At 32.7% G+C, this 72,089-nt stretch overlaps 1 protein-coding gene and 1 long non-coding RNA gene across 4 annotated transcripts; one reads left to right on the top strand and one right to left on the bottom strand.

Annotated features, from left to right (window-relative positions):
* Positions 1-13,108: 13,108 nt before the first annotated feature.
* Positions 13,109-54,926, bottom strand: LOC127710850 (uncharacterized). Its single transcript, XM_052216807.1, has 7 exons — positions 54,904-54,926; positions 22,585-22,680; positions 21,092-21,403; positions 19,732-19,841; positions 18,063-18,249; positions 16,069-16,212; positions 13,109-14,988 (listed from the first exon to the last, which is right to left on the bottom strand). The coding sequence occupies exons 2-7, from the start codon at positions 22,646-22,648 to the stop codon at positions 14,876-14,878; spliced, it is 930 nt and encodes a 309-aa protein (XP_052072767.1). The 5' UTR covers positions 22,649-22,680; positions 54,904-54,926; the 3' UTR covers positions 13,109-14,875.
* On the top strand, positions 31,747-41,985 carry LOC127710851 (uncharacterized). Of its 3 annotated transcripts, none has more exons than XR_007986362.1 (4): positions 31,747-32,052; positions 40,437-40,588; positions 40,895-40,983; positions 41,908-41,985. It is a non-coding gene; the product is annotated as an uncharacterized LOC127710851 (long non-coding RNA). The 3 variants fall into 3 exon arrangements; XR_007986361.1 differs by lacking the exon at positions 31,747-32,052 and adding an exon at positions 36,396-36,971; XR_007986360.1 differs by lacking the exon at positions 31,747-32,052 and having other exon boundaries at positions 39,841-40,588.
* Positions 54,927-72,089: the final 17,163 nt, after the last annotated feature.

Genomic DNA, 72,089 nt, shown 5'->3' with positions numbered 1-72,089 from the left:
CCGATAATTTTTAACTCATCATTTGTCAAAAAGTTGGCGGAGTCGTAAATCAATGATGCCATGAAACTAATATAGGTGTGGTTGAGAATGTCCGAATGGTCATGCCACATTTTTACGTGAATTGTCCTCTCCGTGGTCTTCAGCAGATTTGTTAAATCTGTGAGAGACATGTTGTTATTGAATTCGATCCCATGTTTTTTTAATTTCTGAACAGTTGTTTGGTAATCCAGGTCACTGTACTCCTGATCTGTTGTAATGCGTAGTACACTAGCATTGTGTAATTTAAGTAATTCATTTTGTACCAGCTCTTGCAGTGGGATTTTTCTGCCATAGATGTGTGTTTTTGTTTCTTTGAGAAGTCCATTTATATTGATGACGTTGTTTTTTAATATCTTTGGTGTTATTTTAATGCCGATGTTGTAGGCCTTTGAGGCAATTTTGTCTTTTAATATCAGTTTTAGTTTTTTGCTAGATCTTTGAAGAGGTACTGATAGTTTAGATTTATAAACTCTTCTCTTTGGTCTTCTTATTCTTTGTATAATGTCTCGGCCACTGATGTTTAAATGTCCATTGAATTTAGCTATATTTACACCATTGTCTCGTGCAAAGTTGGCTAGTACTTGGCCACCATTTTGAATCATTTTATTGTTACATGAAATTTCATATTTCCTAGCTAACCTTGACCAATTCATTATTGTACTTGTTGATTGTCGTACCTCAGTAAGGAAACTTTCCTTATCAAATGAATATGAGTCGTAATGACCTATTGGATTTTTTGGGGTTTTTTTGGCCAGTGGAGGTTTTTGTTTGATTTATTTTGACCAGTTTTCTGCATCTTCTGTAGAGATGTATGATAGCTTCATTCGCTCATTATCATGTTGTTGAAAAGATTTTTCAGTTGAGAGAATGATCTCTAAATCGTTGTCATCACTTTGGAAGGAGGATTCTATCTGTTGTTTAGTTTCTTTGATGGATGAAATGATTTTTTTATTTTTTTCTGCAGATTGCTTTTTTGGTGACAAATTAAGAACTTCTGCAAGTGTGGTTTTGAAGTTTATATCAAATCTTTTTTCCAACACTGGTTCCAACACCTTAACAACTGTGTGTACAGTTTTTTTCCCCTGATTATTAATTGATACATTATGATCCTCCAAATTATTGACTAGGTCTTTGCGGATTTTTTGCAATGGACTCTCTATGTAACTTTTGTGTAACAAAGACGCATCTCCATGTGTAACATTGCATTGGTTGCAGTTTTCAACGGTATGCTTACCCTTTTCAATTTCATTTAGCTTGAGCCAATTTTGAAGAGAAAAGTAATTAATGAGTTTATTTCTTTCTCCTGAATGATTATAGTTTTTATAGTACTTATTTGTTGTTACATAACTCTGAAGTCTTGACCATTGTTGTTTAAATTGATTGTATGAATAAATTTTCAGTTTATTATACTTGTTCATGAAAACATTGTAATTCTCATATCTTTGTGTAATTGCCAATGAAGGATTGTAATGTGCAATAAAGTTTGTCTGATTTATATCTTCTTTCTTTTTTTTGTTAAAAACATCTATTGCAGCACCGTCTTTGGTAGATCTTGAAATAATGACTTTGACAAAGTTGCAATAATTCATATTGTTAATTCATGACCAGATGATTAGATTGGTGAATTCAACAAAATGACAACACGTAGATACGGATTTTCATTGAAACAATTTGTAGCTATACAGAGATATATATATATATAGAATAAATATATTTGGTATGTCTTTAAAGCCATGGATTAATCATTGATTGATCGAAGAAATCAAATAGTTGAAGCAGATGATTAAATTTCAAAGATTAAAAAAGAGCTGATAATGGCTGCCATGTCCTTGAATGTTCTTCATTTGCAGTGGAGAAGTTAATAACTTTATGAGGAAATTGAATTTTAAAAAAATCTGATGTATTTATTTTAGACATTTAAAGCACAGAAACTTCTTGTTTTAATCTTTAAAGCAATGATGACCATGCAAACATGTTCTAATCTGCTGTTTAACTGTAGTACTTCATGATGAGCAACACGAAATAATATAAAAAAAACAACCAAATAACAAAAATAAGTACAGAAAAAAAAATTGGCACATTGACACAAGAAAGAAAAAAACTAGTAACCATTATTGAAAAGTATTGATTGAAAATATTTTGTGTGTGTTGTACATCAACAGAACTTAAGTATATATAGATAAATATATTTTATTAAACAAGAATTTAGTTAAGACTTAAGATGTTGGAATGGTCTATGTGGGGCCACTAGGCTGTCTGCCCACTTTGCACCAGCAACTTATATATAATATTGCCTAGGGAGGGAATTGAACCCTCGTACATAGACCACACCAATTTTCCAATAGGATATATAAATAGTTTAAAACTATCTGCTGATATACAAGTGAACACATATATTCGTTTGCATACATCAACATGAATGAAAGATGCAGAAAAGGTAGGTTACATCATAAATAATTTTAACCCCCCTCCCCCTTTTTCCTTTTGTATCTAAACCTAGTCATTTGTGGCTGTACTATCCTCTAGTAATTTACAAATTAAGGTAAATAATCTTATTAGAGTTAATTAACACTAAAAACATTGGGTTTTTATTGAAAATCAAACCGTAGATGAAGATTGTTATTTTAATGTTGAAATTCCCGCATTCGCAACTTTGGAATGTTGACACACGATTGCCTCCCTTTCCAAGTCACCAAAACGTTTGTTAGTAAAGGTCGACCTTCAAAACAATACACGGAGAATTAAACAAACGAGTAGAACAAGTTGTAAACGTTAACATTTATATAAAGTTATTTCACAAGAATTGTAGGGGAAAATATACTCAATAAGAAAATTGCTGATCGCAGATGAAAATTGTACGTAAAATATGTAAACGAAGCATAATTTATGGTAAAGGTCACAACAACGGACAAGTATTTTTGATTACTTTTTTTTTTAAACAGGAAACGACCTTTCAGGAAGCTATCAGCAATAAATGTGTAGTATAAAGTGTCATTTATAACTCGGTTAAATTTTATGGCATAGTTTTCAGTGTGGGAACTTGTTCTACGGGCTAGATTACCCAGGGAATAGGACATGTTATAAAATCACGTGACAACTTCGGACACCAGGTGTGAAATCGTATAATCTTACCTGCTACTCTAATAAATGATACCCCGATCCTAGAAGGTCACAAATTATCTTTATTTTCTTTCAAAATGAAAATGAGACAAAAAGGGGGGTGGTTTAAAAAAATAAGTTAAAACCTACATTAACCTACCTGCGCAAAACAACCAGTCAACATTGAACAACAACCAAAAGATACTTCATCACCATCATCAATACTTGATCAAGTGGAAATTACAGAAAGTGACTTAACCGAATATCAACTACAAAGAGGGATAGATTTCATCAAATCATTTGAAGATATATTTGCCAAGAATGATGAAGATATTGGAAACACAGAAGTTAAACACCACATCGATTTGATTGATAACAGACCATTTAAACAACGATATAGACGAACTCCTCCAGGTTTGTACGATAAAGTCAAGTCACATCTTCGACAACTATTGTCAAATGGTACCATCAGACCATCACACAGTCCATACGCATCTAACGTGGTCCTCGTACGTAAGAAGAATGGGAAACTGAGACTGTGCGTGGATTATCGTCAATTAAACAACTTAACGATAAAAGATAGCTATGCGTTGCCGAGAATAGAAGATCTACTTGATTCACTAGCTGGAGGTACATTTTTTACCTGCGTAGACATGAAAAGTGGATATCATCAGGTAGAGATCCTGGAAGAGCACAAAGAAAGGACTGCATTTACAGTAGGTCCACTTGGATTCTTTGAATACAACCGGATGCCATTTGGGTTGACCAATTCACCTGCCACGTATCAGAGGATGATGGAAGAATGCTTATCTGATTTAAATCTAAAGATCTGCTGTATTTTCATCGATGATGTCATCATCTTTGGCAAGACCTTCGAAGAACAACTGGAAAATCTTCGCCTTATTTTCAACAGGATACGTCAGCACAACATGAAGTTAGCACCAGACAAATGTTCCTTCTTCAAGAGGAAAGTCAAGTACGTCGGTCATGTTGTCTCAGCAGATGGTGTTGAGATTGATTCAGCAAAGACAGAGAAGGAAGTGAGTTGGCCTAAACCTACCAACCCGGAAGATGTTAGAAGATTTCTAGGATTTGTTGGCTACTATCGACGATTCATCAAACAGTTTAGCCAAATCAGCAAACCACTTACCGATTTGATGCCAAATCCGACTATCAAGAAATCATCAAACAAACACCAACAGAAACCATGGAAATAGGGAGAATAGCAGGAGTCAGCATTTAAGAAGTTAAAGGAGTTGCTTATATCAGTACCAATACTAGGATACGCCAACAGTGAATTACCCTATGAATTGCACACAGACGCTTCCGGTACAGCACTAGGAGCAGTTTTATACCAGGAGCAACAGGGAATCAAGAGGGTAATCAGCTACGCCAGTAGAGGTCTTACAAAGTCGGAAAAGAGATACCCACCGCATAAACTGGAGTTTCTGGCAGTTAAGTGGGCGGTAAGCGACAAGTTCAAAGATTATCTCTATGGAAGCAACTTCACAGTACTCACAGATAATAACCCCATGACCTACGTGCTTACAACAGCAAAGCTTGATGCCACTGGACACAGATGATTGGCCGCTTTAGCCGCATTCAACTTCAACATAGTTTATTGTCCAGGAAAGAAGAATGGTGATGCAGATGGACTTAGCCGTATACCACAACCAACTGAAATAGATTCCACCAACAGAGATACTATCTCCATAGAATTTGTGAAGACCATCTGTAATTCCATCCTTCCTAGAGCATACATTGACAGTCTTGCTGTTAACCCAGCTGTAATACCATCACAAGATGAAGATATACCGGATGTTGAAACAGTTGATTGGGCACCTGCACAAGCCATGGATCCTACCATCAAGTCTCTTGTGAAGTACGTCATCGAAGGCGAAGGAAGGAAACCGACAACTGCAGATGTTGGACCAACACCCTTACTGCGACAGTTCCAATACCTCAAGATGAAAGATGGTGTACTGTACAGAGAAGTAATTATAGGTGAAGACAGGAAGTCACAGTTAGTTCTACCATCAGCAAACGTCAACGTTGTATTAGAGGCACTTCACAACGACATGGGACATCCCGGAAAGGATAGGACTCTATCACTGATCCGTGACAGATTTTACTGGCCTGTTTGGATACAACAGTGTGGCAGATGAATAAAGAGAAAAACACCAGCCCGTCAGAGAGCACCTTTGGTCAGCATTGAAACTCAGTTTCCACTTCAACTTGTCTGTTGGATTTTCTCACACTGGAGCAGTCGAAAGGAGGTCACCAGAACATACTCGTTATTACCGACCACTTCACCAGATATGCTCAAGCAATACCAACCAGAATTCAAACAGCAAAGACCACAGCTCAAGCACTCTTTGATAACTTTATCCTGCATTACGGAATACCACAGAGGATCCATTCTGATCAGGGAGCTAATTTCGAAAGTAAAGTTATCAAAGAGCTATGCACTCTGACTGGAATGAAGAAGTCAAGGACTACACCCTATCATCCCATGGGGAACGGGATGTGTGAACGATTTAACCGTACCCTTCTTGGTATGCTTGGAACTTTGGAATCTCATCAGAAAACCAACTGGAAGTTCTACGTTTCACCCATGGTGCAATCGTATAACTGTACCCGCCATGAGTCCACTGGAGTAGCACCTTACTTTCTAATGTTTGGAAGAAACCCAAGACTACCCATCGACTTAGCGTTTGGCCTACATAAAGATACCAAGTTACCAACAACTCAGTATGTGAAGGATCTACGAGACAGATTGTCACATGCATACCAACTGGCAGCTGACGCATCGAAGATTGCAAAAGCGAATCAGATGGATGGTTACGATCTTCGTGTAAGAGGAGCAGCAGTGCAGAAGGGAGATCGTGTACTTGTAAAGATTGTGGCTTTTGATGGCAAGCACAAACTAGCTGATACATGGGAAGATACTCCATATGTAGTTATTGACCAGCCGAATCTAGATATTCCTGTTTTCACAGTCGTTAAAGAGAACGGAGAAGGACGAACAAGGAATCTCCACAGGAACTTATTGATACCTGTCGGGTAAATCAGAGAAGAAGATCCAACTGTTATACCTAAACCAGTTCCAAAACCAAGGACAAGACTACAAAGGACAATAGCTGAACACCGGACTACTTCAAGTGAATCCAGTGATGAGTCTTCTGATGATTCAGTGGATTATTTTGATGTAGACTATGTGCTGGAGAGGACAGTTGACAGTGAACATACATTTACTGAACCAGCTGTGGATGAATCAGAACTAGCACATGATGCCTTCATTCCGTTTGGGGACGCCCAGCCTGAGGAGAACCAAGGGCTAGAAATGGAGACAGCTACAGGAAGCGCTTCCGACATTGATGAGGATGCTAATCCACAGGAAGATACGCCTGTAGAACAGGAAGAGCAACCTCAGGAACTAGATACATCACCGGTACCAGTCAGAGGATCAGGGAGAGACCGTAAACCACCAGCATGGATTTCTTCTGGTCTGTACGACATCGCAGCTATTGGAACTACCTCTGTTGGTCATACTACTACCACGAAACATTTGAAAGCAACAGCTGAGTGGCAACAGAAGGCTGAGTACATTTCATCTCTAGCTAGAACACCTTTGTTCTCAGGATTTCAGCGAGAAGCAGCCTTAGCCATTCTGGATATAGTTAACCACCATTAGTTTGTGAAATGACGGGACGTCATTTTATAGCTGGGGGGAATGTGTGGTAGAGCTATATTTTTATGCTTTACATTAATTAAGGTTTTATGTTATTAGAATATATACTTGATATACTCTATTTACATTTATTATAATTTGTAGTCTGCTAGTTTATTCAGGTAGAACATTACCTATTGATTAATTTCTTTTCTATTGGTCAGTATGATTTAGGCGGGAATCTTTTGTTTAACTTTTCTTTGTTTTGGACAGTTGGCTAAAGTCTTTATATGAAGTGGTAGCCATTTTCTTCAGCTCATTTGGAAGTTGTTATTTCTTTACTTTTTAAATAGTCAAGTCTATCATATTCTTATATAAGGTCAGTTTATTACTAATATATTCATTACAATAACATTCCAGTTTTATCATCCAAGAGTGTGTGATATATAAGTGTATAATTGAATGGGTGGGTGACAGTATTATGAAAGGTGTATGATTGTAAATGATTTAATATTTAATATATGTGTAAACTATTCATGATAACACATAAAGTAATAAAGATAAACTTGATAATATAGTTTTATTTGTAAGATTTAGTAAAATATATAAAATCTGCATAAAACTGATAAAAGTATGATTTATACTTAAATTGCTAGTAACAGTGATATATAATCTATTTTAACAGTTTGTATGAGTGAGCGTTAAAAGATTTTATACTTCTATAAAGTTAATACAAGTAAATATTTTATTAACCAGATTTAAGGGGAGATAATTCTGTTTATTCTAATCTAGCAGTATTGCATAAGGTTTTTATAATTTTAATATTTTGTCTTCAGGTATTACATATATTGTAAAGAATGTAAACTGATTCAAACCAATCAGTCGGTGAAGCAAAGACCTTTGCACTACATGTGAGGTATGTTTATATGTATACAGTTTGTAATGTTCATGTTACTTTTATGTTGCTTTGCTTAAATGTATTGTCTGCTTTGTGTAACTGTTGCCAATACGTAATGTCTTGTTTGCACTTACAATTGCGTTGTATTATTATGTTTAACTAACTATTTTTGGTATGATACTACAAGCGTAGCTATGTATTTAGCTGTGAACTTAGTCTGTCGTTGCATATTTCACCATGCACGAAATACAGAGAAATATATTATGTAATTATTTAATACAGAATTCGAAATGGTGTAATATCGTTTTGTGTAGCTTGTAAAACTATTATTTTAAAAAGCAAAGGAAATCTACACAGATTTCTTGTATGCATATAGATATATTGATTTTATAGTAATCGATTATTACCGATTGAATTGTATAAGAATTATATTTGTTATTATTTCAGGGTCATTTTCACTTAGAATATTTACATCAATTCTGATGAAATAAAAGAACCATAGACCCATACAACGTGTTTGTTTTTTATTTGAATACAAGGGAAACACGACTACATAAGCTTCATTTAAATTATTTAATAAAGAAATATGAAATTTATAGTTTTAAACAAGGGAAATAACAATTACAAAATAATCATGTCTGCCACAAAAGATTATGTCTTCATCATATGAAAATCAAGTAAAACCCCTCCAGTTAGGGATTTAGTATAATACCATCATAAAATATATGAGAAGATCATAACCCGTATCATGCCAACAACTGGTTTTAGAATGAATGTGTTTATTTACATTTATATTTCGATATACAACAAATGTATATATAAACACCAAACTAACAAACTTCCATTCGAAGCTTTTTTTTTCTTTTTTTTTTAACTCATTCGTCAATGTCAACACCTAAAGACTAGAACACGTGTTTGTAAATGATCTTTACATACTAGAACGAAGCGCCCCATAAGCTATAAAGAACTATAACATGTGTAACCGGAGAGCATGATTCTATATACAAAATCATCTTTGTCTCCACCGGGACTCGAACCGGGGACCTCTGTGTTACAAGGCAGCGCGTTAATCGACTGAGATAAAGAAGTTCTTCCTTAGCTCAAACACTAACGGCTGACTAAGTATCTACAAAATTTACTAAGGGAAGGAATCCCGTCACACTTCCCCCACCTCAAGAGTCGTCATACCATTGTGACTCTCACTCACATACCCTAGCTAGAATTCCTCTCTAACCACCGTAGGTTTTTCAGTTGAGCGCTAATGTAACCGGAGAGCAGGCATTTCATTACACAATTGCTTGTCTCCACCGGGACTTGAACCCGTGACATCTGTGTTACAAGGCAGCGCGTATACCGAATGAGCTAAAGAAGTACTTCCTTAGCCCAACCGCTTACGGCTGACTAAGTATCTACCACATTTACTAAGGGAAGCAATCCCGTCACACAATAAAAACCCACGGTTAGAAGAATTCCCTAGCCAGGGATGTTTATATATAGAAATGAAGATATCATCACTAGTATATAGAGTATAATGACTCTTGAGGTGGGGGAAGTGTGACGGGATTGCTTCCCTCAGTAAATGTGGTAGATACTTAGTCAGTCGTAAGCGGTTGAGCTAAGGAAGTACTTCTTTAGCTCAATCGGTTAACGTGCTGCCTTGTAACACAGAGGTCCCGGGTTCGAGACCCGGTAGAGACAAGCAATTTTGTAATGCTTTTGTAAAAAGACTATGAAAATCCATATTAAAATGCTGTATTTTTTTTAGTAATAATTGTAACAAAGAATAAAAATATTAATTTTAATAGAACTGTAGTAATTGTGTAAAGAAAACATAAAAGCACACAAATGTCAATGTGATTAAGTAGCTAAAGTCAGCTGTAACATGTATTGTAGAAATTGTGTACATCTCTTGGGTCTGATTTTACCACTTCAGCAATATTTGTCTAATGTAATCCTTCACTTCACTGCCCTTTTGAATAACTATTCCAGAAAAACATTAATAGAAGTTCCTGTTAATTCCCAGGAAATACTTTTAACTGAAAAGCTCTTCTTTCCAACTGGATTCCTGAACTATTTTATATAAAGACTGCTATATCCTTTTGCTCTTCATTCCTAGAATAAATAAAGAAACATTACATATATTATACATGTATATAAAAAAACTATTTATATATTCAAATAAATTTTTGGCATTTATGTACATACATGTACTTAAAACAGCTACAATATTATTCCATGCAATACAGGACTTCACGGTTAATGGCCCCATATTGAATAGGGGGCAGATTTTCATACTGGAGGTGAAAATGGTATGAAAAATACTAAAAACATCATTGAAACAGAACAGCCACTTGGAAACATGCATAGGTTTTCCCATATTTTCATACCATTTTCCAGAAAATCTGCCCCCTATCCAATATATATGGCATCATTAAGTAACGAAGTTCTTTATTGTCAACTTATATTAATTTTTTTTAGATTTTTTTAAAGACTAAAGACACTTTTAAGACAGACAATTAAATTTAAATGTTTCTTTGAAGTAATAATATGTATGGCTAAAGCCAAACTTGTCTAGACTAAGTGGCCGTAATGAATCACAGCTGTTTATTTGACAGGGGGCCAGGGGCGTAGCAACTTTTACTGCAGGCACATTTGCCATACCAATTATTTTTTAAACACCTCATTGCCATACCAATTATTCTTATGATATGGCACAAACCCTTCTAGAAAGGACATTTTGCCGTAAAAATATTAAATACTTTCCCTGCTACGCCTCTAATTAATCCCTTTTGAACTCTGTGTCCCGACGGCCAAGTCAGAAAATACTTAAACAGCTCCCGACACATTCAAAGGGGGTTACGCCTCTGATTATCAGAGTGAACTCCATTTCAGAGATACTTTTTGCTATTATAATCATTTCCAGTTATCTATGTCTATGTCTACGTAGTGTACTGTACATAAATGTCATTTTTTTTTATGTGGCCAGTCTGGGGAAAAAGGACCCCCCTCCTCCTTTTTTTCCCCCAAATACATAAACAAAACAAAACCGTAATCGTATTTAAAGGATCCGGTAAGTCTTAGAAAACATTAACCGAAATGATTAAAGGAATCAAGTGCAACAGACTCAAATATAAGTGAATATATCACATGCATGTTTGCGCGGTTTCTGCAAATTCAGTGAAAATCAGTTCAATGGAAATGATCACAAACGTCATCAACATTTTGGTGATATGATGCATAAAAGAATAAAATATTAATAACTTAACTTACCTCAAACTTGTTTTCACTCGTCTTGCATCTATAAAGTAAATAATAATCGACCTTCGGCGTCTTTCAAATTTCCAACATTGCGGAAATGTTACAATAACTCTAAAAGAAACACGAATCCGGATACGGTCTGATATTCCGGGAAGTTCTCGTTTTTACATGTTTCGGTTCCAATTAAAATTAATGTTTACATTGTTTATAATAATGTACAGACGAGAAGCAAAATACTTTTCTTTAAATACAAAATATTTATCGGCACAAAGTCATTAATTATAACAATAAAATTGAGAACGGAAATGGGGAATGTGTCAAAGAGACAACAACCCGACCATAGAACAGACAACAGCAAACGAATGAATGGTTCCATTTAAAAGTCAGTCCTGTACAGTAGTATTGCATATAATAATATTTAAACAGACATATATTTATAATGAAAAGTTTATAGGATATTTAGAAAAATGTGAGTGGAAATAATTAGACCATATTACAATAATCACATGGGATGTTTTAAATCTGTATTAGGATAAGAAAAAATTGACATGAACAAATATCACGGCCTTTTCACTGGTTTCAACAACCAGTGAAAAGGCCGTGATATTTTTTATTAAGCATGAAAGGACAAATTATCACGGCCTTTTCACGGGATATTGAAATTTCACGGTCTTTTTCTAACATCAAATATTTTTCACGGCCTTTAGAAATATTTTTATTTAAAAAGTCACGGGGGTATTTTCACATGTCTCATTAGCAATCATACCACATCTTCTTACTTTTATACGTATATGTACATGTCGTATCCATAATTTCGTCCTCATATCCTCGATTGTGACATTGCCGATTTATAGCAGAATTTGAACTTGGATTGAGTAACAACACGAGAAAAAATCCACTTTTGTACAGAAACTACTTCCACTTCCGAATTATTCGACTTTACCCTACGTTCATGGTGAGGTATCTGTTGCCCAATCGTCAGTTTCAGGCCTAACGTAATGTTTTTGACTGTTGTTAACTAATCATTATTGTTTTTCTTTTTGGGCATGGTTTTTTCTGTTCGTATTGGACCTATTATTTTTTCCTCTTCTAAAGCACAACTTTAACTATTCCAAAGGTATGGATATTGAAGGCAATATACAACTGATAACATTGTTATTATTGTACAAATTTGGAACCTAGAATTAAAAATAAATAGATAAATAAAAAAAAACGGAACAAGCAAATCAAATTAGTGGGAATGTCATACGAGTGAAGCTTCATTTAAAGACAGGGTGACCATAGCCTTCCCAATATGCGTTACCATTCATGTAAGTTGAGTAGCAAAAAGAATATACAAAAGAGGCAAAAATAAACCTGAAAAAAAAACCACCATAGTCAAGAAAGAAAATACAAACAATCGCCAAACCATGGACATGACGATACGGGGATGAGATCACGATGAGATGATAACAAATACTTGTCAACTATGGTAGAATACAAAATCTCCAGCAAATTCAGACTGCTGACTATTGTTTTATCATGTGGAGGCGAAGAATTTGTGAACAGTTGGGAATGGCCGTTCCTTTATAAAGAAGAGTTCGACTGGATCCGACGATTAGTGAAATCAGCGTAAAGAGAATTTTTCGGAAAATTGTGTTTACTTGGTGATATTATATACATGAATAATGAATAACCTGCTACTTATTACATACATGTAGTAAAAATTATCATTTGAGACGCTTATGCAAGCATTTGCGTGAACTGAGCTGCGTCGAATAGAAATCGACCTGATGCAAATGAATACCAATACATCTGTTAACAAATTTTGGTTGACAAAATCTCTATGGAAAGTCTGTAACTGTTTGAAATTGAGTGGATATAAGAACCCCACAAAACATACCAAATTCCACCTTTTATTTCGTATTTGAATGTACAAAAATCAATCAAAGTCGTAAACATCTATCCGAATATTATTGGTTATCGTGCTATTAAGAACGCATTGTGACCTCACAATTTCCATTGAAAAAGCACGTATAGTACAAACTCATATGCAAACGAAAACATATGATCTGACCATATACATATACGTGCACTTGCATAAGATCGATTTCTATTCGACGCAGTTCATATATCTGAAAAATTCTGAAAATCTCAACTTCAAATACATTTTAAAAATGTTTTATTAATTCTTAAAAACCACAGTTGTATATAAGTGTAAATAAAACAAAAACAAAAACATAACACTATATAAAAAAAATCAATTAACTTCTATAAAATAACACAAAAATAAAATAAAATAAACGAATAAGACATTTAACAATAAATGGTGAAATTCTTGATTGATCTCGGACAATCTCCCATGTATTTGTTTTTTTCGAGCATTCCGATAACATGTTGGCCTGTGCTGACGTTTCTCCGATCTCAATTTAACTTTTAAAAGCCTTATATTTCTCAACAAAACTTTTCTTCACCTCGAAGTGTAATTAATAGTTTTTATTACACTTCCCTTTAAAATGCCAGCTTTTGAGCTTCAGTGCGAAGTTTTTGAGTGGCTAATACGAGGGACATAATTTACTCCATCCAATGGCTCAACGGGAGACGATATTTTGAATGTCACTCTCTCTTGTAGACCAATCAAACACCCATAATTTAAAGGACAATGAAAAAATTTACAACAATAATTTGAAAGACGATCCTCAGGTTCTACGTTTTGACCATATATATAAATTGTAAAAAATACTAAAATATATGTTGCTCCACTTTTGTTGTTTTCTAATAACCGGAACGTTGTAATGCACACGCCGTTATAGTTTTTATATATTCATATTAAACATGAATGATAAAACATTCAGTATGATGAATTAAATAACACGTAGCCTGAGAGGTTGATAGAGCTGATTGGTATCCCTCGAAAAAAAAAACAGCTGCGCCATGAGCGCATGATACGCCCGTCGTCTTGTGTGTGAATTTTTATGCAATAAGCATAAATAGTTTCTGACATACGGCGTGACATGCGAAAACCCCCCCCCCCTTTTTTTTTTACAAAAAACTCAATATCTCTAAAATAAAATTTTGAATCAAAACCAAAAAGTATACAGATCTTTAGATTAATATAACTAAGAAGTGTGTAAAATTTTAAGCAATAATCATAAATCGTTTTTGAGATACGGGGCGACATGTGAAAAACCCCTCCTCCTTTTTTTACAAAATACTCAATAACTCAAAAATAAAATTTTGAATCATCACCAAAAAGTATACAGATCTTAAGGTTAATATAACTAAGAAGTGTGTAAAGTTTTAAGCAATAGTCATGAACTGTTTTTGAGATACGGCGCGACATGTGAAAAACCCCTCCCCATTTTTTAACAAAATACTCAATATCTCTAAAATAAAATTTTGAATCATCACCAAAAAGTATACAGATCTTAAGATTAATATAACTAAGAAGTGTGTAAAGTTTTAAGCAATAATCATAAATTGTTTTTGAGATACGGCGCGACATGTGAAAAAAAAACCACACACTTGTTTTAGTTACTAAGTCCCGTAACTCAAAAAGTTTTAATCTTATTATCACCAAAAAGTATACAGATCGTTTGACCATCATAAGAAACAACTATGTTAAGTTTCATGAAATTTGGATAAGTCATTCTCAAGTTACGGTGCGACATGTTTACGCCGGACAGACAGACGGACAGACAGACAGACGGACGGACAGACAGACGGACAGACAGACAGACGGACGGACGCCGGACATTTGTATACCATAATACGTCCCGTCAAAAATTTGACGGGCGTATAAAAACCACTGTCATGTATTTTCGGGTAAATAATATGCTCTATCACCCTCGCAGCTATGTGTTATTTATTTAACAATCACTTTCATCCAGCCGTTGTTTTACAGTGCAAATATGACAAAGATAAATTTCATTTTATTTTTCTCTACGTCTTATGATTTCATTTGTTAATGTAACCATTATGTACTCCGTTGGGTTTTCAGTAGTTGCTGTACCGTTGCAGGTTGGACAGTTTCTGTACAAACAATCTGGAAGAAAAAAAACTCATCAAACATACCAGGCGTATACTTGTGTGCGGAGTCTTTAAAATACGAGAAGTATTGAATATAATAACACCTTATGTAAGAATCCTGGGTTTTGATTGGTTGATAGCCAGTGTATTTTTCACCAATTTACTTTTATCAAATGAATATCGTTCATTTTTAACAGCGCCGGGGTATATGCAAAAAGGATATGCCTTTCTTACCCTCTCTGTCGTGGTATTTGCCAAAAAATACTCTATCCGACTGGACGCTTGTAATGTCACGATCATCAATGCGTTTTATGTCACGATCATCAATGCGTTTTGTACGTTAACATTCGGTGTAATTAAACAGATATAGCATGTTCTTGAGGGGTATTTGCGAAAAATACCCCTCCTTAACATGATATATCTGTTCAAAACCCACCGAGATATGTACACCCCATGAGAAGGATATTATCCTAATGTGAACATTGAAGGTGAATACATCGAGAAGAACGCAAATATGTGTACAAAAATCGTCCTTTCTTAAAGTTGTATAAAAATATAGTAAAAAAGATGAGTGCCTTATAAAAATATTATTCTTTTAACCTGCACAGATAGACTTTTGAATTGTTTTGTTTTGGGAAATTGTAACATGTTAAGGAATTGGTGAAGTTATCCGAATAATGGTGACCCGAAAGATCAGTAGATTTTGTATGTCGATAATTTTTTCCATTTTTTTTAATCAATTTGCAGCAAAGATTAACATTTTTAGATTTCAGTTTCACAAGCTTGTAATGGAATTATCTCGATACTGAAAATAAAACATCGTGTATTTGCATGTATATTTCTACTAACACAGTTCAACAAATTATTTCTTTAAAATGTAAAATTGATATTTAGAATTAACTTTTAATCAGTACCGTCACCGGCATTGTTTTATTATTGATTTTGTCGACTCTATCATAAGAAGAGTGCATTTTCCTTTGTTCTCGTTCACCATATTTCCCACTGCATTGACGTAAGATAACTAAATGTTTACAATGCATTGAATTACGTAAATTATAATCAATTATATTCATGTTGGTTAAGAAGATTTACTCACATATTAATACAATAACAACGAGAATAGTAACTAGTATACTTGGGACGACAACATAAATTTCCTTAGTAAAATGTCTGGATGTCTGGTTTTTAAAAGAAACGTGCGTTGTATTCGGAGTATAACTGTTCACTTGTTGAATGCAGACTGAAAAAAAGAAATAGTATCGCTAAACGATAAGATATCAAGTTCATCAACCTTCATCCAAAGACACAAGCACTGTAGTGGAGGGCATCATTCGCCTGATTAAATCATGACTTATAAAGTATATTAAGCAGTTTAAAAATAAGAATTATCTTTATCTAAACATTTGTCACATGCATATAGACATCGATACATTTGATATTTTAAATCCTTTCATGACATGTTGTCCCTTCTTGTTTGAATATAGAAACGTCATAAGAATGAAAAAGATTGATTGTTATTGGCTTTGAACTAGCTATCAGTAACTGCATAAAAAAGAAGATGTGGTATGATTGCAAATCAGACAACTCTCCACACGAGACCAAATGACACAGAAATTAATAACTATAGGTCACCGTAAGGCATTCAACAATGAGAAAAGCCCATACCGCATAGTCAGTTATAAAAGGCCTCGTAATGACATGTAAAACAATTTAAACGAGAAAACTAACGGCCTAATTTATGAACAAAAGAATGAACGAAAAACAAATATGTAACACAGCAACAAACGACAACCACTGAATTACAGGCTCCGGACTTAGGGCAGGCACATACAGAATGTGGCGGGTTTAAACTAGTTTGAAGGCACCAACCCTCTCCCTAACCTGGGTTATCTAGTGGTGTAAAAGTACAACATAAGAACAAACTATATAAATCAGTTGAAAAAGGCTTCACTCATCAGATGGATACAAATAAAAATACATCTACCAAAAACACAGAGTGGACGTGGACGGGTACTTGTACATCCCAAAAAAAACAAAAATAAACTAAGTACAGATCTGAGAGTACTCGCAGTTACTGAAAGCCAGTGTCTTTTTTGTTGTTAGGGACGAGGGATGGATAGATACCCTGCCACGTCCTGTTTTTGTCTAATGTTTGTCTTTGTATCGATCTAATGAGTTAAGCATTTTTCACCTGATTTTTATAGTTTGTTTTTATATAGTACTGTTACACAACTGTCCTAGGTTTGGAGGATGATTGAGCGCTCACAAATATGTTTAACCCCACCACATTCTGTATGTGCCTGTCCCAAGTCAGGAGCCTGTTGTTCAGTGGTTGTCGTTTATTCATGTCTGTCATATTTGTTTTTCGTAAATTGTTTTGATATAAATTAGGTCGTTAGTTTTCTCAATGCATATGGAATTGTTTCATATTTTTCATGTCGGGGCCTTTTATAGCCGACAATACGGTTTGGGTTTTTCTTATTGTTGTAGGCCATATGGTTGCCTATAATTGCCTACATTCACTGCATTTGAACTTTGGTGGATAGTTGTCTCATTGGCAATCATACCACATCTCCTTATTTAAAACATTCAAATTAAAACGGGAGAATGTGCCATACATTGACGAGTTCCGATTTCGCAGTGTTTGAATTCAGCAGGTCAAATATGGATGTAGTCGAAAAGAAAAGTAAATTGTTGTCCCTTTTTCATTGTATGTGGTGTTTTTATATTGAGCTAGTTTTCTTATCCTTTGTCTGTCAGGTTTTATACATTTATAATGGTATAAATCTTATTAACAAATATTTTGTATTGGTTGAAATTAAAACCTATAAAAGTATAGAAAACCAATAGAAAATGTCTCTTGTATTGTTACATTTACAAGTTAGGATGATTTGATTAAAAAAGTATTCTCGAATTTATTCTCAAATGCTAGGAGGTCTTTATCAAATTGAAATATATTGGAAATTAAGCTATGTCGGTATGTTTTGTGTCGCATTTGAAATGTACATGGTAATATTGACCTGTAGTCACAATTAGATGGTTAGTCTTAAATTTCCGGTTATTCTTTAAATATAAAATCACGTGACTTACTTTGACAATTGGTTGTCACGTTTTCTGTGAAATTAACTGGGTTTACTGTGCCATTGAATTCACATTTCACCATAAGTTCGTTCTTGCAAGTTTGTTTGTAAAGTTGATATTCTAACTCGTATATGGAGCTATAAACTATTCCGCTTAGATGGTATTTAACCAAATTGAGTTTTGATTTCAAAGTGACCTATAATTACAAAGTTAACGTAGTATGCTTTACGTAATTTGTAATAGTGTTAATTATATGATTTCTTATGCACAATTGGATAGGAAATATTATTTGAAATGTATATTTTTAGTGATACTTTGAGTATGCGTAAGTTTATTTTAAATGTAAACACTCATTAGTGTGTTTAAGTAACATATTAAGGAAATTGTGTAAATCTACATTGTAACCTCATTCCTTTATTCTAAACTGATCCGTGCCTTTTGATTTAATGTAATTTTTGTTATTGTAGACCACACACACAAGATTCACATTTAAGCCAATATAGCAAAGTTCTGATATTTTCTAAACAGAATTTGAACCCTAGCTTGCCTCTCTTTTGCATATATAATTTCTCAGAATTTGAACCCTAGCTCGCCTCTCTTTTACATATATGACATCGTGAAAACAATGTCTGCACTGCGTCCGGCACCCTTTTTTATTTTGTCAATAGAAATAAGAAGATGTGGTATGAGTGGCAATGAGACAACTCTCCATCCAAGTCACAATTTGTAAAGGTAAAGAATTATAGGTCAAAGTACGGCCTTCAACACGGAGCCTTGGGTCACACCGAATAGCAAGCTATAAAGGGCCCCAAAAATGACTAGTGTAAAACCATTTAAATAAGGAAAACCAACGGTCTAATCTATATAAAAAACGAGAAACGAGAAACACTTATGAACCACATAAACAAACGACAACCACTTAACATCAGGTTCACTACATTTAGAATACAGCGTTTATTAGTATATTGATGCCTATCCATCTTTCGTTGTAACACAATACATGTATTTAATGTAAACATCACGAGCGCAGTTTTGTAGATCTTATATTGTTTGGCTAAATATCAGATGACATATACATGTATGTGAAATGTGCTGGTAGCTTCTATAATTATATTTTATCCAATGCAGAGTGTCTATCGTAGAGTTGTCATATATTCTGGACATAAAATATAAACTTAGTTCAGTGATTGCAATTAAAGTATGCCTTTTTCAAAGTTAGGATATCGTCATTTGTTATCGTTTGTTATATCGTAAATTATTTGTTGTATGGAAAGTTTGGCGCTTGTATGCGTCTATGATAATTTATAAGCAACTCTTTTTGGACTCGGAACGATTTAGAGTGTTACATATTGAATACAAACAGGTATACTGTTGATCAATGACATGCGCTTCGGAGGCGTCTTTTGGTTATATTCATTTTGTCCTTGTTTGTTGCAGTCTCATTTTGCGATTATAATGATCCAATGCGTTGGAAAAAACTGTTTAAATAAACGTATGATTCATAAAACTCTGAAACGATTTTAAATCCTTGATACTGATACAATGCAATATATTTGCATTTGTATAAAACGTAGATAACTAAAAATATTAGCACTTTAACAGTATTTTAAAAGCCTGCAATCTACGTTTCATACATGACAAAAATATGAGTCCGAATATAGTATAAGCAGATACTTACTCCTATGTACAGCCAACATATTGGCAGGGGAAACACCTTTTCAAAATCTATGAGCACTTGCAGAAGACCCTTTTCAACACTAAAAGACATGTTTCTTGTAGTAGGAGGATCTAGTTATGAAAAATAAATAACATACAAACGGGAAAAAAATATGACAGAGTTATATTTATTCTAAATTCTAAAAATCATAGGTATAAGAAAGGGGAAATCACTTATAATACAGACTGCATAAACAATAAAACAACATAGTGCGAGTTAATTGTTAAGTTGTGATTGATTTTATTATTTAAACTAAGCATATGCCCACGGATGTCATAAATTGTTTGATGCACGCCAATTTCTCCCAACATGCAAAGGTAGGTAGGGAGCGGAAAAAGATTACTGTCATGATTGACTTTTGTTTGTTGTTTTGTTATGGGTCAGGCCGTTGGTTTTCTAGTTTGCGTTGTTTCACGGGGTCTTTTATAGCAGAATATACGGTTTGGATTTTCTCTGTGCTGAAGTCCATAAGGTGACACAGGAATGGCTGAGTTGAAGTCATTTTTAACCACGATTTTCAAAGACTGATATTTGAACCCGGCACACATTTTAGATGTGAAGAATAATTATGTCAAATTTCATAACACAACTGCGAGGAATTTGATAAAACAGCGGAAACGACTATGCTGAACTATTTGTTTTATGATTTTATTGTAAGATGTTCTGACTTGTACTTGACACACTTTCTAGTCGAGATAAATAATCATGTAGCGTTTCATTACCGTACTCAAATGAGTTAAGTAAATAGAGGACATCTTTTGTTGTTGTACGGACGAACGCACGAACGCATTGTTGGATGGACGGACACACTGATTTCTATAGTCCTTCTGTTGAGTAATCAATGGATGATAAGTGATATATCCGTATATGTCCGTATAAGGGACACTAAAGTAAAAACTTAAAAAAAACAAGGGCTCTCTTACAAAATTATTTAGTGATTACCAATCAACGTTTAGTCTTTACTTTAGAATATCAACAGTTCAAACTCCAAATCAATTAAGAAATATATAACGATAATTATAAAACAATATATGTTAAACTTGGTAAATATACAAGATTAAGAGAATACTTGCATCGCTCATGAACAAAGGAACCTATTTTGTTGTTGTGGTCAGTACCAGCTAAATCACTTACTATTGTCTTTGTTTCCATAAACAAAGTAACAAAGTGCTTTTTTGTACAGTTATGCTAATTTCAAGTTAATCACTTTTCTTTAAAACCAATGTCGATTAAGGGTCAGAAAACAATTTTTATTTTGTGTTCAACCTGCCTTTAACTTTATAATTGTAGTGTTTTAGAACATTAAAAATGTTTTACTTACAGTGAAATGTGTTTTCTTCCATTGACAAACTGTTAGTAAAGGAATCGAAGCCACAGGAACAAGTATACAAAACATTTACATCTGATTCTGATAAGTTTTTAATTATCAAAGAAAATGAGTAAGATTCTAGATATTCTCCATACTTGGTCTTGTTTGATGAGTATCCATTGTATACAAGTCCTTTATGGTCTGGTCCACCAGACCACTGACGTACAGGACACTCCTTTGACATCCATAGTTTGTCGTCTATTTTACAAACTAATACAATACTATGACCGAAGATAGCCGGGATTGTACTAAGCTTCCAAGATACTAAACACAAAACAATAAGGTGTAGATTTAGTTCACACTCTTCAGTATTACGATTTTGTGAATATGTGATAGCGCATACTAGACTACATAACGAATATCTGTTTATTATTTTCCGTATCGCATAAACCTTATAATAACAAAACAATTAACTATTTTCGATAGAAAATCGATTAAATGACAAAAGCATGGTTTGCCTTGAATCGTCACATTTGAAAATTAAACCCCTCTCTCTCTCTCTCTCTCTCTCTCTCTCTCTCTCTCTCTCTCTCTCTCTCTCTCTCTCTCTCTCTCTCTCTCTCTCTCTCTCTCTCTCTCTCTCTCTCTCTCTTGCCCTAGTGACAAATCATATCTTTCCAATTTGTATAAAAATAACCAAAGATCATACAATTACAGGCTGGGCCTTCCCTATTACCCTATTAATCAACATTATTGTTACGTTTTAAATAATTTCAAATTTTAGTAATAATAAATAAAATATAGTTGATTGTATAGATATAGTGGACACCAATATATTTAAACAAATATGTTACATTATGATTTATCATTAATCTTTGATGCCTTACAATTATTGAAGTTTTATGAGCTAACTACTTTGAAATCGACATCATCATTATGCAAATTTATACTATGACGTACTATACTAGTAGTAGATTTCATTGTGCATTTCTGTAATCTTAGTATTTTAAAAAGTTTATACGTTCAGATGTTTTTAATTTCGAAGATCTTTGAAAGCAGAAGTGAATGCTGTTTTGTTTTTAAGTTCATAGGAGATAAAAGCACGTGACGATCTCATTTTGATAAAGAAGTTCGCATAAAAGTCCCTTGCTTTATTTCGTATCAATTTTGATAAAACGACTTTATATCAATAAGAAAAACATGCATACTATCTAGTTTTCTTTCTGGTGTTTTGTTACAAATGATTTTTTAGGGTATGGACGTGTTTTATTATATTTTTAAACTTAGTGCATCCAATAAAAAACTGACATTCATTTCTAAATAGAGGGTTATAGTAGCGTGATACCTGCAAAATCCAAACAGCATAGTGTTATTATCCGATAACCAGAATACCATGGAATCTTTCTATGATGATATGTTATAGACAAGAGACATTTATCAATTCGCTAATGTGGAATGCTTAAGCACTGAATATCATACCTCAATATAGCATTATAACAACATACCTTTGCTGACAATACATGTTGAAGTCAAATACAATAACAAGAAAATCATCATACGATTAATCATGTTAGATTTCTGGAGAGGCGATACACACCAACCTAAAAATGAAGTAAAATTAATTTCTTTAAACTCGTTGGATATTTACAGAAAATAATACCAGCTTGCTTCTGTAGTGACAAAGTTTCAAAATTTAATTTTCAAATTTTACATTGTTATTAATGCATGATTAGCTAACCAAGATGCGCCTAGTCTTAGGCCGTGTTCACACAAAACGCTACGTACTGTAAACTTATTTACTACAATTAGTTTCATGTAATGAATATTGGTTTCACATTAGATTTGTTCTCATCTGTACAACGGTTTTAATTACCTGTACATGAAAATTGTTCACATCAGTAAACAACATGTACACGTAATTTACATGTACATTACATATAATTGAATTTAAAATGTCTCTGTAAATTTTGTATCAGTAAGGCGTAGACCAATTCATATATTTGTTTTTTGTTTTTCTATTATTTTTTTGGGGGATATTTTGTTTATATTAAAATTTTCTTTAAGAAAAAAATATATTTGTTCCAGGAGGGAAGTGGGAAAGATTGTTTGATTTCTTGAAAATGAAGGGCGGGGGGATTCAAAATGGAGCTTTAAAAATGTTCATGTATGCTATTGAAAAAAAAAAAATTTGTTTTTTCATTAAAGTAATTAAAAAAATGGTTTGTCCCACGAAGATGAATGGTCGGTATCTTAAGAAATTCGTTCTATTGATTTTGAGAACTTTGAGGGTTTGAAAGATGTCACGATCTGTTAAAACAGCGTAACAATAGGCGAAAAAAAGATTTTGAAAATGATTAATTGATTGATAAACGTCCAGTGGCAAATGTTTCATGCATGTTCAGGACGAGAATAAATTCTCAATGAATTATACTATAGGTAGGTCCTGAAAGGTGGAGATGGACGTGGCTGATTACTTGTACACCCCGCATAGCCAAACGAACGCATTACTTTAGCAAAGGTTTAATAGCCGATCGGAAAAAGATCTAAGTGACCATATTGCTATTCCCCAGTCATACATGGGGTGCTTTTGGAAATGAATAGTTTGGACTGGTACTAACTGTAAAAATAACCTTGTCCACGACATTATGAACATGAATATTTTGTCCTACAAAATACAGGACTTTGTAAGAAAAAGTTGTGTACAAAAAGTGAAAATAACTTTCGCGCTAAATGAATAAGCCGTACTATCAACCGGTGTAAAATGAATAATCTATCAGCAAAAAATCCCCCTTCCACTGAAAATCAAATGGTCCACTAAGGCTATTAAATATAATCATGTTTTTAACGGACCAATTTTTGAGTTTTTGTCATATAAATAGGAAAATAACTTAATTCATAATATCATTACAATCATATTTATTTGATATATGTTACTTCCTTCAAGGTTCACAATAAAAACCACGTTCTTGATATCTTGTTTATTAAACACATAACCCACACAAGGTCTACATTGACTATCGACTGCATGTAGTCAAAACCGGGTTTAAACTACATGTAAACATTGATTTTTATCAATATGAACGTAATTGAGTTTAATTTAAGTGTAGAGTACAGTTACACCTACACCACACTTGAGTTTAGCTCAATGTGGACACGGCCTAATATTACAGTTTTTTTTTGTTCCTATGTTTTTCTATTGTTAACCTGGACTTCCGAAATAATTGAACATTAACTAACTGCTTAAAATGTGAGACAAACAAATAATCTGCATTATATTAATGTATTGTTCAAACAAGACAGGATATGCAACCGTGAAAGACATTTTTCTATAATAATTGTTAGCACCGTATGTTGGCAACGAACGTTTTTGTAGCTTAAAAATCCCAAAGTCACCTTTCTGAAATGGCTTATTGAAATATATGCATTACCGTTGGTTTTCCTGTTTGAATTGTTTTACACAAGTCATTTTGGGGCCCGTTATAGCTTGCTGTTCTGTGTGAGCCAAGGGTCCGTGTTGTAGGCCGTACCGATAATTGTTAACTTTTTACACATTGTGAATTGGATGGAGAGTTGTCTCATTGGCACTCATACCACATCTTCTTATTTATATGTTACCATAATTTTGTTTACTTTAAATCATATTGATTGAAAGGATAGTAAACAAAAATATTTCTCAAACTCAAACAGTCTCCATCTACAGTACACATTTACGATGGGGACGACATGTAAATGTGTAAAACGCAAATATGTGAAAAGAGAGACAAAATGGGAAATGTATTCTGTGAATTTTCGATAAGTAATGATGTGTTATTTTCTTATTAGCTGCGCTACGATTTCAAATGAATTGTAACAAATATATGATAACAACTTAGTTTGAAATCCTTATGAATATCGAATGAACTATAACAATTTTCTAACAATGAAAGTTTCACTGGGAGCAGAATAAAAAAGGAAAAAACCAATTTTCCTCTTTTTTCCCTTCAATTTCTGACAAGTGCAATTAGTGGCTAAATTTGGACCAGAATGTAATAAATTTATTCTATAACCCATGTATTTGAGTAAAAAAGATGAAAAACGAAGACAATTCTGTTATATTTAATTTAGTATTTATTTGTTACATTTCAAAATAAATTTATACTGAATTCTACACTTAGCTGTACATTTTCAGTCAACTCTCTGTAAAGGATGCAACATAGAATAAATTTATTCTGAATGCATGGTGCTTTCTGTATATGATAATTTATAAAATAAATTTATTTTATAGAGCCCTTATATCTATTATTAGTTCGAGAAAAACAGAATAAGTTTATTCTACTTTTAATGTGATGCATGACTATATAACATAAATTTATTTTGAAAGTAAAGTTATCTGTATGGTGAGGCTAAAATACAGAATAAATTTATTCTACATTCAATGTGATTTATGATTATAATAATATATGAAATAAATTTATTTTATAGAGCCTTAACATCTATTATAAGTTCGAGAAAAACATAGAATAAATTTATTCTACATTCAATGTGATTTATGATTATAATAATATATAAAATAAATTCATTTTGAAAGTCCAGTAATCTATATGGTGAGGCTGAGACACAGAATAAATTTATTCTACACTCTAAGTGATTTAAAATTTATGATTATAATAATATATAGAATAAATTTATTTTGAAAGTAAAGTTATTTGTATGGTGAGGCTGAGACATAGAATAAATTTATTCTACATTCAATGTGATTTTTGTTTTATATAATAATATATAAAATAAATTTATTATGAAAGTACAGTAATTATGTTAAGGTTGAGACACAGAATAAATTTATTCTACATTGAAAGTGCTTTATGATTATTGTGATATAAATGAAATAAACTTTATTTGGAAAATCCTTTGAAATGTTTATCTTTTTTGCAACATAGGATGTTTTAATAATTGTGAATTTTGATAGTATTAAATATATTCACAAAATAATTAAATAAGTACATTTAGGAAACAGAAAATAATTACTCCATCAATGTTTCAACCATGATTAAAATAAAAAAACAGGATGGTATAGTCATTTATAAAAGTACTCGACATGATTAAACTTAAAAAAATTTAAAAGAAAATTCCAACGGTGTTATTTATTACAGTCATGACAGTCAAACTGATAAAGAATGTTTTGTTCATGATCATGAATTATACCTTTTTTCCGCTGTCATTTTTAATACTATTAAATATTCCAAAATGATTGCAATTATGATTATGTCCAATTTATCTTATCACAAATATTCTAGAGGAACAGTTCAGAAAGCATGTAAAACAAACGTAATGCTATATGGCCAAAAATCAATTTCCTTATTGTTTCGATTTATCATGTGATGGGATACAAACATTTTAAAAAATACATCAATTTGAAAGTCATTTGTGTTGTCTTATATAATCCTGAAGATTTTGTTTAATGTTTTGTCAATGGTCATCTGTTAGAATAATTCTGGGGTTTTTTTTCACACAAGTCTGTCTTCGTTATAATGTATTTGGTATCAATCGTTTGGACATCTGATCTTTTAATGATATAGCTGGAATTTTTCATCTTTAAACTCTTCTTAACTTTTCCAACAATTGTCTTTGTAAATGTCAGCTTTGTATCTTCTAATATTCCCAAATACATGTGTCCATTATTTCGTTCAATCAAATCTATCTGAAAGATTAAATAATAAAAAAAAAAAAACCAGTTCATATAAAAAATTGCTTGTAAATATGCACGAGTCAACTTCCACATTAAGATACAGGATTCACGTAGTTAAAGACTGTTTTGTGATTATAACATTCGGTTGAGGCAAACTAAAGTTAGAGAACTGAAATGAATAATTCGGCGATTTTTATGTTCATAAAGGAGCATAACCTAATAACAATAAAAGTGATGCGAGTAAATTTCGAGCCTGACTTGTTTTTGTGGTAATAAGCATTGTGTATGAGTTTTATAACATTTGGTTGAGGCAAACTAAAGTTAGAGAACGGAAACGAAAAATTCAGCAATGTTTTTTTTGTTTATGAAGGGGCTTAACTCAAGAACGGTAGAAGTGACGCCACCAATTTCTATCTTGATCTGTGTTTTATGGTTATACGTATGCATTGTGTATACGAGTTATTATTTTTGCTTGAGGCAAACTAAAATTAGAGAACAGAAGCGAAAAATCCAATAATTTTTATGTTTATAAAGGGGCATAACTCAAGAATGGTAAAAGTAACGCCACCCAATTTCGAGCTTGATATGTATTTTGTGGTAATAAGCATTGTGTATAAGTTTTATATCATTTGGTTAAGATAAACTAAAGTTAGAGAACAACCATGTTTGGGGACGTTCGGGATGGACGGACGGGACATACAGACATGGGTAAAACTTGATGCCCCCACCGCTACGGAGGGGTCAAACACATATTCATTCATAACATATTTGAATACCAGTAATAATTTTCCAAGTATAAAAGTGATATAATCCTCTTTTCAAAGAAAACATGAACTCGATATCACGTTACAAACTGTACATCTGTCCCTTTTTTTTTTACGTTGCCTTAACTGCTTTTTTATGCTGATAAAGTTATATTTCAACTCTGTCTGAGTGTCATCTTTTTAAAAGGAATCTTGTATATTCACCAAACAACAATCTATTAATCAATAAACGATATCAATCACCTTACTTGTAGCTATCATACTGCATATGACAATTTTCCAATGATGCATTTTTCAAGAGCATAAGTATTGCCTTTTGATACAATTAAATTAACCCCTTGTCATTCTCAATAAAATGCTCCGCTGGGCGCAGCTTGATACGACCGCAGAGGTCGAACCCTGAACAGTTGGGGGCAAGTATGGACACAACATTCAAGCTTGATACAGCACTGAATTTGGATTGTGATTAAATATTTGACACAGCATAGGTTTCTGACACAGAATGAATGGGGTCTAAGAACTTAATTTTTTTAAATTTACCTATTCAAACCATATCATTATTATTTGCTTTTATATATAAATCAGAAATAACCAATTTTAAATAGAACATTTTAAAGAAAAAAAAAGGAGAAAAAAAATCCCCCCCAACTTTTTGAACCCCCTTATGATTCATCACCCCCAAACTCAATACCAGCCTTCCCTTTGTGTTATGGTACCTTGCAGTACAATTTCAGAGAGATCCATACACTTGAACACAAGTTATTGTCTGGAAACTAGAAAAATGCTTGTTTTTTTGGCCCCAAATTCCTAAATGTTTAGGGCAATTACCCCCGAACTCAAACCCAGCTTTCCCTTTGTGATATGGAACCTTGTAGTACAATGTCATACAGATCCATACACTTACACATAAGTTATTGTCCTGAAACTAGAAACATGCTTGTTTTTTGCCCTTTTTTGGCCCTTATTCCTAAAATTTTAAGGCAATTACCCCCAAAATCCATCATTGCCTTCCCTTTGTGGTATGGTACCTTGCGGTACAATTTCAGAGAGATCCATACACTTGAACACAAGTTATTGTCTGGAAACTAGAAAAAATGCTTATTTTTGGCCTTTTTTTGGCCCCTTATTCTTAAACGTTTTGGGCAATTACCCCAAACTCAATTCCAGCTTTCTCTTTGTGATATGGAACCTTGTAGTACAATTTCAGAAAGATCCATACACTTACACACAAGTTATTGTCATGAAACTAGAAAAATGCTTGTTTTTTTGCCCCTTTTTTGCCCCTTATTCCTAAAATTTTGAGGCAATTACCCCCAAAATCAATCCCAGCATTCCCTTTGTGATATGGAACCTTTTGGTACAATGTCAAAGAGATCCATACACTAACATTCAAGTTATGTCTGGAAGTTACAAAAATGATTATTTTTGGCCCCTTTTTGGCCCCTTATTCCTTAACTGTTGGTACCATAACCCCCAAATTCAATCCCAACCTTCCTTTTCTGGTATTGAACCTTATGGTAAAATTTCATAGAGATCCATTCACTTAAACTAAAGTTAGAGTGCGAAAACCAATGTGTCTTTGGACGACGACAACGCCGGACGACGACGACGACGACGACGATAACGTCATACCAATATACGACCACAAAATTTTTTTGCGGTCGTATAAAAACATGAAATAAAACTGCCAAACTACTCTTTACAATAATCTTAGGATACGAACAAATTCTTTCATTAAACATTATGATTTAATTTGTAATATTGATGTGCTAGTCATCAAACATGACCATATTGACAGATCCTGGTTTAAAAAAGACACACAAAGTTAAAAGGTTGATGAAGATAATACAACATACCTCTTTATTATCCTCATTCTGATAGTTTTCCTTGAACATGTTGAATGATTCTTGCTCTTCATTATGTTCTGTACTAGTCTTTGTTTTCTATAAATAATTAAATGTGTAAATCAATAAGCATAACTTTAATTTTCTGAAAACTATATCACATTCAAGGTGCCCAAGGGCAAATAGTCCTGCAAAGATGTGGAATGTGCATGCTAAGCATACCCACTTGTAACTCAAAGTGTGAGAAAATAGGAAGTAGATGTCCATAAAAGAAATCACACTTTCCAATTCATCCCCGTCAAAATCTTGACCAATTATGACGTCATTTTGCCAAGTAGTTTCTGAGAAAAATGTAATGAAAATGGTTGTTGAAAAAAGAGATGGGTGGAAGAACAGACAACGATACAGACGAGGTGATTGCTGTGCTAGGAGTGTAGGAGCAGATCTAGAGGTCTTATATTTTTTTTTGTTCTTTTAAATCTTTTCATAAATGTCCTACAACTTTCCCTAAAATTTACATTTTAAAGTGGCTTAACTCCCGATCATAAAAAGTTGACTCAGATTGCACAATGCACCCTTTTTGTGCATATTGAAATTGTTGCAAGAACAAAATGGGATACTAGTATTAAGTGGCATTTCATCATAAGCAAATTAAATGGGTGTGTAGAAAAATTTGCCCTAAGCATATTAAAATTGCGTCAAATATGACTGTTTTAAAAGCGTCAGATAACTTTTGAATTATTTAAGAAGTTGAATATTATAAGTATTAACGATGGGCAGATGGGTATAAAAGTTAATAAGCAATGATTTTCAAACTAATTCAACTTCTTTCTGATATCAGCATTTTTCATAATTGTCATATTAGTCTGTGGTTCTCCTTACTGATCCAAACTCAATCTTTAACATGCTACACATGCAATAGCTTTATACTTAATGAATCATGGTTGAGGTGGACCCATATAATCTCCAGAGAAATGAGAAGTGAAAATTCTGATGAAGCTATAGATACCAAATATCATTGTATTACCAATAATGGTTCATCTTAAACTAACCTTATCAAAAACTTTAACATGTAAAGTAAGCAAATGTTTCAGAGAGAATAGACGATGAAGGAGCAGCCGGATCTAATCGCTGTAGAAATAAGATATGCAAATGATTGTACAACTGCACACCACATATCAAGCCCCTCTCTCTAAAATTCATAGTATATTCCTTCTAGACTAACCGATACATTGCACGCATTTTTAACATAATGACTTCTAATACACTCATTACAATTAAGGCCGAACTATTGTCAAAACATGAGTGGGCGTATTGCGTTTCCGCTAACTTTTCAAAGTTCCAATACTAAGTTTCCGAAAACATAAAGTATACGTTTCCAGAATTTGTATTTATTACTTTTCCGGAAATTTACCTGGAATTAAATCATAAATATTTGAATATATGTTAGATAATTTTTATTGTACACTTTTATACAAAAACGTTTCTGATATTAAATCTACAATATATAAGATATTACCAGTTGACTACGACTACAAGGACAAAAATTCGGATTTTGGAAAAAATGGCTGACACATTTCTTTGGTTTGGCTTACTTGCCAAACAATAATATTGAAGAATGATTTGTAGAATTAATAACAGACGCTCCATCTGACGATAAATGCATGAAGCTTGCAGATTACATATTGGAATTTTATATAGATGGCAATTCGAGATTTCCACCAACCAATGGTTCCGAGTATTTTAATTTCCACTTAAACGAGCAGTTTTACGCTAGCCATCCTAACCTATTAGTCTTTGTCGATGTTCTATCAAAACTGCAAACAACATCATCGTAAAGATGAGAACTTTATCTATTAAAGCACCCGTTCGAAAATATGAAAAGGAGAAGATGGACTTCCTTGTTGAAAAAAAAACACAAAACTTTTAAATGGTGAATGTACTACTGTGGACTTTGTACGACGTGTTGGCTACAATTTTATTATGACTTTGCTTTCGTTCAACAGGTATTCCTTAATTAATTTCCCGGAAAAATTATAATTATTTTTTTTTCAGGAATCGTAACTATTTTCCCGCAAAAGTAAGGTATTTCTTTCCGGAAACGTGAACTTTTTTTCCCGGAAACGTCATTTTTTTTTCCTGGAAAAGTAATGCCAATTTCCGGAAAGGTTAAACGCCAATATGGGGCTATGAGTTATATTAACTTTAATCTTCTTCACTTTCAAACCTTTTGCAAAGAGATAAGAAAGGACACTTTTATAAAACATCAATTATGATTCATAATTTCAGCATTCTAAGATACTGGTTTCAAAAAGCCAGTTAAAAGTTTAAACTTTTAAATTACCTTAGTCTCTAGATTTTCCTCAAAATTTATCCTACAATATTCTACGGTATAGTCTTCAGGGTCGGATCCAGGGATATTGAAGGGGGGAAGGGGGGGGTAATCGATAAAACTGAGTCTATAATGGCGAGTAGAGTTTTTCTATATTTAAAATGAAATTTAATATATTCTTCAATCAAGAGGTGGGTGTCACTGCTCTATCATGTATCTAAATGTTATATTCAAAGTTGTTCTTGTTTATTATACAGTGATCGATATTAATCTATGTAGTGCAATCGTAAAAACTTATGCAAATTGATATTCGCTGATGCGGATCGATCGAGGATTTCAAAAGGGGCACGAGCAGGGCAACGCTAGAGGTGAGACTTGTAAAACGTTTAATATGTATTGCATAAATGTCGTTCCATGAGGGGATCCCAGTATCATTGACCCCCACCCCTAATCCCACCTCTAATTTACTGAGAAAACTAACCTCCAATTTCTTGAACTGTGATGAATGTTGCATATATACGAAACTGGAATTTAAGACAGTTCCCGTCTATTTTCAACTTCCTCCGTCTAATGTCCACTTGTCTGTCATCTTCGTTGCACGTACATAGAGAATAATACCAAGTAATCATACATATACAAACTTATTGATCCGTGTCGTCTTGTAATTAATAAATATCTTGTGTTTCCATTTGAAGTCTTCTCGACAAGTGGTAACACTAGGGGGCCTACAATCAACGTACGCGTGCATTACATAAAATTGATAAAAGGCTTTTAAGCCGCGAGTTGTTTGGTGTAATTAGTAATATTTTAACAACTTCTGATAGATATGCGACACTAGTTTGATAACATAAATTAAAAAAATCGAATGTTGTAAATTATTTGAATCTGTGTCAATTCATAGGGGTTATTAATGTGTTTTCATTTTATACCCTTCAAATAACATAATATGCTTATAAAATTGGACTACAAAAGTATAAGGGTCTGGATAAATGGTCCTGACTCAATCGATTTTGTATTCTTTAATTTTTTTAAATATTTTTTTTCTATTCTTTATAATTTTTCTCATTATTCTCTATTTGATCACCCTTTTATTTTCTATTCTTTATATTTTTGGTCTTTTTTTCTCTTTATGTTATATGTTTTGTTCGTTATTCTGCGTTTCCCCCATAATTCTATATTCTGTAAACTCCACCCAGACCCTCAAGTATTATTCACGATAAATAGGCGATTGGGCATGGGTACCCTTTTTTCTCACCCTTTCTTCTATTTGTTTTAAAAGATTTGTAATAAATTCATTATTTTATGTTTAACTTATCTTCATTTGTGCTTGCTTTCGTAATTTAACTACAATTTTACAATTTACACACTAGTTTATACGTGCTGCCTTTAGTCCGGATAAAATAGATAAAAAAATATTGAAATGTTAAAAAAAATGTTAATACAAGAAAGAAAAAAAGAGGGTCTATGTTCTAAGCTCTGACTAGTTATTCCTAGTATAGCTATTCCATGTTACGGCATATCTGTTTCTTTTACATGCAGGATATATATGCATGCATGATACAAAAAATGCATAAAAAATAAAAAAGAATAATACAGCATCAAAGAATTGTCCAAGAAAGGAACGGAAAGTGAAACAATTTAACAATTTAACAGAACACAAACCGGTGTTACAAGTACAAAGGTCTCGTCACAAATTACTTGTAAAAAGGTATTGAAATGATACGATATTATAGGGAAGATGCTTGTTGGAAAACTGGAAAGCCTGCATCTAGGACAGGATAGTACTTTAGGGACAACCATGTCTCTAGTTTTTAATTTTAACCTATGAATTTCCTGGATTGTTAAAAGTCGGGCAAATGAATTATGGCTTCAATGTACACATATGATTCCTTAAGAAGATTATGAATTTATCATTTCTTTGGTTTCAATGAAATTGTCAAATGATTCTGATTTTTAATTTAACTGAATGTTAAATGATTTGAAACACATAGAAAAGAAGAGAAAAGGGGAAAGTACATGTAAGCTGACCCTGAAGTAAGATTGTGTTTATAATAGCAAAAATGTCATATTTTTTTCTAATTGGGGAAAAAAATAATTAAACAGAATAAACTAAAAAGGGGGTTTATACTCTAAGCTTGGTATACTATTTCCAGCTCGAGATTTCCAGTGCAGTCACCAGTGCATGTTCACAGATCGCAGTTGTAGTAAAACTTTCAAATCATGCAGAAAAGTATATTCGCTTTGTCCGTTTTCCAAGACTTATTTTTACGCATTTTGCCTCCAATGATACAGGTAAAGGTAAGGGGGTAAACAGCAATTCTGGTGTGCTTTTACACTTTATTCTTCTCAGTTTACATGCCACGCTATTGCCAAGTTATGACGTCCGTCCTAATGAGTATAGACATTTGTTTACAAAGCATGCAATACCATTCTCTCTTTTTCTCTTAAGTCGTCTTTTATTAGATATAAAACACAAGCTCAAATTCTCAAAACGTCCAACAATACGCGCATTTGCAATCCGACACCTCATCCGGAATGCTTAACGATGACATTGATTATTTGTGCATGCGCAAACGGATTGCCGAACAAATAGAAATATTAACTTTTCTTCCGGCTTGCCGATTCATATATATTTCTGATAGAACAAATCAAGTCATTACTACATGTATACAAATCCTTGAACAAATATATAAAATGGGAAAATTATAATTATCACGAATAAAGTAAGTTAGAACAGAAGATGCGTGAAAAAATGAAAATTTTTAAATTAGAAAAAAATTACCTAAATAGAAAATAGTTACACCTATGGTACAACCAAGAATTTGTATTATATTAATAGTAAGAAGGATTTGGCATCTCGTGGTTTATCGTCTGGCGAGACTTCGCTACTCGCCACTACTACTTGTCATTTACGATATCGGACCATTATAATTTGGTTATTATTTTGTATACATGATCTAGTTATTTTTTAATTTTTGTTTCGTATAGACATACAAAATCCTTGGTACATCCATGGAAGTATTATATTGTCAATATTATACTTTCATGGTACAACCATGTTATCTGAATAGATCTCCGACTGTGTCACACTCACGACTGGAAAGTTGGTATGTGCTGCTGATCAGTTTATAGACACTTAAGGGTGACTTAATTCAATAACGAAACCGCGACTAAAAGAGTTTTCAGCATTTAAAGACAAAAAAGACGATTTTTTAGTTTGCTGAACGTGTAGCGGCTAAAATTACGTGCATATCCAGGACTATAGAAAAAAATTATCAATAAATCCAGTAGATAGGCTCGTAGTGAAATGTCCTCATTGTCTTGTGTAAAAAGCTCTTTTGAAGTCCCCGCAGGTACATGTATAATCAACTTTGTAGTAAGTGCTTCGGTACTGTCATATAATTTTTACGTTAATTCGCCATTTATTAGTTTATAAATTACATATAAAACAATAACCCGGATAAATGATTCCCGACCCATGATAGTGCTTGTATTTTATAAGAGGATAACGAAATTAGCGAATTATATTTATAACCTTGATGGAATAAACCACTTTTTTATGTACCTTTTTACCGTAAGGTGCTCGCGTAATTGTTTATATGAAGATTGATTAGGATGACGATGAGAACGATGTATAATGTCCAGTGGTAACTATTACATACATATCCAGACGACAACCTATAATGGTTTACTTTCATATATTGTGACTTAGATGGAGAGTTGCATATTGGCACTTAAACCACATCTGCTTATATCTATTATGATATTAATATGTTTTGTACTAGACAAGCTGAGCCAGGTTGATGACGTGTTTATTCAGAAGATAAAAAAAACTCTTCAGGAAGACATGTTACTCTGCCAAGACACATTATTCTAACTTCAATCGTACCAGTCTTCAAATGCTTTCATTACCAATAAACCAATATGTTTTCTTAACCTTCATTATTTGTTTGGCCGGAACAATGACATAATATCGTGGAACAGCCATTGCCTTTTGTACGGAAAGCGGGAACAATAAGCTAATTCTACTAGTATTCCGGTATTCCAGACGACAACGAAAAAAAATCAACATGCAAATATATATGGGGAACCAGTATACCGTTATTTACACATCAGACTGTACTGGTTATACCGAAACTTTGGACAAACCAAACCAGGTACTTCATATATGAGTAATTACGCCCTCAATTTTATAGAATTCATTCATAACTATTTGTATCATTTGTAATCATCAGTCAAATGTATTCTACAAGGATCACCAGTCCTTTACCTTTCATTTGATATCTAAATGACTTACCAAAAATTGTTTTGCATAGTTTGATGTTTACACCTATACGTAAGAACTACTTTGTTTTAAATATGTACTAGCTACTTTCCTTTTTGACCGTGCCCAATTTGGTGGTGTAACATCTTACGAATTCTATTCAAATTCCTTTTGCAAAATATTTCGCTCTTGTTGGTGCTAGGGGCCGTCTTACACTTGCAGTGAGGTGAGAGCCTTTTTGCTCCGTGTTGAAGGTCTCAATGTGACTTTGAGATTAAATACAGCAATTAAAGCGCTGTTCCGTTGCTTTTTGTGTGTTGTTTATTGCTGTTCTTATACTGATTTTGTGTCATGGATTGATACCCCATATCCTTTGTTTTTCTATGGAAAAAGAGATGTTGCTTTAAAAAAAAAATAATATAAGAATTGGTATGTTTAAAACTTCGATACTACTAGTAGAACATAAACTAAGACATGGTGGTCCTCTATTTTAGGGTACACTGAAAGTGTAATATTTATTCATTCCTTATAGGACGCAAAACGTTTGCTGTCTCATGAAATTCTGATGATTGACGTAGTAAAAAACTTCATGTTTTAGAAAGAAGATGGATACCTCAAAACTTGATTTTTAATTGTAGGAACTAAATGAAAAAGAGAAGTGTAATATGAAATCTTATGATTCTTTTTACATTCTACAAAAATGATTAGTTATCCTATGCTAATTAGCCATATCATATTTTGATTACCACATACCGTGGCCATCATATAAACCTAATAAACATCCGACTGTAAAATTTCGCACGATAGATAATGACGAACAAACGACGGAAATTACATAACAGATCCACAGCGTGTGCATTTGACTCTATCTTAATAAATTTGTCAGTACATGGAGGAAAGGTCCGTTTCAAATATTATTCAAAGATTAGGAGCATATATTCAATACTCCATTTGTTTATTGTTCTTGTCGTGGTTGTAACGGCACCAGGAACAGGAACAGATCAGGAGAGATAACAGAAGTCTGTAAGTATCTATTTTATGTATTTATATATTTACATAGATATCATAAGCCTTTCATGTCTGCTGTTGACAAATTTTCATATAATTATATGCACTGTTTTAGTAAACCACAGATGTTCTTTTCGAACTTAAAAAACCTCCCTGAGAAGACACACCTCATTCGAATCTTTCTTCTCAAATGTATGCCTAAATGTATATCAAATTGATAATTTTTATGGACAGCATTTTCGAATACTTCTAAAAAAATGTATTAATTCCAACGGCAGGAAATTTTAAATGGTAAATCGTATACATGTTATCTCGGGGGATATGTTCACACTAAACCATGTTAACAGTGCATTTTTCACAAATATAAAATAAAATGTTATATTATGCAAATTTTAAAACATTATATCACAACGATTCGGAAAGAATGGAATTGGTCTCAAGAACCTTCGCCTGGTTAGGGTACACAAAATGAAAACCCGACCACAGCCGATAGGAGAGGGGGGTCGGACCTTTATCGGGACTCCGGGATCGGGTGTTTTTAAGCTCGGGATTTCGGGATTGATCCTTTCGGGATCCGGGAATTCTTTTTTCGAATTTCGGGATGTCGGGATTTAAATTTCTTTAAATTCGGGACCTCAGGATTTCATGTTTTTAAGCCCGGGATTTCGTGATCAGGACCCCTCCGACCCCCCCCCCCCCCCCTCATAGGAGGTATGGACCTCATTTTTCTCTATATTTGTTTGTGTATTTATTTAATTTAGTAAATACTTCTTTATATTTAAACTTATTTTTACCTATCCAATGCGTTCTGACTTGATCTTGTCGATACGATGTAACAATAACAGTAGTTCATATCAGAGACATAAAATATAATGTATTATATATATGTATTAAAATGAGGCATGCAAATAACTATTATCGTAATATTGTATGGATAATAAATTTTGCACAAAACTTGAAGAACAGCTATAACATAAAGAAAATTTCGTTACATGAATGAATGTCGTAGGAATTTAGGGAGCTACCATTTGATTTTTTTGGGGGGGGGGGGGGGGGGGGGGTGATGCTAGGATGAACTAAGAAAAAAAAGGCAGGACAGAATAGAGTGATAAATAAAAAGGCAGGCCAAAATTTTCCATCCTAGCCCCCCCCCCTCCCCCCCCAAAAAGAAAATCAAATGGTAGCTCCCTTAGAACGTACCAATTCATCATGTTCATACTTGTTTTTTCGCGGGGTTTTAGTTTAGTTCAAATATATTTTATTTGTAAAAGTAGCAAAAGAGATTGGACACAAGTTTTAACAACATTAGTGACGTCCTCTCCCGTGGGGTTTTAGAGAAGGTAAACATTCAGACGAAAAAAATCGTTTCTTAACTCTGGAAGAGTTCAAAAGATGAAAAGGTGACACAATTTGCGGATAATTAAGCGTTCAACCATTTAATTTTTTGGTTATAAATAATGCCATGTTTATTTTCGTTTGAAAAGTTTCTCAGGTCCTTTGATAGCTTACTATACGGTATGGATTTTTCTCCTTTCTGGCCGTACAAATGTACGTGGTCTATTGTTACTTAAATATACGTCATTAGGACTCTTCTGCCTCTTGTGGATAGTTGTCTTGTTGGCAACCATACCACATCTCCTTATTTTATGTATATGTTTCTTTATTCTACATTGGCTAGAGGTATAGGGGGAGGGTTGAGATCTCACAAAACATGTTTAATCCCGCCGCATTTTTGCGCCTGTCCCAAGTCAGGAGCCTCTGGCCTTTGTTAGTCAGTATGTTTTTTTAATTTTAGTTCATTTATATGTTTTGGAGTTTAGTATGACGTCCATTTTCACTGAACTAGCACACAATTTTATTTAGGGGCCAGCTGAGGACCACCTCCAGGTGCGGGATTTTCTCGTTGCATTGAAGACCCATTGGTGGCCTTCAGCTGTTGTCTGCTCTTTGGTCGGGTTGTTGTCTCTTTGACATATTCCCCATTTCCATTCTCAATCTTATATATATTTCTTATATCATGAGTATTAAATTTGCAGTAACGCTTACTATGGACGTATGTTGCACTGCATTATCATATTCCTTGCCTAAAATGAGACCTGGGGACAAAATACGTGCAAGTCGGTTATTTTAATATCTTAATATTTTCATACACGGATGTATGCATTTCACTTGATACGGTCCTCTGAGTTAAACAGTTAAACTATGATTAAACAGTTTAAATCAGTCAATCAATACAGTTCACTTCCTTTATCAAATGAGTGCAGCTTTTCAAACTTCTTTTTCATCTCAGTTTATTTTGGCACCTCCTGCAGGAATGATAAATTTCACTACCATTGAGTAATACCATTGTCTGACTTTTCTCTTGAAGAAAAATAGTAAAATTGTAGGCTTTAGTATATACCGGTATATCATGTAAATGTATATTGCACGGACCGAAAAGCACAGCATTTATTATTAAATGTTGTGAAAGATCAAACTCTGGAAGAAAAATAGTGTAAGTCCAGCATAAGTATAAACATATATACTGGCTTCAGCCATAGTTATTTTAACCATTGGTTACGATGTTTTTATTTGTAAAAGGTTGAATTGAATTAACAAAATGTAAATGTTCAAACATGAGATAAATTTACTGCTTATAGACCATTATTAACACATGACATAGGCAAATTCTCTTTTTTCTTATAGTGCTTTAATCTGGATAATGCACAGTAAAGGTGTGCATTAACTACCTCAGATATACTGCACTGTTCAAATGAACTCTTATCTTCAGGGGCGGATCCAGTTTTTTTTCAAAGGCATAGGGGTGTTATTCCATAAAAATAAGTTTGTCAATTTTAGGATTAAACTTAATTTATTTTCCAATCAAAAAAAAAGGGTGGGTGGGGGGTATGGGGGGGGGGGGGGGGGGGGGGGGGGGGGGGTAAGTAAACTTTTTTTAAAACATTAAATTTCACAATCTTTGTTAATGGAAAAATAAATGTTCTTAGAAAGGTATCTCTATCTTCAGAGTTTTATATGAAAATTATTTTATTTTGTCCGTCTGGCAGGTTTTAATTGACTTCGACCTCATTTTCATAGTTTATTTGACAGTTTTTAGTTGTGTGGTTGGATCAATTTCTCGAGCATTATAAGCAATAGGTCAATTATATGTAGTGTATGGAACAATTGTGAGGTGCCTGTCTGTTGGTCGGTGTTTACATGACCTTGACCTCATTTTAAAGGTTCATTGATCAATGTTTAGATTTTGTGGTTAGATCTGTTTCTCATGTTCTATAAGCAATATGACAACTATAGTTGGTTCATTGATAATGTTAAGTTTATGTGATAATTGTAGTAACTCCTCCATATTACAGACTTTCAACATGAATTCAATGATAAGTAAATCAAAGGCGAGACATGTGCACTCTTACTTTGGTTATAAAATGTTTAAAGTGTTGATTAAAGTACATGTACCTAAATTTCAATATATTTTTGTTTCAGAGTGCTTAAGGAGCATCCTTAACATTTTGAGAGAAAAATGAAGATTTTGTTGAAGGGGGAAATGTGTTTGGTACATTACTCACATGTTTGCCTGAAGAAGCTGCTGTTCCTTTGGAAACATGTCTTACTTGTTTTCTGATATGATAAATGGGGTAAGTAAACGTATTTTTAACACCAGTCATGTGTTTAAGACTTTATTAAACCTGTTTTTGTTATTTGTGTCTTCAGTTCGCTGTCACCATGACATATACCATTCATCTATTTTAAGACTCGATGATTGATTGATTGATTCGTTATGACTGGCTTAATGTCCAATGGCAAATATTTCATGCATATTCAGGAAGTTGGGAATGATACATGCCAATACTGATAAAAATAAAGGAATATGCTTGTTCTTTATTCTTAAAAACAATAACAGATTAATTGATCCTGCATTAAACTTCAAATATTTCTTGTAGAGTGAGAAAATTGTTTTGAAACACCAGCAAAAAAGACTAGATTGTCATTCAGTCCTGACCCCATACAGTGTCTCTGCAGATGAAGATAGGTATGTAAGAATGAGGTTTTAATTTGATATATTTTTTACTTTTAAATTGTAAAAGTGTGATTAGTAAAAAAAATATTTCAGATTTATTGTGTATTAAAACAACATTGCAAATTGTTTGTTTTGCCTTTTTGACTCTGTCTGTTAAACTTTAGTTTAAATTTTTTTTGGATCAACTTTTGCAACATTCAAACATATTATACATAACATAATTGAAAACTTTAAGATTTTAAGACACATTTATGAACGTTTTTCGACGATTTTAATGTGCTACCTATACAAATGTTCAATTATTTTGAAAGAATTCAATCAGTTATATTTCTGAAAATAAAAGAGATAAAGGTATTATCATACCCATTTACTGTTCCCTGACCTTAACATTACTTTTAATTAATGTACATAAGGATTTGACTGCAAGGGGTTTATTACATATAACAATCAATATATTAAGCTCATATGGGGTTGCTGGATGAACAAACGGATGCAAAGACTAAAAACAATAATGCCCCACTACCAGGGTTGGACATTAGAGGGTATCTGATTGCTCAGGACAAATGAAATAAAAAAAGGGGGGATAACGCATATATATATATACAGCTTCAATTAGTTCTCTCTCTAGCAATTATAAAATCATCTTATCAGCCAATACTAAGAATGTTATCTTGCTGTATCCAGAGGCAAGACTATAAACTACAATAAAGAGAGTGAATAATAAAATAAACAAAATAGACATCATAATTAAGATAAAAAAAAAAGACAGAAAGTTTTTTGACAGTTTCCTCATCATAGATTATACATTTTGGTATGATAACTAAAAATATTAACAAACCAGCTATTTCGATATATTTATTTATATCGTATACTCAAAAGGAAAACATTTTTTTTTCATATTTGAAATTGTTGAAAATTTGTCGTTATTTCTTTCAGATCAGGCCAATCCAGAAACAAGAAAAGGGACAATTTTTAGCACGTTCATCTATGGAGACATGTATCTAAAAAAGCAGATTTTTTCAGTTTTAGTAGAACTTGTTGAACTTTTACTATTTTTAAACTGTTTATTTTACATTTATATGTTGATATTTTGTTTTTTAAAATTGCTGTATTTCTTTCATCTTGCTATTCAGTCCCACATAACAAAATCTGCTGAAATTATTATTTCCATATTTTATAGAAGTGTCCTTTTGCATTGTTGATAGCAGTAAATATATTTTGTCTTAAGTTATGTTTTAAAAACATTCACATCCCAACTCCAAATAAAATACATTTTTATGAATGTTACATGTAAATAGACATGAAAGATAGAATTGTATATGGAAAAAATGTATCACGTGAACATATTGAATATTATCAAAAGCACTGCTGACATAAAATAAATTTATTGTATGTAGTAGACAGTCCTACAGATCAGTGTATTTTTACCTGAAGACATTTTATATATTTTTATAACCAGAAATAGTGTGAGTGTAGAATAAATTTATTTTTTGTCTCAACCTTAACGTAATTACTGTACTTTCATAATAAATTTATTTTATATATTTTTATATTCATAAATTTTAAATCACTTAGAGTGTAGAATAAATGTATTCTGTGTCTCAGCCTCACCATGCAGATTACTGTACTTTCATAATAAATTTATTTTATATATTTTTATATAAAACAAAAATCACATTGAATGTAGAATAAATTTATTCTGTGTATTAACCTCACCATACAGATAACTTTACTTTCGAAATAAATTTATTTTATATATCATTATAATCATAAATTTTAAATCACTTAGAGTGTAGAATAAATTTATTCTGTGTCTCAGCCTCACCATATAGAATACTGGACTTTCAAAATAAATTTATTTTATATATTATTATAATCATAAATCACATTGAATGTAGAATAAATTTATTCTGTTCTCAGCCTCACCATACAGATAACTTTCCTTTCAAAATACATGTAAATTTATTTTATATATTATTATAGTCATGCGTCACATTGAATGTAGAATAAACTTATTCTGTTTTAAAAATTTCTAGAACTAATAATAGGTATTAAGGCTCTATAAAATAAATTTATTTTATAAGTTATCATAAATACAGAAAAGCACCATGCATTCAGAATAAATTTATTCTATGTTGCATCCTTTACAGAGAGTTGACTGAAAATGTACAGCTAAGTGTAGAATTCAGTATAAATTTATTTTGAAATGTAACAAATAAATACTTATATAAAAGAATTGTCTTCGTTTTTCATCTTTTTTACTCAAATACATGGGTTATAGAATAAATTTATTACATTCTGGTCCAAATTAAGCCACTAATTGCACTTGTCAGAAATTGAAGGGAAAAAAGAGGAAAATTGGTTTTTTCCTTTTTTATTCTGCTCCCAGTTCAGTGAGTCTAATTAAATCATTAAATTCTAAACTATTTCGTATCAAACAAATTTGTAATAGAAACAAAGGTTAGGTACTTTTTTTAAAACGGTCTACAGAACTGAAATTGTAAAATTTATTGTTGAGAGGTTTTATACCATTTGTATTTTGTTTGTCACGAGCTGCATATACGCTAAATGACTATAAGTTTTAATGGTTATCACAAATTAATATCTGCAACAAGTCAAAAGAAAACGATTAAATATGGAATTGGAAATACGTATTAAATACAGAACAAAGGCAACCCAAAAAGAGAAACAGGCTGGTAACAACCGTTGCCGTATAGTTTTTCTGCACTTGTAGTCAGGTCAAGGTCCTCGGCTATCGCCTCGGACTTGACCTGACTGCTCGTGCAGAAACACTATACGACTGGTTGTTACCATCCCGTTTATTTTGTTACTTTTGTTTTGCATCTTGTATGACGTTTTTAATTACAAAGTGATACATTTTGCATTTAATACGATTGCATATTGAAAAGATTGAACACAAAAAAAGTAGTTTAATGTCCTCTTTCGTAGGCACTTTATATTTTAATTACAAAATAAATTGCCAAACGTGGGGGTCTTTTAGTTTTACCTCCCACCTTTGCAAGTGTGTAATGTCGGCTCTTACGCCCCTGCATTAATGCATACCTCTCCACACAAAGAAAACAGCATAAAATAAATACGTACACAAAAATATCAAAAAAACAAAGCCAAACAAAGAAATAGGTTTTTTCTCCTCAATTCCCAATTTGTAATGGGAGGGGGGGCAATTTTCCCCCTTCCCTGGCTCATACCCCTTAAAAAACAAAGATATTCAACAAAATATGAATGACGTATTTTAGATATTTAAAAATTCATCGACGTATGCAAATGAAATAAGAAAGCGTAATCTGACAAACGTAATACAACATGTATAAATTTTGTAAAAATTAATAAAATGAAGAACAAAATATATAAATATAAAAAAGGCTGTTTCTCTTTTTTAATGGGGAATGACATGTAATGAAAAAACCTTGATTTTGTCTCGTATTAGATTTTTTTATCCACTTATTTTGGAAATCATTTTTTGTGTGTGTTAATTTTCATGCTCATAACAATTATGTGGTATTCGAGTAGACCGGAGTATCGATCACGTGACACACTTTATTTTTTCAATTCCATCCCTATATCCGAAATGGGTGGTAGTTTTTTTGACGTTGAGACTGAAGCAAATTCCTTGAACATGAAGAGGAAAGGGGAAAAATCCTCCGTTTAATTCGATTTAGACGTTTTGAAAGATTTCAGCTTGAGGATTATGTACCATTTGTTGTTTCAATGCAAAACATATGAAAAATTTATAGAAAATCCACAGCCTTTCCCCTTGTACTCTAATATTTGACAATTTGGTGCTTGATACGATTATTGCATGCAGCGCTAACAATGATTTAATTAAAACAAGTTTTTAAATTAAGATATTGGTTAAAACAAATATAAATATGAACCAATTCAAGTACACCTTCTAGGGTGCGCTCGACTTCAGTGACTCGGCACGAGGTTTTTTGGAATGTAAAGGTTGTTTAGGATTTTTTGTAAACAATAAACGCTGTTATCATATACTAAGAGTAATTCATTTATAATTTTTACAGTATGATAATAGCATTAAATTTACGTGAGTTCCATATTTTCCGAAATGATGCTTAGCGGGCTGATATGAAAAATTATCAACTGCTTCCGGCTATTATCGCATGCCTTTTCGTAACGTTATCGCATGGCACTCCGGCTTTACTCGTCAAATTCCGGAAAATACATCTCAATGGTACGTTTTCAGTGAAAAACATAACAAAGTAGGATACAAAACAAATATTAGGAAACAGGAAAATATATTATTTAAAATGCAAAATAAATGATACAATAAATGCATTTTTCAAAGTTTACAGCATAATTTAGCAAGTTACTTTACAAATGTTGACTTTTCCAAACAGTGTTCATTGTGTTTTTTTAAATTTTTTTATCGTGAATATAAGAATATATTACACTGTTGTTTTTCTCCTCTTTTGAGGCATATGATAGAAAGATTTCATATCGGAAGTATTACATTTTGCGTCAGCGTCCGTAAACTTTTCACTTATTGAACTTCTACTTGAGAACCAACATATTAAACTGTTATTTGTCTCCATTGTTGAAGCATATGATAAAATGATCATAACATGTAATTTTTCATATCAGATGTTTTATCAGCCCTCGGTCAATATCAGACCTCGAGCCTTCGCCTTTGAACCTTGGGCTGATAATACATCTGATATGAAAAATGCCATGTAATAATCTGATAGCACATCATGGACAAACCAGTGAGTAATCTATGTTTAACATTTTATAACGAAAATCTCTGTATTAAAGTCTGTGGATTTTCTGCAACAATCTTGGAGTTATTTGCTACAAAATCCCAATTTTCTATTAAATGCAATAAAACAATAAATAATATTGCTTTGAACGAAGTTTCCCTTTGGTATATGTACAAAATGGCACATCTCTTTTATTCATTATCGTTGCTGTGTTGATGGTATTGCACTTTGAAAATTTCGTAATTCACATGGCTATAGAAGGGGTCATAAACCTTTTAAAACTGCTAAGCAAATCCACGAGAGGCTTGTACATGGAAACATTTTATGGTTGCAGTTATTCTTGCAGTCAAACATTTTATTTAATTTCAGCATTTTGGGACATAGTTAGCTTTTTTATAACTATAATTTTTATGCACACTTTTCATATAAATTATATTTATAAAACAAGGTAATTAGGTCACAAGGTATGTACACGATAAAGTGCCTATAAACATGATGAACTCACTGAATGCACGAGTGACTCTATTCATAAAAAGTGTCCGTGTAACACCCGTTATTGTACTGTTTTTCTATAGCTCTGCTAAGGGGCAAAGTCGTACAATTAAATGTTGACTTATAATGATAACATACGATTTGTACATTTTATAGTGTTTTTATGGCGATTTAAACAGAACTTTATATAAGACATTGCACAGGTTGGTGTCTTGCGCTGATGATGTTGTTAAATAAGATCTGCTCAAAACACAGCTTCAGATACAAAGTGAAAACATGTTCTGTCAAATCAAATAAAACGGTTATATTATTTATTAAAACAAACAAAGTAAGCTTATATGAATGAAATCGGAAATAAGTATACGTCAATTAGACTCATCCTAACACACTGAATGGTTCTTGTGTAAAAGCGAAACAAATTTACAGCTTACCATGCAACAAAGACGTAATTTGATCTTTACAGATAATCGCGGAATTGTTTTTAGCAATAGATTTACAGCTTAGGCTGTTTATAGTAACATAGGACTGTTTGTTTACCTAGTAATTAGGCTTCCAGTTTTTATCTAGGAATGTGCGGTCTGGGGTTTAGAGAACACCTACATTTTGGAAAAGATACACTTGCAATTCTGTAGAAACATTCTAGGTGTAAGAAGAACAACTCCAAGTTTACAATTCTTTTATTTAAACTTTTTTTTGAAATTATCAATCTAAGATAAATACAAATCAATCAAAACGCATCTTAAACAGGCATTAATTCGTCCAACATTGGCACAACTCATCAAGGGAGATCTTTTCCTTTTCGTATTGTGAATTAAAAACGAAACTGCTTAAACACTTGAATGGTCAGATATTTGTCATGATGCTAGCCTCTAAAACCATTAATCTTGTGTTAACCTATATATAAACATCAATCATAATTTTCCGCTATGAAAACAGGAGGCGCAAATCGTAGCTTTTTTAAAGGACCTACGCCAGGAAACTGTTATTTTTAATTGACACAGTTATTAGTCTTGTCGACAAAACATCGAATCACTTTACAAATCATAGCTAGTATTTTTATCTTTAATATCAACATAAAATTAAAGAGTTGCCCTAAACAGCTCCTAGTACAATATTTCGATTGAGCTAGACGTGCAATCATTTAAAAGATATCATAGTTTTAGCAGACAAGGTTGATTAGCAGTGCATGTTAGCTGAAAAACAAATACTTCGGTAGTGTGTTATGTTTTTCGGGCCTTTTTACTGTAACATTTCAATGAAGGAATCGAACATTTTTATAACAAGTCTAATTTGACTAAAAACTTTAAAATGCTTTGCTGCTTCAAACTTTAAAGTAAGATAATGGTTATCTATTCATCTTCATTAGGCATAAACTCGTAAGGGTGGTATTATAAGCACCTCTTAGATGGGACGTATTATGGTATACTGTAGTTGCATGAACACTTCCCATAAAAACTCAAGTGTGCCTTAACCTATTTTCACAAAAGGTTAACGGAACAGAAGGATGTGAAAGAAGAAAGCTTCTTTTTTTATTTAAAAATTTTTTTCGTAGTGTCATTTCAGTTAAGATGGTTGCTGAGATATCGTTTAATTTTGAAAATTTATGATTTGTCTTTTCACAGTTACGGGATTATGACGTTCAGATTAATAAAAGGTAATATTCTACATGTCATGCCGTATATCAAGTATATTTGGATCAATTTACTACAAACTTTACACTGTTGTTTTTGTTGGTAGATCTTCTGATTTTGAAAATGTTGCCGTTCTAGAGTTATAGGAATTTTAACAGTCGTTTTTGACGCAACATTTATTTCCATATTAATTTTGTCTTTGGCAATTTATAATTGAACAATTATGAATTGCCAAAGACACAAATTTAATCTAACACATGTTTTCCTACACAGCCGATTTACTTACGTATTATTAGATGCCTCCTAAATGTTCCAGTTTATTCTCACAACAATTTTAATGCAAAATATCATGTGCTCTTAGCGTAGCTGTTATTTATATATCATTTGGTTTTATAACATGGAACACATATATTTTGACAAAATTCTTGAACATTATTGGCTGTAATGAGATATCAAGTGTTAGTGTAGTTACATATATAGTCAGATTAGCACTAAGAAAAGTGTTCATCTTTGCCCCTCCTCTCATTTATCAATTAGAATTTGACGCGAAATTATACAGTAAGGTAATCCAGCAAAGGCAAACTTATATATATTTATCGGGTATCGGATCGGATCTGCAATACCCAAACTGTAATCTTTTTTTTTATTTTACTACCTCTTCCTGTCTGGGACATGTCCCCAAATCTAAATTTTAGCCAATAGAATCTTTCCTCATCATAAGACAAGCAATGGGAAACGACATTTGGCACGTCACAATTAACAGATGGTGTGAATATCGTATGAAACTAATAGCTTTGCACCGTGATGCGAAGCAATAATATAGTATTGCATTATTAGATGTACCAATCAACTAGCATCATAGAAGATAATATTAAACAAGTTCTAGCTTAATAAGGTCAGTGTTCAACTATACTACAAGCATATAACTTTTTTCTCAGTTGTGACATCATTGAATGCAACTTATCGCGGTTATTTAATTGGAATGTGTAACATGGCGGATGCTACTAGTTGGCATACCTTTCCGATGAAACTGACTTCCACTCGGTTTCTGAAGATGTTCGAATTGCATAATCTTTAGTTTTCTGTTAAGTATTTTGCTATAGTCCTTTGCCTTTTATCGATTTTCTTTGTGATCATGGCACTAGTAAACCAATTTTGAACGGGAAATAGTCATTTTGATCTGAACATCATCTGAAAATTATTCAGTCATTTTCAGTCTTTCAGTAAATGTTCAGACTTATCCACTGCAGTCAATTCAGTGCTGTTCATTATGATGTTGATATGTACAGATAAAAATAAATACTTAATAGTCTGAACATAGACTGACAAGAACGTAATTGACCGAAAACGAATTGTCTGAACAGTACTGAATTTACCGCAGTACATAAGTCTAAAAATAATTTATAATTCAGTCTTTAACAGGTCAGAAACCCTAGATTTCCTGACGTCAGAATATATTTGCATAGTAATTTCCAAAATAGAAGACAAACATGGCCTTGGAAAACTGACCAATCGACTCAATGAACTGCAATGCATTGTATGCTACTACGAGTTTACTACCACTTAAAAACACGTAGAAATAGTGAGAAAACTGTCAACTAATATAGTGTCTGGGACTCTCATAATAAATGTTTTTGTTCAGCGAATGTGTTAAATGTAAAAAATATAACATAATCTTCAATTTGCATGCTCAGATTAAAAAAAAATATTGTTTACTGGCTTCACGATTCGCCTTTTATTTTTTCGTCTTGTAAAAGTATTTGAACAAGTTTTGTCCATTGTTATGCATTGTACCTGTGCATTTATTTCACGGCGTGCAACAGTGAAATTTCCAATGCAATGAAGTGACCACTGTCCAATTTAAAAATCATTTGAGCTCTTTTAAATCTGTATAATGCCATTTCAAAACCTTTGCCGCTTCGAAAAACACAAAGAACATTGCACTGAAACACTGCTTAATTTCAAGCATGTTGCCGTTGTGGCGTTACAGGCTGCCCGGCAATATGGATGTAACGACAGGCGCAGACTTATCTGCACTGGATGTGTAAACTTTTCATCAGGACCTGATCTAAAAGTAAGTACATCATAATATTCACTATTCTCAAAAAAAATTGTTATCAAAAGCTGGGACGGTAAATTGCTTAACATATTTTGTATACTTTTGTCCATCGATGAAGTCCGTCTGCTGCTAATTGTATCCCAAAATATAACTAAGGTATTTTTATCTTTCGGCTGTTGTCCTATTGAATTATGTGTAATATCTTCAATCATTTAAATGCTCCGTGCTTTGTATATAGAAATAAGAAGATGAGGTATGAGTGCCAAATGAGACATCTCTTCATCCAAGACACACTCTAGTAAAGTAAGCAATCATAGGTTCGACGCTGAAAAGCAACCTATAAAGGGACCAAAAATGACTAGTGTAAATCAATTTAAACGAAATAAACAACGAGAAGAGAAATTATTCAATAAATATGAGAAATATAATAGGGTTAGATCCAACGCTGCAATTTTCACAAAACATATCAAAGTTCACGTCCTTTCGAACATAAACATGTATACATAATAAATGATTTTATTAAGATTGGCAAATATCCGAGTGTGTTAAAAAATTCCAATATCTACATTAGAAGAAAACGAACTTTGCAAAGACGAAAACAAAATGAAACTACAGCTGCTTGCAATGACTGAAGAAAATATTGCTTCATTTCCTTCAGAACAAAGGGAACAGTTTGAAATAGAATAAAAGTCCAAAAAGACTGAAATATGAGAAAAAAAACAATTCATATAGATTTTGTTAACATTGTCAGACAAGAATTAAGAAATGTCTTGGGCAGTTTTGATGAAATATGATAGATGATATAGGTTTAAAACATGTTTTGTACATGTCAAATTCTAAATGTAAAAATATTACACAGTATTCTACAGTAAATATCGCATAATGGAAACCAATCTTTCTGAAAGGTGTTTGTATATAAAAATAAGGAGATGTGGTATGATTGCCAATGAGACAACTATCCACAAAAGTTCAAATGAAGTGCATGTAAGTAGTTATAGGCAACCGTAATGCCTTCAACAATGAGAAAAACCCATACCGTATAGTCGACTATAAATTGACCCGATTGATGATTACACGTGTTTGTTTCTTGAAGACAAATGAATAAAAACATACCATTTCTCGATTAAATGACTTTTTAATCATAAAAGAAGGTACTATATAATAACATCAAATTTGTGAAAAGCTGTGAAATTTTAGTGACCCCAAAAGATTTTTTTCACTTTCTCTAAGTCTTCCCCTCTTTTACGAACACAAAATTCAAGGATCCCTTTTTTTTTCAACTATCTATATGAAAGTTGCTGGCCTCGGCAATATCGACGACTAGCTTCACACTAGTAAGTTTGTCTAATGGTAATTGTGTTTTTCACTGTTGTTTCGTTGCTGTCTTGTGGACGAATACCTGAAATCTCCGTGTCATCATCAATCATATTAATGGCTATATTTCGGGTTATTCAAACACTCGTTTCTTCGCATAGAAACAACTCTTCGTTAATCTGAGCATGGAACGAATACTTTATATCACGGACTATAAATGTTGATACAAATAATGAAAAACTTAGCGAAATTGCTAAACCAAAGTTGTACGGTTTTACATTGTATGACTACTGTGGGGTTTTTTTTTTTTATTAATTTTATTATGAAAGACAATTTTAATATAATGAAATTTAGATAAGTTATGTTGACAAAAACTAAGATCATTTTATATAACGAAATCATCATTCCCTATTCGTTTCGTAACATTGTTTAACAAAAGTTGTCACAGTCCACGTGATGGAGATGAATTTGTGTTATCGTCATATGCGACTACATTGTATTTTTGTTCTGATGCTTCTCAAGATTTCACATTCAGTTACTTATTTATCCATGATATGACATACAATGTATTAAAATAACCCTTGCAGCACACGAACGTTATTTGTCAAAGAAGGTACAGTTCAATTTTTCCATCTAGTGTGAAAGATTCAGTGCATTGAGGTATGCGCTCCTTGTTTTAGGTGGTAATATTTGATAATAGTTTTCATTTGCTCGTGCATCGTTCAAAAAGAATCAATTTGGCTTTTTGAAGGTTTTAAAAAGAACTTGGAGGAGGCAAAGGAGATAACAGTGTTAGCATTTAGGGGAGAGGTGGTCAAAGTATCTAGATATAACACATGTAATATAATGAGAGGAGAAGCCAATCTCATGAACTGTTTCTCATGGTATCTCTATTGTTTTTGTCATAGATGTACCAATAATTAGAAATTTGTTTGGAGAGTTTTCCGTTGTCAATCATTGGTCCATCCTGTGGATGATGCGACAACAGCATAAAGTTTAACTGTCATCTACATTTGTGATATTACGTCACATTTATTATGAATGGTCAACGCTTATGGTATAAATTCGCTAGCTGAAAGGTCATTTTAGAATTATTTGACAAATTGCACACAAAAACAATGCGACTTTGAATCTCTAGTGAAAGACTTTATTCCTATAGACCGTCTAATGTGTATGAATTCACATTTTTGCGGAATGACAGCTGTGTTATGCACCCGTTTACAAAGACACCTCAAAATAATTAATAAATAAAGCTCATATCAAGATGGTAGGTAAAGAATATTGGTTATTTTTAAATCTGGTTATTGTCGCATTGATTTGCACCTATTATCTCTGCTTTTTCATATGTACAGATCTTTAATTATTCATATAAACAGTATATCTGTAACTAACTTTCAGTTTCACTATAACATAATACTTTCAGGCGAGGCTTCGGTTAAAATACGCCAAAGGTAAATTTGAAATAAATATTTATGTTACAATCTAAAATCACATTTAAAAACAATTCAATACAGTACACACTGAATGGTGAAAGGATGTATTAAAACAACCGCACAGACATCAGAATGTTATTGTCTTAATATATTGAACTTATGCGACAGAAATGTCCCATCGGAATTACAGTTTTACAACCCGACACTAATCCTACGAGCTATGTCAAAGACATAAGCCGACAAACGAAAGATATATTTTTATATAGTTTACCTGACCGAACGGTTTAGTGCGTTGAACAAATTACTGACGGTAAATCAGCCTGCATATAATTTAGTACGCCAGTTGGCTTCAAATTGTTTTAAATCCACTGATGTCCGAGTGTTTGATATTGGTAGAGGGACAATAATCTGGTAGACAAAACAAATTATTAATTTATTTATCTTAGAATTCTTCTGTATATTTGCACCAAGGTTGATAACCCGGACAAGTCGGCATTTAGGTCAATTTGATATTTGGTCATAAGTCTGGTACGTTCGACATATTCGAACAGCACTTGAAACCGTTTATTTTACATCATTGTTCTGATTAAAATGGTTTTGATCAATGCCATTCACCTTCGGTTTTACACCATATGCAGAACAGCATGATTATTTATAAAAAAGGTCCATAAAGCAGAATACAGCAGGCAGCAAAGCACACATAAACACAAGTATTACAAGTAAGTGACAGAATTATCCTTGGTAATGTCGAAAAGAAAACGACTTACCTCTACATCGGACGTTATCAATTAAACCAAAACAATTCACTTTTACTTTCACTTTTGTTAAGAAATTGATTTCTGAAAGTATTTTCGAAGCGTTCATTGACGTACTGAAATACACTTATCCATGTTATCGATCCTGATGCTACATAACATTATGTATTGGTTTTTAAATAGTGGTAATTAGTTTTTTATTACTTGTAGACTATATACCACGAATTAACACTGACAGCAAACAATCAAACATAGCTTTATAAAAGAATCCGATCATAAAAATGTATATATTACAGGAGAGTCAAAAGATACAATAAAAGGATATTCAAACTCATAAATCGAAAACAAACTGACAATGCCATGGAAAAAACGAAACGACAAACAACAGTGCACTTAACACAACATACAAAACTAAAACTTCTGATCAACACGAATCCCATCAGAAACCGGGGATGATATCAGGTGGTTTGGAAGGGTAAGCAGATCCTGCTCCATAGGTGGCACCTGTCGTGTTGCTCGTGTAAGTACAAACCCGGTAATAAGTCTAATTCGGTAGGTCACATTTGAAGAAAAGATGATGGGATTGTGGTTACGAAAATTGGAACATTTCCTTCGTTATCTTTTAAACAGATACTCAATAACGGTCCACCAACACATGATTTCGTCCGTAAAAGTTTTCAAAGGGATGATTTCAACTTCACCACTTGGAACTGATTTACTAGCTTCCTTGCACATGTTGTAAGCAGAACGTTGAATGTGTAAACAGGCAGAAAAAAATATTTTAAGGCCAACAATCTTGATTGCACCACTAAACAGAACCAGATTTTCCAGATTTGCATGTATTTTAACCTGATTACCCAAAACTTTTTTAGACTATAGTGTTTATTAGAAGTCATAATAATGAAACATTCTATAACAATAACGGATTTAAACCAAAGTTTATAGCTAACATAAACTTTATCGTATATAAAAATGAGATAAATACAAATAGCTTTATATACTGTAACTGTGCTATTTGCGCAGTCAAATTACATTGACCGTATAATAATTTGTGATATACACAAACATATGCGTATATCGCCTTGTTTATGACGTTGGCAATGCGTTTTCGTAGAGTTTTATTTATTACGTCATTAAAATTACAGGTTCGTAGAATTTTTATGTCGGACGCTCCTAATTAAAAAAAAAGATTGTTTTTACCCTAAATATTTACTTGGAACAAATGTAGGAGTGGCAGTATATAAAGAATAACAATCCATTGTCTTGAAATATCAATTTTATTTGTACTCGGATCAAAACAGGATAGAAATGCTCGGCAAAGCCTCGCTTTCTACCTGTTTCTAAGCCATGTACAAATAAAATTTATATTTCGAGACAATGTATGGTTATTCTATATGTGATGAATATTTTCAGTCAATAAAACATAATACAAGCAGCAGTAATCTAAGAGCAAATACACTTTAAGAGATAGTGACATAATTGTCCTTTGTAATGTTGAATAAAAACACTTACCTTTACAACAGTCTTTATAATTCAAACATCTGAAAAATTTATTTCTAAACATGATCGGTACTGAAATGTACACTAATCGATTTTTAAAATATTGTATAGGTTTTTTTTGAAAAGTGATAATTAGTCTTTTCAATAGATATTTTACACTAAGGTATTTTTTTCATTAAAATTAAAAGAGAATGTATCGATCTATATAATGTTTATTTCGCATATCATTCTATTCAAAATTCTACTATCTTATATTTTTGCGTTCTTCAGCAGAGTGGGTATACGTACATGTAGCACATGAGGAATAGTGAGAAAACAACCGATCTACGTTTGTTCTTATTTGGACATGTGAATTGAACCTTAAAAGTATAATTATAGTCATCCTTAATCAAGTTCTTGACACTTTAAAATAAAAGCTTTCAAAGATGCAAAGATTCTAAGCCTTAATGAAACAATGTGTATATGACGGTATCAGGGAAATTTTGTCCAGATTAAAAAAAAACCAAAAAAACAGAACATATTTCAGAATTTTCTACAAAATTAACATTGAGGAAAAGTGTGGCCAAATCAAAAAAAAATTTTTGGGGGGGGGGGGGGGGGGGGGCAACTGAATTTAAAAAAGATTACTTAGCAGGCGATTGTGCTTTTTATTAAGCATATTAAAGGGAAAAGCAAATAATGTTATGTATTCGAATTCATTTCGCCATTGTCCATAATTTTCTGTCATTTTATGGCTAACATTCAGAACGGACGCATAATACGTCACCTACTGCCAAAAACAGTAATTTCCCTCGGCAAATGTCATACAGTCACATTAGAGAAACCAAGTTGACATTATTTTTTTCACACTCAAGCTTGAACATATACCTTTTAAAACTCTTTTTTCAATCTCAATATACTGAATAAAGCATTTCTTCCATAAAAAGCCTCAAAATGATATGTTCATACATAATATTGTTATTTCGTCTATTAATTTTATTAGAACCGTGAATACCTCTTATATGGCTTTAAAGGTGCAATTTTCTAAAAACGTGATAAATTTGCCAGTTTTGAGAAAAAAAGTAACTAGATTAAATAATAAAAATCATTACGACAAACATTGACATTTAAACATTTTAATTTTCGCTCCATATAACATAAATCTATTATCTTACTTACAAGTTACGTTTCACAGCGACCAGGAAGTACACTAAATGAGGAAGACATCCTTGGATATTGGGACATTAGAAAACATATAATATTAGTCACACAGTGTGCTAGTGACCTATTACGATATATAAGGGGTCAATAAATTCCACATAAGACGAGAGCGAGCTCGAGCCCCATATATAATTTACCGACTCGTTATATCCGTATTAAGTCACTAGCACAAGGTGTAACGATTTTATGCTACCGAATATCTTAATATAGGGAATTTAGACGTATTAAAAACAAAAACAACATTTCAGATGAAGTTATATTGATTAATTTGAGTCATTGAAGCAATATTTCGTGTCTGGTGGACTATTAAAGTCATCAAGTTTTTGTATTCTTAAGGGTGTATACAAAAACAAATGCCTGTCCAGATAAATCAAAATTTCACTGTCAATGTATGTTGCAAGAAACAAAACAATTCCTTCAGTATCTTGCAAATTGATACAGGTCAATTGGTCAGTAATTTATAATACTTACTTTATAAAAGAGATTGACAGTTTTTTCTCTGGTTTCAATACGTTTTTAAAGCGAAAAATAATTTTGTTGACAATTTAGAAGAAACCTATTCAGAATAATTGTTTTTTCTCTTTTTTCTGGCAAGTAATGTTTTCTTAAACAAATGAGAATCAGAGAATCAGAAAAAAAATATTATGTAATTCAATCTCACATCATGTCACTTTATTGAAGCGAAAAAATAACAGAACGACACATTATTTGGGTGCATTAAAGACATTTTTCTGGTACTAGTGTTTCAATTTAATAAGTGCTGGAACGGATTGTTCCTTTATAAAACGAATATTTTAGATTGGAACTTGTACTGAAAACTGCTAATTGGCAAAAACACAAGATTACATTTAACATGTTTAAATGAATTAAATTTTTAAAAGACTGAAGTTGCATTTTAATCATGGCAAACTACTTTACACAGATCCTTATTGCATGCCTTTAAGCAACTTTCATCGACACTTCGAGTGATCTGGGCTGTTTCCTCAAAAGAATGACCTATTGTTCTAAAAGAAAACAACTCCATATAGTTATATAAAAACTCTTTCACTTTATTATCGGGGCATTCGGTGTGTACGCTGTACTAAAGCTTCTTTTATACTATTGCTGATTATTTGTGTTGTCTATCATGTCTATTTCTCATAAGATTCCAAATGAATTTCCTTTTTCTTTTCAATTTTTTCTCGTGTCAAGATAAAAGGATATAAAGAGCTATCATTTGTATTTTATACGATTTCGATAGAAATTCTATTCCAATCAAGGTGAACGGAAGCTTTTGGACGTCAACCAATTTCAAGAATAAAAATACCCCAATCCAGACCAACAAGCCTTACAATAATGAATCGGTGTATTCTCTTTTTTGAAGAGTTATTGTGTCATGAAAATATATTATAAGTATGCACACCATTTAAACGTTTACTTATCAACTGTGGCAATAAGAGATGAGTCCAGATGCTCAGTTTTACTTTGTACTCGCTCGGTTTAAAACGTATTCTTGGTCTTAAGGTGAATAAAATAGTTTAAAATCACAACAAAGCCTCTGAAAAGCATGCAAGGTTTCAACAAGCATCCATGTTTATTTACTCTTTACACCAATGATAAGTCAAAACTATCTTTTTGAAAGAAAAAGAAACTTAAATGAGCATATATGGGTCCGATTTCAAAACACTTGATCACGTTTTCAAAAGTCTTAATCTTGACACATAGCATGTAACTGCTAGTGAAGATTTACGAAACCGTTTCTAATCACTAATGTATTATATCATAATTTCACATTGATCTTAGACATCAATTTATCCACGTGTTAAGTTGAAATAAATTACCACGGATTATTTGCGTCTATTTTGATTAGGTAGACAAAGTTAAATTAATGTTTGTTGATCCACCTGTTCAGTCTCGGTCTGAAAACATGTGGTTAGCCCTCAGTTTCATTGTAGGCATTTTTCTACTGTGCCAATTTCTTAAAAGTTAAAAGTCTTTTAGTTTTCTTTATGCATTACATATTTTACCAGCAGTTTATATTTATAAACATAATTCAGAGGATACTTTTAAAATTGTAGTTTCATTTGAAATCGGAAAACATTATTTGTTCAACACATATGTTTTTAGTAATGTTGTTTTATTTCATATGGAATCATTACCGTAAACATATTGGATTTGAAACAGTCACTACGACATAGTTTTAAATATTTTCAATTCTAGGCAGCTGGAGGTATTTAACAATTGGTTAAAAACAAAGGAACGCAATTTATAGAACAGTTTCCGTTTAAAAATAAACTAAAACAAACCCACAAGTACAATTTAAAAAAATAGACAAACACATATATATTCATTATTGACGACGAAATATATCAAAACAAATAATTTTTAGTGAATGTTTAAAAAGGAGGAAATTAACTTTTGCATATTCCAAAAATTAGGGTGTAGTATTTTGTTTTTTCTATGGTGAGAGACAAAAAAATATAAAAAGAATAAAAAGAACTATCAAATGGAAATTCGTTATGATATTTTTTTTTCCAGGGGATGCTTTTTTCTTCGTCCAGCAAAAGGCACAGTTAACATAGTCTAAATTTTCTATAGCGACACCCTCTGTTTCCAGATTAACGAAACTTGTTCTCTGTTTTCGAAAGCATTTCCTTTAAGATAAAATATTTTCATCTAAGTTCTTAATTTCTTTTTATTGTTAATGATAGACTTTATAAACTTTATTTCTTTTAACCGTCTACAATTAGTACAGCTATATAAAAGGTTGTGTGAATTATTCTTGACATCTGTACCATGTCAGTACAACATTTAATACTATGTAAATGCTTAGTTAATGATATATATATATATTATTATTCAGTCTTGCTGAGTAAGAGAAAGATTACGAAAACATGAAACGTCCTAAAGGTATTCTCCGTAGCTCTGCTCTGATCCTTTATTTGAGGATGTTTTTTCTGGTGTCCAGCACATTTTTACAAGAATTGACTTGAACATTTTAAGTAGAGTGTTATCAATAAAAAAAACCCGAATTAATCTTATTGTTCTTATAAATATATTGTTCGTTTCATTTTAATACTTACTTTCCATATTGTGTAATGCATTCGCATATGAAGCCAGGAAACAATATGGTCGATGTAACAAAAATAAACACTCATAATGGCTAAATATATAAATCATATATAAAAGACGTTCAAAAATATTTATGATAAGTTTTAAACTTTTAAAAAGTTTGAAGACGCTATGTGACAAAGGTCTATTTAAATAATTTTTAATATATATACTGACCGACTTTAAAAACGCAACACTAGATTATTCTTTTTAAATTTTTGAATGAATGTGGCACCGTCAAAAGCAATGACTGCCTGTAACAAACGCCAAAATGATTGTCAGAAAGATCAACCAATTCTGTTCCACATGTTTTGGGTTCTATTTTACACCTTCTGAATATGCGTTTGTTCCACCCATTGCAATGGGTTTTGGCAATTATGCGGTGGAAACTTCAGGGCTTTAAATGTTTTTCTTCAGTCGATTCTTTGGCAGTTCAGTTTATGGGAAACGTTTATGGCATTAATCTGTGCGCAATGGCATTCGGCAATTTGATAAGCAGTTGACGTTGCAGCCGTAAACATGTCTCGCAAATGACGTTGAGTAATCAAATTCTATTGACGTTGCATTGTCACTACATGTTGATCTGGTCATTGATGGTCAGTAACAAATCCCGTCTACCTGTATCGTTGTCAGAAGAACAGTAAGACGAGTTTCTGAAGTCAAACTGTATGGTTGCAGCACGTTCACGTTTTCCTGTTTGCAGTATTCTTATGGGCTGATTCAGTTTTGTATTCCTCAGTCTTGGCATTATGAAGATGCAACATTTTTTAACTGATTTAAGTGTGGCCAAGGACTGAAAGAACTGTTTCACGAAGCAAAACAAACTGAAAAAATCTTTTATGGGTTTCAAATTTCGCTTTAAGAAATTCGTGCGACTTCAAAAATCCGGTATGTTGAATAACCACAGGTAAGTCAGATGTTGTTTTTTTCTTAAGAGAAAGAAGTATGGTAAGCATTAATAGTAGTTGTATGAGAATCAAACATGATGTGGGAAAAAAAATCAACAAAATGAGTGTTGCATTTTATAAAGTCAGTCAGTATATATACATTCGGGAAGTTTTTCAATGGTATATTTGTATTGTTTATTTAAAAATGACCAGTGCATATTGTTATTACATCTCAACTGAATGAGAGCGGCTTACACGGAATTTTTATGCAGCTATATTTTATCTGAAGTATGATATGATATTATTAGTTCGCTCTCACCCCATATGTAATTTACTGATCCCGTATATATCGTATTAGGTCACTAGCACACTGTGTAACGAGTTTATCTTACCGACTATCTTAACATGTGGTATTTAGACTAGTGGCCTATAAAAATTTCAAATAATTATGTCAAACAGTTCAAGTGCAGTTGTTGATACAAAAGTGGGACTGAAGAGGCAAATGGATGAACGGACTCCCACATCACCTCCTACCGGCGCTTTAGAAAGTTAGTGTATACTGAAATAAACTAACAATGCTTCACTTAGGAAATAAAGAAAACAACCAAAGTTCAAAATTCAAATGCTGAAATTGCATATTGTTACTGTGCATCATTTCTGATTTAATTCTATGTAAATATAAAAAAGAAGATGTGGTATGATTGTCACTGAGACAACTCTTCACAAGAGACAAAATGCCACAGAAATTAACCACTATAGGTCAACGTACGGCCTTCAACAAAGAGCAAAGCCGATACCGCATAGTTAGCTATTTAAGACCCCGAAATGACAAATGTAAAACAATTCAAACGAGAAAACTAACGGCCTAATTTATGAACAAACAAAAAATGAACAAAAAAACAAATATGTAACACATCAACAAACGACAACCACTGAGTTACAGGCTCCTGACTTGGGACAGGCACATACATACAGAATGTGGCTGAGTTAAACATGTTAGCGGGATCCCAACCCTCCTCCTAATATGGGACAGTGGTGTAACGGTACAACATAAGAACGAACTATAAAAGTCAGTTGAAAAAGGCTGACCTCATCAGATGGATACAAATAGAAATACATCTAACAAAAACACAGAGTGAACGTGGTCGGGTACTTGTACATCCCAGCAACAAAAAGACACTAAGTGCAGATCTGAGAGTACTCGCAGTAACTGACAGCTAGTTCAAAGCCAATAACAACTAATAAAAAAAATCATGCATCTAAGACTAAATTATAAATCATTACACATCCAACATCCAATGGATTTAGTGAAAAGACGTCATAAACAGTCAGAGAAAAACATGGCCTTGTGCAATGCCATGATACAGGTACCGAACGATTGTAGATCCATGAATGTGCATATGTATATAACAATAATATTTAGTTTGCTTTTAATTTACTGATAACAAAATCAATATTAATACAAATAAAAACAATATTCAAAGATCTAATTACAGTGTTGAATTGGTAACCTTTTAGAATACGTTTATCTAAAGGATCGATAAGTTTAGCAGGATCGTTTCGAAATGTCCGGGCACGGTAAACAACATCTCGTAAAAATGAGGATGTGCTATCCCGCTTGAAATAAGTTTTCTACAGGTACAACCAAACTTCAAAACAAAATCTTTATATCTATGGAAGAATTTAGTAAAAAGTTTTAAGTAATTTGTGGTAACGAAATCCCTGACTTAATAATTTACCAGTAATACATAGATTACGTTCATTAAAATCCAAATCGTCATAACAGACACGGGCATAGCGAAAGAGTTGTGATACATAAACACCGTAAGATGGTGCCAAAGGAACATCACCATCCAAAAAAGGAAAATTAACAATAGGGAACGAAAAATCGTCCCTTTTGTCGTAAATTATACTGTGGAGTTTCCCATGTAAAACTGAAATATCTAAATCTAGGAAAAGGCAGTTATTACCGTTCACATTTGATTTATTTAAAGTAAGTTCCTTTGGGTAAATTTCGGCAGTATATTTAGAAAATTATTGATTATTTAACGAAAAAATATCATCAAGATAACGGTAAGTGTTGTTGAATTTATCAATTAAATGCAATTTAGAGGGGTCTTTACTGAGTTAGGTCATAAACTGTCATTCATAACAATACAAAAACAAGTCTGCTTTTAAAGGGGCGCAATTAGTGCCCATAGGAATACCTACAACCTGTCGATAAACTTTGTTGCCGAAACGTACATAAATATTATCAAGGAGAAAATTAACAGCTTCAATCATCTCATCACTCCTCCAGTAAGTATATCTAGCATATTTACCTTTCTCATTAGACAAGAAGGCTTTAAATGAGTTGCAGCAAATATATTTGCATTCAGATTTACCAAACGACCATTTAATTAAATAGGAACACTTTTGTTTGAAAAGATTGTGTGGAAGTGTAGTGTAAAGAGTTGACAAGTAAAAACTGTCAACAGAATCAAAAGGACCATCAAAAGCACGTAATCTATCTGAAACATCCAAAGATTTTTTTAAACTTCCAAAAAGTTAATTCCACTATTTTCATATATTTTATGACAAAAGTTAATGATAAGTTCTTTGATAGTAGTTAAGGAACTAGTTAAAAGCACTGAAAGATTAATTGTAAAAGACTTACTAGAGGCCAAGATGAATCGATATTTCACTGGTTTTTTGTGTAGTTTAGGTAACCAATACATAGTAGGGACCTTCAAATGTTCAGAAGAGGCCGTAAGCTGTGATGTATTTATGATATGTTTGTTTACTATATGACTCTCTGTGGAGCGTACGGATTTGAATGTAGATGAATTTAAAATGTCATTCTTAAGAACGTCCGTGAAGTATTTACAGCATACCACCACCACATTGTTGACTGTTTGTCGGCCGATAAATACACAAACCGCTTTGAAAGTTCTTGAAGTTTATTTCTTATTCTATCGTGGTTATTTGATTTCGTGATTTTGTCAAAGTCTGCATACATTTGAATAGAAAATTTGTAATTCATTGAATATTTGAAATCGTGGTTGCCCTGTATCCTCGATCTCCACGAACATTGGTATTGAACAAATAAAAGTGAATCCACAGTAATATAGCTTGGGAACGAATTTATTAATAGACCCTAGCTGAGAAAATCTATTTAAAATGAAGGAAAAATGAAAATTATAACAAAACTGATAAAAGTTTTAAGAAAAGATTAATATTCGACCTTAACAGATAGCGACAAGGAGAGAAAGTTGAAAACATTCATCTGCAACGATATGTTAAGTTCCCAAACTACGTTCATACCTTTTATTTCCCGCTCCACTTCGAACGAATTGTTCATTCTGTTTCGTATTTTATAACACGAACTATTCTTTTTCTAATACTATTAGATCTTTCGATGCAGCTTGGAATAAAACAGTCTTACACCTTAACATACCATTTTGTCGATACATAATGCAATATCGAAATAGGATATGACGTAACTTCCAACCTTGGATGGCTAGATTCTCGGATGAGTTGCAGAGTTATGTCGGGTCTCTTCGACGTCGACTGATTTAGGTTTAAGTGCATATAATTGAAAGAAAATACAACGAATATATAAATGAGATAGCATTCAAACGACACACACCACATAAGGAAAACTAGAGGTCACAAATAGCCTTCAGGAAAAATCAAGTTTCTTTTCGATATTTCATGCTCATTATGTTTCAAAATCTGACGAAATTGTAAATATATTTTCTACATCAATTTGAACGGCCCAAAATAACAAAACCATTCATGTTTGAGACAAGACAACAACTAACAAGGGTTTCTGATTATGGATAGACACAATACATGTGGCAGAGTACATCTATTTTTTTATATCACATCTCCTCCCTTGTTTGAGCTCGACCAGTAGTTTTGACATACTTTGATAACTTGGATGGGTTGGTGCTACTCAGTCTATTGTATTGATTATGCAGAGTAAACCATTGATTTATTAGACTGTTTGGTCAAGCTTTTTTTTACCTTTCTGTTCTTAAACATAGCTTTTGAATTGTTATTGAATGGTTTTGGGTTGAATTGGTTGTGATATTTGGTTATATCAGCGTTTGCATAAGATTTTAATTTCAAATATTTTGTAATATACTAGTCAATAACAGTAACGATACACAAGTTTAAACTCCAATTTATCATAAAATATAATAAAAAGGAAAAACTGTTAAATTATCCAATGAAAAACATTCATTTGCAAAGCAAATGCATATGATTAACATAATCTGACCAAATTGGAGGTGAGAAAATACCGTGATATAGAATACAGGGGTCAAATTTATTTTGCAAAAAAAAATGATGACAAAAGTCAGCAATTAATTTCGAAAATGAGAATTAAGTATTCAAATATCTGCAAAGGCATTATAAGCAGACCATGTTTAGGTTTAAAGTTTTTTAGACTGTTTTGGTCTTTTTTATTCCTACTGTCTAAAAGACATATAATGCATATTTCTTTTAATTCATACAAATGGGTTAGATATACAAGTCACGCCAAACTATTATAATGTACTGTGCTACAACAATGAATTAAGCCAACGAGGAAAGACAACACGCGGATAAGGATTTTTTTCATTACAAAACTTGATTGACGGAGAGGTCAAGGGTACCGTACAGACGTTGTTGCCGATGAAATATCAATAGTACGAATTCCACTATAGGGATGATGCAGTTATAATATTTCAGGTTAAATTAGGGACGATCCATTTGATTGGATATACCAAGTTTAAAGTATTATCGGATGTATTTAAATGCGGTATGGGCTCATTGTTGAAGGCCGTACAGTGACCTACAGTTGTTAAATTCTATGTCTTTTGGTCTCTTGGGGAGAGTTTTCATCTTGGCAGTCATACCACATCTTCTTATTTTTATATTTAATTAAAACCTATTTAAAAACAAATGTTCCCAATTAGGGTATATTTGGAAAGAATTGACGCATACCATGCACGTTACAGAACACTGGTTGTTTTTTTAAATGTTTACATTATGAAATAAACAACAATATACAATTAGGTAGAAATATTGTAATCAATATTCACTTTAAAGCAACCGACTTTTAACTAGGTTGATGTCAAGGTCAGTAAATAATGACTATGAAAACATTAACGATCCATATGAAATTGCAGTGTTGGATATTCTATTCAGTCTGTATTCGAAAAAGATAATAAACCGTTTCCCGCTTATAAAGTAAATAATATCTTGCATATATTGCCAGCATCTGATCATGAGGTCTCTTTTTTTTTTTTTTTTTTTTGGTTTGGTTTATGTTGCCAAATCTTTTCATTTTACTGAAGTGTTTATGTACGTTGCATGTGCTCGTGTTTGTCTTTTAGTTTGTTTTTTTACCTTTTTTTGTTTGCTTATCTTCGACTTATGATGTTTATTGTCCCTTCTTCGACTTATGACTTATAATGGTTCAATAGGTATCATCCGACTTTTTGATTGATGTAAAACAATCTGTTGGTTTATGTAATATTAGAAAACCTGTCTTGTATCATATTAAGTAAATGAGATATTAATTTTATTAAATGTACACTATGTTTCATATGGGGTTTAAAATAAAAATAAAACATTTGTTTTGATAAGTATACATTGTTAGGGAAAACCGTTACACCTTCTTTCTCACGAATCCGAAATTGATATGATAATTCCCCCAGAAAAAGGACAAACTGGCAAAGATCTAGTTCAATTTTGTGGGAACCCATAAAGAAACACTTATCATATTTGCGGACGAGGAGGTAAATACGATTTCTTTTTATTTGGATGACATTTTAATGGTTTGCTTCTGGCTCCAGTATATGCTACTAAATATAACTTTCAACATTTTATAAAGAATGTTGTATGCAGTCAAAAGCTGACTTACATGACTACGCACATGGGCGACATCGTGTTGGCTTCATGCAATTACAATTTCACTGAATTATTGGCAGTAGAATGAGTCGGATAATATTCTAGTACAGAAGAACTTTTTAGTTGTCCTAGAACGGGACGTTATGTACTTACATAATAAGGACCAAAATACCATCTGATTTCTGAGATTAAATGAAATCATCATTAACTCTTATTTCTGAAAATGTTATGGCAGATAAGAGAACATTGAAAACGGATCCTTGATATAGTATGCCGAAAGTAGCGTTTTAATAATCGTTCAAGTCCGTCATTTCAGAATGCGATTATTTACTTTACCATCTGAAAAACAGCCTCAAAGCTATCATCGTTTTGCGCAAGTACTTTTCCAAGATCATAAATGCTGAGATTACCTTTTTAGAGCTTTCATACCTTCTTTTACTACTAGTGGTTAAGAAAAAAATGAAAGATGTTTTATACAAGCTGCGCTAAATTGAGGATCAGTTTGTCACTCTAGATAGTCATAGCTTCTGTGAAACTATATATCTTGTTCTTACCTAAAAAAAACCTTTTAAATTCAAAATTTAAAAACAAGCCATTCAGACATTCTTTGAAACGTGTAACAAATACCTAAAGATACTTGAACATAAATGCTATACCAAAACACTAATTCTAGTGCTTTCATATCTCCTCTCCCACTAATACAACAACAGAAATAATCTTAGAAGTGTTGTAAAAGGAACGCTTCTTTGACGAAAAAATTTTCACGGTAAAAATCATAACATCGTTGAAACTGTGCACGTTTATTGTTGCTCTTATCCCTTTTTTCTCTAAAAAGGTAACAAGAGAAGATGGCAAACAATTATCACAAATAAATAAAAATAGCAGGCCTATAATTTATAATTCAGTTCTCCGGTCGCGCGTTTCGCGAATTCATTTGGTAATTATCGACTGTTTTGATATACCACTGATGAGTCTTGAGTAGATTGTGTAGACGAAACGCGTTAAGTTTACTATATTAAAAGATGAGCATCATTGAGGTTTGAAATTGCAGCTGTAACCAATGGGACCAAGGAGTTGGAGTCGGTCTCTGCTGATAGCATAATAAAATTTATATTTAAATCATTTAACTTGAAAATAAATGTTACCACGGATTCATCTTAGTTTGCTTCATATCTTGACTTGCACAATAAATTTGACGGTCAATGTCAGTTAACCATGTAACGACAGGACATGACATAAATTTTGATATCAGTATGAGGAACTTTTCTTTAGGTAAAAATAAATACATCACTAGTACATGATGTCGACATTTAAAGCAGAACCGATATTCCAGAGTTTTGTTTCCAATCACAATGTCTTTGAAAAACGATTGTTGGTTTCAAATAGTTTCTTCATCAATGAAGTAAAGATGTCATATGGGTTATTATAAAATAAGAAATGTCGATATAAAGAGCAGGTATTATAAGGCCACTTTCTTGACCCCTTGAATTCGAAAATTTAAAAGTATTATAAATCTAACAAATAACACCACTCTGATGTTAAATAGACGTTCGTCTCATTGACATTAGTATTTATGTTTTTGAATATGGTACATATTGACATTAGGGTTTCAAACCCCCTACTTTTAGTGCAAATCAGCAATAACTTGCAGAGTAGCCTCATTTTAAAATAGTGTCATTGATAATTAGATAAGAGCAACAGTTTTACCCCAAAAAAAGATATTTTGTAACACAAATTAATCTTACAAATATGTTAATGTCACAGAGCTCCAGATAAGCTGCGAATTAGCGTGATTACGCAATACAAACAATTGAAAACCCAATTCAATTGACAATTGCAGCGTTCAAAAACCCACTTCATGCAAAGGAAAACCCAATTATATGTCAAAACTATGCGTTCTAAACCTTACTTGTCGCTATCGTGTGCGTTTATATTTACCCTTATCGATAAATTGTTGTTTCATTAATCTATTTTTGTAATCAGAGTTAGAAAATCTACTTTCGGTTTAAAAATAGAGCGTTACATCAAGTATCTGATCTGGGCCTCTGTTGGAAGCTCGGGGGAGGGGGGAGGGGGGCACTTGCTATGTAATGAGTGGTAGGTCACTATTTCATGCTCCATGATATATGAAAAGGTTGAGAAATATAAATTAAATATATCATTAGGTTGATAATATCACTTGCTTGATTATATCTAAAACTAATCAAATGTCAGTATATATTTTTGATAGTCGTAAATGCTGCATCAGCTATTTGTCTAACCAATTAATCACTATTTATCTTCCAATGTGGTATTTCCACTGATGCTAGTTATAGATGCCATAAATCCGATTATTTTGACATTTGCACCTAATTAACATTCAAAGGTTTGTATACATGAAACATGATAACAATCATTTAAAAAAATTCCATAGTGTCAGCGTACTTCAAAAGGGCAATGGAACTTTTTATCCGTTTTTCATATATATAAATTGAAAGTGTTACTCTCTGGGGTGTATTATCTGACCAAACATATTTTATAAGAATTGTCTATTAAAATTGAATTTTCTTCATAATGAAAAACATAAAAGAGGGGGAAAATCGCTATACTAATGTACCAGAAGATGAAAAATATCCAAATATATCTATAGGTCTGTTTTTTGTTAATTGATATATGACAGGGTATATATTTTTGATAAACCAAATATATGAAAAGGGTGGGGTACTTGTTGTCTCAGCTGCTCACCCCTACCAAAGAAAGATTGAAGTGCCCGCCTCCCCCCTCCTCCCCCCCCCCCCCCGAAGTTGGAAGGAATTATCCGTTACTCAAAGCTGTATCCCCGGTAAACATAAGGGACCAGTTTATAAAATTTTCTTTGGAAAACCATGAGTCGGAAAGGCAGAAAAAAGCACCGCTAGTAACAAAGTCAATATTCTGTTGAACTATTGACAACAGACCGCTGTGCGAAAGCACAAAAGTATGCAATTCACATTATCAATTTCTGAATGGAGAAGGCGACAACTCCGAACAAAACCCATGGCGAAATAAAATCGATTAAACGGGGGGCTCATATATATATTGGTCTGAAAGAAAGTCTACCGCAAGCCGCTGAGACATCAAAATTACAACATGTACAAGTGTTTAGGGCCACAAAGGAACCCCAAATATCCAGCTGTCACCAGTGATAAGACAACATGACAACGCTGAACATGTGGATATCATCAATAAAAAATTACACATTGCCTCTGATATTGAATGTGATGAAAAACACCAATTCATTCAGGAGCTTGGTGGTAAATACCCAATTTGATATTTGCTTGAGGGGTGAATTGGAATTGATAAATTAATGCAATTGAAAAATCTATTTCACTCAAAACTTGTTTGGTAAAAAACCCAATTTTTATTTTTGTACCTTGAGCTCTGCAGTTAATGTGTTATTTACCAGTTTGAATAAAGCTGCTGAGCATATATATTTTGACCAAAATTTTGCATGAAATGGTGATTTCAGGTCAAATACGTAAACTTCAACATGTTTATGACGTCTTAGTGACATTACACGTAAACGTTCTGCATTTAAGTGTCAAAATTACATTAACCTGTTCATTTATCAATACAATTAACATAATTTTGAAAGGTGATAAAGTTCACAATGTTAACTACTCCAGGGGCCAAATAATAGCTCTTATCATACCTCTTCTCTTGGCACACTTTAAGTCATGTTTAAGACGATTGTATCAAACAAAGACTGACGAAAACCTGAAATAAATGTCAGTAAAACACTTACATGCACAAATACCTCACAGCATAAATATGTGGTTAGCGAAACTACCATTTACTGTCAGAAAAACCAATAACCATGAAGTACTATCAGGAGTTGTTTACTGGACAAACCCAGTATGTATTGGAGGGATTAACAATGATTAAATTAACATTGGCACAATCGACAAAAAATAAGTAGAATCCCTTGAAAACCACATCATTTTCTTCTTTTCGTTCGGTTGGTTGATATAGTCGCGCGTTTGATTTGTCAGGTTTTATGGACTTCCCCCTTTTTGAATTTACCTTTGATTAAGTATTTTTGTTATGCCTTTAAAAATGGTTAAAATAAACCATGCAAAAGGCATTGTTATAGGTGCTCCAATCCTCAACGATTCTTTTCTTTTTTAATTGACATTTAGTATTATACAGCCATGTATTTATAGTGTTTATCTATCATTGGTTTTTAAAGTTTTAGTAGAAAATTACCCTGACAAAACGGGTTGATTTACCTAATTATGTTAAAAAGTCTTTCCCAATTTAAATAAATATACAGGTGGGTTATTTATTTATGTAATGGAAGTCCATTTCTATAAATAGAATTTCTGGTTTTATAAACCGTCTTTTTAAATACAATAATACATATACTAAAAATAAACGATTAATACGTACATTATGTTGTGTTGAAAGGTATAAGCAAACACATTTGTCATTTGCATTGAAATGTCAAGGTAAAAACAAAATACAATTGTCATGTTTTATACTACAATTTGTTTTCTCAAATAATTGGTTATTTTTTTAATTGAATATATCTGCTGTAAAAAAAAACCAATAATCAGAACTTTTCTAATTATATACTGCAAAATTTTACCTAAGGAAACAAGGTGTTAAAAAAAATCTTGATTTTAATCTATTTTAAGCTAGGTAATTTTTGTGATTACATGTTTATAATAATTCATTTTCACACTTAAACTGTAAACCTAAATTCTAGATAAGGAAGACAATTTGTAGTTTTCCTTTTTGATGGGGATATTCCGTTTCTCGCATCTTACAGAGTGTATGTTTCCTCACTCGTCCCCTTTGCCTGTGTTAAGATTAATTCTTAAAGCAAGGATTTCTTTTTAGTTTAAACGATATTGTTTTATAAATGTTGTAAATAAAGATCATTAAACCTAAGAATGAGAAATATTATTCGTTCTATTCTTGTTGAAAATGTGGATGGTAAAAAAATAGTCTGATGAGATTGATTGATTGATTGGTGTTTCACGCCATTTTCAGCAATTGGTTACTTCGTGGCGGCCAATTTGTATTGGTGGAGGAAGCCGGAGTGCCCGGAGAGTACCACCAATTGTCAGTAGGAAAACTGACAATCCTAGTCATTTAAGACTATGTGCGGGACTCGAACTCACAATTTCAGTGTTGACAGGCTAGTGATACAGCAACCCGATAAGAGGAAACAAACAAATATGGTTGAACGTTTATATCATAAGACTGTTGTGGAATCACCAAAATGAAGTATGCCTACCCACCTCCATTTAATCTAGACATCGGGTTAAAAAGTTACAAAAAACCTCTGTTCAGATATGTTAGTCAAGATTATATTAACGAGTGTCAACATTATTTTGAGATCGCTCCCTTTTTTAACTGTATGGTAGGCAGTCTTACTGTTACTTGGATTTCAAGTCGAATTTTATTGTAAATCTCTAGTACTTCTACAACTATTTCTACAATACTGAAGAAGAGAAACTCGTTAGAAGTATTGTGTAAGTCTTGTGTAAACTTTTTTTAAGTCTTTGTGGATTTGTCTGTTTCTGTAGAAATGCATAACTTCAGGGAAACTATATATGTTGTCATTTGCAATCCTTTTTCTATATTAAAAGAATAAACAGGGTTTAAAAAAGTGATGAAATATACTAAGCCAATAACCTTGTTATCAGATACTCCAGTCGCATTGTTTCGCAATGACTTTTAACTGTTTTGCTTCATGCACAACTGATTAGTCTTATCTATAAGAATCTCGCATCATGGGTCCTAAACAATAGGCCTTGCATCTTTGACTAGTTTTGAAAACTTTCTGCTTCTTATCAATTTGTTTTTCTATGACGAAGGTTGTATGCATAGCAAAAGATGTTTAACATATTTTTCGTCGCATTTTTCTCAGAAACCACATAATAAGGATTTCTGAAATTTGTTTTCAGGGTTTACATAAGTCAGCTATACCGTGTGATGCATTTTCAGATTCATCACTCAACAACTTCCTGTTTACCGTCAAATATTTGGGCGGGGGTATCATCAGTGAGCAGTAGCTCGCAGTTTCACTTGTTTCAACTTTCATACAATTTTTGAAAACAGGAGGGTTTAAACGATGTTGGTAAACAAATTATATATTATATACCTACATTTTTC

The sequence above is a fragment of the Mytilus californianus genome, unplaced genomic scaffold, assembly GCF_021869535.1.
Source record: "Mytilus californianus isolate M0D057914Y unplaced genomic scaffold, xbMytCali1.0.p SCAF_8, whole genome shotgun sequence".
Lineage (NCBI taxonomy): Eukaryota > Metazoa > Mollusca > Bivalvia > Mytilida > Mytilidae > Mytilus > Mytilus californianus.
The sequence above is the reverse complement of the archived record's forward strand: the minus strand, read 5'-3'. Positions and strand labels throughout refer to the sequence as shown.

Coding starts and splice junctions, on each gene's coding strand:
- LOC127710850 (XM_052216807.1), bottom strand. CDS start 22,648: ATGATTAATCGTATGATGATTTTCTTGTTATTGTATTTGACTTCAACA. Junction 21,404..22,584: donor AACATGTATTGTCAGCAAAG/GTATGTTGTTAT, acceptor TTTTGTGTTTAG/TATCTTGGAAGCTTAGTACA. Junction 14,989..16,068: donor CGTTGTTATTGTATTAATAT/GTGAGTAAATCT, acceptor TTTTTCTTCCAG/ATTGTTTGTACAGAAACTGT.